Source organism: Dendrobates tinctorius, unplaced genomic scaffold (genome assembly GCF_039654945.1).
Source record: "Dendrobates tinctorius isolate UK_male_01 unplaced genomic scaffold, ASM3965494v1 ptg000071l, whole genome shotgun sequence".
NCBI classification, from domain to species: Eukaryota; Metazoa; Chordata; class Amphibia; order Anura; family Dendrobatidae; genus Dendrobates; species Dendrobates tinctorius.
In genome coordinates, this window is record NW_027361739.1 from 21,998,098 (window position 1) to 22,070,186 (window position 72,089).

Genomic DNA, 72,089 nt, shown 5'->3' on the forward strand with positions numbered 1-72,089 from the left:
GGACAAATACATGCTACATGTGTGTGACTCCGTAAAAAAATACACGGAGATTAACATTTTTCCATACATACACCATATAGAGGTGTCCGATTATCAAACAGTATCGGATATCTGGTGTTCTTATCTTGGTCACATCTACACAGAGTCAGCGTATGTGTGAGACACTCCATAAATACATATATGGACATTGACAGTTTCACCAACAACGTATACAGCTGTACACCTCTGATACAGTACCGTATATCTGCTTGTTGGATTACGGTGAAATACATACTGGGTGAGCGTCTGTGACTCACAAAATCTATACGAAGATTTCACTTCTTGCATACACCTTACACAGCTGTACGCTACTCATACAGTACCATTTCTCTGCTGGTACATTTTCCCAAACATGAGGAAGTCTGGTGGAAGAGGCCGCGGACGTGGGTGGGGGGACGCAGCTGGTACTGGTGGTGGTGGTGGTGGTGCATCGGCTGGTTCTGGCAAAAGCACAATAGCTGCTAAGGCAGGAGATGTTGAGCCTGCATTATCGTCTGGCACAAGAAGGCCTTTAAGGTTCCCTTTTCTGGGAGTAGGTAAACCGCTTTTAAAGCCGGAGCATCAGGAACAGGTTTTGGCTTACATTGCCAAAACAGCCTCCAGCTCTATTGCCTCCTCTTCTGAAGTTACAAAAACTGCAAGCACTGAGTCTTCAGTGCAGGCCTCTGGTCAGGAACAACACCTTTCATTGTGTCCTTCACCCACACCAAAAGTGAAGGATGCTGCAGCACACACTTCAGATTACTCCATGGAGCTCTTTTCACATACCATTCCTGGGTTATCAAGTCAAATCCTGAATTCCCCAGTCCTAGATGAATCTGACATGGAGTGCACTGATGCACAGCCACTGCTAGACGAATCTGCTGGTACATTGACCCAGAGCACTACATTGCCCTCACAGTCTCCAGAGCCATAATCTGACCCTGATGAAACTCAGGTGCCCCTTCCCGCATAATAATAATAATAATAATACATTTTATTTTTATAGCGCCGACATATTCCGCATACTATACCACCTTACATGGTGACACAGAGGAAGGTACAGAGGAAGGTGCAGATGACCTAGTTGTTGACCCAGATTGGCATCCATTGGGGGAAGAGGGTGCTGGTGACAATAGGTCAGAACAGGAGAAGGATCCGCAGCAGGCATCGTCATCGCAGCAGCGGTTATCCGGCAGGCCCGTAGCTGTCAAAAAACTTGGCAAGAAAACTAAAAGAGTTTCAGGACAGCTTGGCCAGATGGTCAAATTAGCGCAGCGAGCAAGCCCTGAAAATTTGTACCATAGTTGGAAGAGTGCAGTGTGGCACTTTTTTGAACAAAATCCTACTGATGACGCAAAGGTTATCTGTAAGAAGTGCCGAAGGACCTTTAGCAGAGGGAAAAATCTATGAAATTTGAATACCAGTTGCATGCTTAGACATTTAACCAACATGCACTTGCAAGCGTGGACGGACTGCAAAAGCTCAGGTGCCACATGTGCACCTGCTCCAACTCAAGTTAGCCGGCAACGCTCCATCGCTTCCCCCACTGTAAGGCCACTGCTAAGCACACCACCATCAAGAAATGTTGAGGGCAAACGCTAGGCCAAACCAGTCAGGCAATCACAATATTTTCGCGAGGAAACACTGAATCTAGGCCATCAACACCCTCACCATCACCAACCCCTTCTCAGTCCGTCATGTCCAATGCTAGTTCCCCATATGCAGCTCTCAAGTCCAGCTCACCCTACCAGACACTCTGAGTAGGACAAGAAAGTACTCTTCCTCTCATCCGCGTACATTGGCTTTGAACGCCTACATTGCCAAACTGATCTCATTAGAGATGATGCCCTTCCGTTTGGTAGAAAGCAAAGCTTTCCGAGAGCTCATGGCCTACGCTGTCCCACGCTATGACCTACCCAGTCAGCACTTCTTTTCTCGAAAAGTCATCCCTGCCCTCCACCGGCATGTGAAAGGCCGCATTGTCCATGCACTCAAGCAATCAGTGAGTGGAAAGGTGCACCTCACAACAGATGCATGGACCAGTAGGCATGGCCAGGGCCGTTACGTGTCCATCACTGTGCACTGGGTTAATGTGGTGGATACAGGCTCCACAGGGGACAGCAGCGGTGGAACAGTGCTGCCTAGCCCATGGTACAGGAAACAGTTGGGTGCAGGCGTTCGACCCTCCTTCTCCTCCTCCAGAAGCGAAAGCTCATCGACAGAGCGCAGTTGCATGAGCACTCCATCCACATCTATCAGTGTTGCACACGAGGTATCCCACTATTGAACAGCTAGTGGTACGCAACAGCAGGCTGTTTTAAAAATGATGTCTCTGGACGACAGTAGACACACCTCAGAGGTACTGGCTGTCTACTTCATCGACAAACTGAGTCATGGCTGGGCAGTCTACATCTTGAGCAAGGCAAGGTAGTCAGTGATAATGGGTGGAATTTTGTGGCAGCCATAGCCCTTTCAAAACTCACACACATACCTTGCCTGGCTCACACCTTGAACCTGGTGGTGCAGTGCTTCCTAAATAATTACCCGGAGTTAACAGTGCTCCATAAGGTGCGAAGACTGTGCTCGCACATCCGTCGCTCAAACGTCCACTCCAGTCGTATGCAGAAGCTGCAGCGATCACTCAACCTCCCCAAGCAACGCCTAATCATAGACGTTGGTACAAGATGGAACTCCACCATGCACATGATTGAGAGGCTGTGCGAACAGATGCAGGCTGTAATGCATTTGTGGGAGGATACAAGGGCAGGCAGTTTGTGGGCAGACATGGAATTGTCAGGTGTGCAGTGGTCAAAGCTGAAAGACCTCTGTAAAGTCCTTCAGTGTTTTGAGGAATGCACACGGCTGGTAAGCGCAGACGACACCATCATAAGCATGAGCATACCACTTATGCGTCTGCTCATGCAAACTTTGTCACACATCAAGGATCAGGCGTCTGCAGCTGAGGAGCAACAGGAGGAGGAGGGAAGCCTTGATGACAATCAGCCATTGTCTGGTCAGGGAACTGTCGTGGATGAGATGGAGGAAGAAGAGGAAGATGAGGAGGAGGATGAGGGGGATGATTATTTTGGGGAGGAGGATGCTTCTCAGGGGGTAAGAAAAATGTTGGCGTGGCAAGGTCAGGTACAGGGTTTGTGCATGACTGGAGGGATGTTGATTTGCCAGAAAGTGCCACTCCTCCCAGTACTCGCAGTGCATCATTGACACCTGGAACATTGGCCCACATGTCTGATTATACCTTGCAGATCCTAAAAAGGGACCCCTGCGTTGCCAAAATGATGAGGGATGACGACTACTGGTTGGCCAGCATTCTCGATCCATGCTATAAAGGCAAATTACACAACATCATGCCACAGGAAAACCTAGAGCTAATATTGGCTAACAAACAAGCAACTCTGGTAAATAGGTTGTTTGAGGCATTCCCAGCACACAGCAGTGGAGCTGGTTCTCCAACGAGCCGTAGTGGGCAAAATGGAAGAGGTGTTCGTGGTGCACACAGCCGAACTGGCGTTGGAGACAGGGGTTTCCTGACCATGTTGTGGTCTGATTTCTCAAGTCCCGTGCACACGACAGCTAATACAGAATCGATTGCATGTGACAGGAGACAGCAGTTGTCAACTATGGTTACAAACTACTTCTCCTCCCATATCAAGGTTCTCCCTCGCAGGTCATTCCCCTTTGATTATTGGGCCTCAAAACTGGACACATGGCCTGAATTGGCACAATATGCCTTAGGCTAGTTTCACATTGGCGCTTTTTTGCGCAGCGCATCGTGCGCAAGAAAAACGCATGAAAAACGCAAGCAACGCTGCGTTTTTTTTTACGGCAAGCGAACGCTGATGCGTTAAAAAACCGCAGCGTTGCTTGCGTTTTTCATGCGTTTTTGGCTTGCGCATGCGTTTTTCACGCGCATGCGTTTTTAGGTGTGATATTTCAAAAACTGTTTTTAACAAACAAGAGAGAGTTCACCAATGGGACAAATGGGACAACAGTGGGAGTGTCTTTATATAGACCTTGTACAGCAGAATTCCTCACATTTTGCTGCTTTGCCAGTGGATATGATGGATATGCGTATGGATAATTTCCGTTTCAAGCTTGATCTTGACATCGCGATGTCTCAGGCGTATGCCTTTGCTTGCCAGCGGGAGAGGGAGAGACACCAGAGACGGCAGCGGCGTCGCTTTTGGAGGCATCCGATAATAGAAGTCCAGGAAAGCCGTGGAGCGTATCACACGCTGTACACCGAGCTCCAGGTCAACCCGCAGAAATTTGGAGACTATATCCGGATGTCCCAGGAGAGCTTCATGGACTTGCTGGGTATGGTCGAAGGTATCATCCGGAGACGGGACACTCAGCTTCGGCGTGCCATTCCTCCAGAAGAAAGGCTCCTGGTCACCTTACGGTATGTAATTTTTTGCCTAAATTTATTTATTTTTTTTTTTTTTTAAATTTTTGGTGTTTTTTTTTATAAAAAATTTTTTTTTGGTAATATTTTTTTGCATCATTTTTAGAGAAACTGTTCGGCACCTTATGGTATGTAATGTTGTGCCTAAATTGTTTGGGTTTTTTATAAATTATTTTTTTTTAAATTTTTGGTTTTTGGTTAATAATTTTTTGCATCATTTTTACTGAAACTGCTCGTGCCCTTATGGAGTGTAATGTTGTGCCTAAATTAATTTGGATTTTTAAAAAATGTTTTGTTTTTTTGGGGGGTAATATTTTGTTGCTTCATTTTTAGTGAACCTTTTTTTTTCCCTAATTTTTTTTTCTCATTGGATTTTCTCATTTACTAATCAAAATTCTTTGCAAAATGTTTTTCTGCTATATTTTATTTAAAAATCATGCAAAACAGATATGCCATGTACTTTTGATTTCCAGGGTTTTTATTTATACCCTAGACAGAAATATAATTTTTTTTTTTTTTTTTTTATTGACAGGTTCCTAGCAACTGGAGAGAGTCTGTCATCCCTGCATTTCCAGTACCGGCTGGGAATCTCCACTTTATCCGGGATAGTTGCCGACACCTGCAGGGCTCTGTGTGAAGTTCTCTGTCCGGAGTATCTGCCCTTACCCACCACCGAAAAGTGGCTTCAAATAGCTGAAAAATTTTGGGAACTCTGCAATTTTCCAAACTGCCTAGGAGCCGTGGATGGGAAGCACATCCGAATCACGAAACCAGCAAGAAGTGGCTCCGAGTTCTTCAATTATAAGAAGTACTTTTCCACAGTCCTTATGGCGATAGCGGATGCTGACTGCCGGTTTGTGGCGGTGGACATTGGGGCTTTCGGAAGGAGCAACGACTCGCACACTTTCAAGAACTCCAATATGGGCCGGAGGTTGTACAGCAACCATTTTAATTTTCCACAGGCACAGCCTCTTCCCCAAACTGATGCTCCACCACTGCCATTTGTTTTAGTTGGGGATGAGGCATTTCAGATGTGCCAGAACCTGCTAAAGCCGTACTCCAGCCGTGCCTTGGACCACACCAAGAAAATTTTCAATTACAGGCTGACAAGGGCACGCCTGACTGTAGAGTGCGCCTTTGGCATTTTAGTGGGCAGATGGAGAATTCTTAGCACCGCCATCAACCTGAAAATGGAAACTGTGGACGAGGTTGTGAAGGCATGCGTGGTTCTGCACAACTTTGTAATGGCAAAGGAGCCACCGAACTTTGATATGGACGAACCTGCTGCCAACCCTTTGCCTGATTATAATCAGCACCCTCTTCGGTCTTCAGTGGAAGTTGCCCAAATGAGGGACAAATTTGCGGATTTCTTGGTAACCGGTGTGGGTCGTGTAGCATGGCAGGACCAAATGGTATAAATATGTTTGTTAATAAATGTTAGCATCCTTCACTCTGGTTGATAACTGACCATGTCATGTTAAATATTTTGGTTGTACTATCTCCACTCTTGCATGCAGACTGGAGAGATGAGAAAGGTTTACAACTTCTACCATTCCCTGGCCTGGTGTCATGAAGTGATGATGCCCCAAAAAAAAAAAGCATCCTGACTTCATAAATAAAATAAAATAATAAAATACCATCCTCAAATCAGTCTTTATGATACCTGCAAGTTGAGAATATATATGCCTTGTACCCTCCACCATCATTCTGACCAATACCAACAGACAGAAGAGACTGGTGGATGAAAATACAAGTCATATATTTGTGTTTGTCACATCACATAGCTCCAAGAATGACACAAGAAACGTGTCAGTACTGGAGCTATGTGGTGTCAGAAACACAAAGTGTAAGGCGCAGTGTGTGCAGGTGATGAAACACAAAATAACCAAACATTTTTATGAAAAAAAATTAACAATTTTTTTTATTTAGGATGGTGGAAATTGGGGGGTGTGGAGGGATGAGGAATGGCTGGTGGAGGTTGTGGTTAGAGGGGAGGGAGGAATTAAAGAAGTGGGAGAAGGGAGGAGAGGTAAGGAAATTTGGGAAGTGGGAGGTGAGGGAGGAGGGAGGGTGAGAGACCTCCTGCTGTTTTCCCTCCGATTTCGGCGGCTGCCTTCCCGTCTTGTGCCGGAGGACATACTGGACCCCCGTGACCTGTGTGACCGCCTGGAGCTGGGGGACCGCATGGTGGTTGGGGACCGCCTGCCAGGATCGTGCTGCATGCTGGTGGTGGTCGAGGTTATGGTCGGTGCCGCAAATATCGAGTGCGGGTCCCCCGTCTGCTGATGCTCCGTGGTGGTGGCGGTGGCAGTCCAGGCAGGGGTGGTCCTCGTGCTGGTGGCGCTGAAGACAGGGGTGGTGACGGGCCATCCTGTGGTGGTGGCGGCAGCAGTGGTGGGCCAGGCAGGAGCAGCGCTTGGCATGGAGATGGCGGGTGACAGTCCAGCTGCACTCGGACTTGGGGTGGTATGCAGTGATCCGGCGAAGCTTGGAACAGTGGTGGCCGTGCAGTGATATGCAGCAGATGTCGGTATTGCAGTATAACGAGTCAACGGTGGCACTGGTGGAAATGCCACCGCTGACTGCTGCATATACCGAGTCTGCTGCATAGCCTGCATATAAGCATTGTTGCAGGCCTGCATGACAGTTAACTGGAGTTCAGGGGTAAGGTGTTCCGCCGAGTCCCGAGCTATCTGTGTGTAAAAATGCTGGGCTGGTCTGGCGAGGTCGGCTTCCAGGCGCTCAAGGCGACCCTCGATAGACTTGAAGCGTTGGTCCAAAAGGAGGAACCCGCTATCAAGTCTATCAGAGTGCCTTGAGGCTACTCTGAAAGACCGAGCTCAACTGAACGAACTCGGGCATGGCAGGCCTGTCCGAGGCCCTCTGCCGCTGCTGGCGGGAAGTGCCCGCAAAACCAGTGGCAGAGACCTGGGACAGGGGAACACCTGAGCGACCAGCTTCCTGGTCTCCAGATGACTGTGGTCCAGACCTGCAAGGTGCTTCGTCGCTGATGGATGGCTGGGAGGGGTCCGTGGCAGCTGGATGAAGGACCGCTTCGGAGCCAGTTTGCAGGGTGCTGCTCCAGGTGCTGTGAAAATATAAGAAAGAAATTAGTACCATAGCATAAAAATCGCCAAGTCCTGTGGAATTGAAAAGCACAGAATAAAACACAATACAACTAGAATATACTTACGTTCGGGAGGCAAGGACCGGTCTTAAAAAGGCCATGGCACGATGATACCGGTATTTCGTGCCGGTCCTTGACGCAGCACCACTGCGAACCTCTCTCTCCTGGCGGATATCCCTGTTGAAGCGGTCCTTCATCGAGCGCCAACGGGTTCTGACTTTGTTCACTGTAGGGAAACAATAAAACACAAAAAAAAAAAAAAATTAAAGACAATGCGCTGGAGGCTGTGATCACCTAACTGTGTGTGATGCTAGAAACTCCATGGGGTTAATAGCATCACACCAAGTTGTGTGATCACGGCCAAGATCACTGTTGCATCACACTGCAGTGAAATACTTACGAAACTCCTTGCGGACCCTGGCAGTCGCGTTGTCCCAGCCATCCATCAGCGATTCGGCCACCTGGTTCCAGAGCCGCCGGATCACCACGCTGTCCGAGTGCAGCTGGTGACGGGTGTCCCACAACGGAACTCGCTCCTGGACTAGACGAATGAGCTCGTCATTGTCCAGGGCGAGCTCCTCCTCCCGCAGTGGAGCCTAGAAAATAAAGAAAAAAAATTTTGATACATTGAAATATAAAAATAAATGCATGAATGAAAATAAAATACAAATAAATTACATATACCCAAAAAATCCAGCAAAGTACGTTGCAGAAAATATATAAAAAAAAAACAAGCCATGCTATTAAAAAAAACACACCAAAAAAACCCCCACACAAAATACATTAAAATAACCGAAAAACATTTTCAATGTTTTTTTTGGTGTGTTTTTTTTAATAGCATGGCTTGTTTTTTTTTTGTTTTTTTTTTAATATTTTCTGCAATGTGTACTTTGCTGGATTTTTTTTTTTTGCTTTTTGAAAGGCATTGAAAATGTTTTTTTCGGTTATTTTAATGCCTTTCAAATACAAAAAAAAACAAAAAACAGCAAAGTACACATTGCACAAAATATTAAAAAAAAAAAAAAATACCAAGCCATGCTATTTAAAAAAAAAACCACCAAAAAACACATAAAATACATTAAAAAAAACGAAAAAACATTTTCAATCCCTTTTCAAAAACCAAAAAAAAAAAAAAAAAAAAACGTTGCTGTAAATATAATAAAAAAACCACACTAAAACCACAAGCATAACAAAAACCCAAAAATACTCATAAAAATGAAAAAAAAACCTTTCAATAATAAAAAAAAATATAAAAAAAAAACAATACGGTTTCCCAAAAAAAATTGCATATAGAAATTAAGCTATCCCAAAAATTTAAACATTCTGTACTTACATCCCGTCTTCCCGCCCGCACTTGGCCTTGCTGCTGCTCCTGCCGTTCCTCCTGGCATGGTGGCGTGGTGGAGGATGAGCTCTGAAAAATAATAAAAAAAATTAGCCACATGTGTACATTTTTTTTTAACTATCCATAGGGAAGCATGGTACTCACTTCTTCGGCCTCGTGCCCAGTCTCGGGTACGAACTCTTCAGATGAAGAAGACATGCTGGAAAAAATAAAAAGAGAAATTAGTACATAGAAAAGTTTTGAACTTTTTTAATTCAACATTCAGGCACACATATAGGTATTTAGGCCTGTTTCACACTTCCGTTTTTTTGGATGGTCCGCTAAAAAAACGGATCCGCCGTTTTCCCCGCAAACGGATCCATTTTTTTGACGGATCCGCGGTAGCCGCAAATGTAAGTCTATGGGAAAAAAAAAAACGGATCCGCGAAAAAAATCGCGGATCCGTTTTTTTAGCGGCGGATCCGTTTTTTAGCGGACCAAAAAAACAGAAGTGTGAAACAGGCCTTATACTTACATTATCAGCAGGTTCTTGTGGAGAAAATTTGATTGTGTCTGGCTCGCTCTCTACTCTCCAGAGTACTGGTGAATTCCACCGCCCACTCAAACTTTTTATCACCTGCTTAATTAGCGTCTAGACAACTTTCCAGACGTGTTGACCTTAAAAACGCATGCGCAAAAAAACGCAAGCGTGCGCAAACACATGCGCACGCATGCGCTCTCATAGGCGCCAATGGGGGGTTTTTGCGCATTCCGTGCGCAAGCGTGCGCATGCGTTTTTTTGCCGAGACAGGGCGGACCAAAAAATGCAACATGTTGCGTCTGGCGCGCCTGGCGCAACAGACAAAAAAACGCATGCGCACGAAAACGCTAACATGCGCAAAACACTGCGCACGCCATGTTAAACATAGGGGCGCAGTGCGCATGCGCACGGTGCGCTGCGCGCAAAAACGCCAATGTGAAACCAGCCTTACAGAAGCTTGCTTGCCCTGCTGGTAGTGTGCCATCTGAAAAAGTCTTCAGTGCTGCTGGATCAATCCTGACAGAAAAAAGGACCCGTCTGTCGACCCAAAATGTTGATGATCTAACCTTCATTAAAATAAACCATGCACGGGTTTCAAAAGATTTTGTCCCACTCTCCCCTGATAATACATAGGTTGCCAGAAAAAAGGCTCGCTTTTGTCCTCCTCTTCCTCTGACTTCTCCAATTCCTCCATTTGCAGCTGCTGAAAGTCCAGCCTACACATCAACATATGCCATTTTTTAAACCACCCAAAATGGGCTGCCCCCCACCCCAGGCCCAGGGTCAACTCCTGCCGCACCCGGGCAAGTGCTGTTGCCTGAACAGGTGTGTGGCCCCACCCTTGGACGACGGCACTGGCACAGAGCCTCTCATAGTACAATAAAGTGTCTCTGACAGTGGGGGGCCCACTCGCCGTCAGACACACAGGCGTACTATGAAGGGCCCTGTGCCAGTACCGGCGCCCACGAGTGGGTCCCCCCTGCTTGCTCAGGGACACAGCACTTGCAATACTTACCTCTCCCTGCTCCACCGCTGTGTAGTCTGGCCAGTTAAATCCATCACAGGGATAGCCACTACAAATTTGGTGTACTGATCGATGATGGTTAAGATGTACTGTAGCTATGTCCTGTCCTGCTGGCCTCTACCTTCAGATTACCAATGGCAACCATTTGTAATGGACATCAACTCCCAATCGGATGCAGTGGTGTTTTATGATCACCTTTCACATTTTTCATAGTCACAGACGTGTGACATCCCTGCCACCATTTTTCAATGTGTCCTCTCATGGCAATCCAATAGAATTCCCTATGGCCTGTGGCTTGTGTGTTTTGCACTCCAAAGTGACCAGACAGATTATGATAGGTAGTAAGGACCATGTCTACAGCTCTCCCTGTGATCACAATTTGATGGAGACGAGTTATGGTGATGGGATCGACACTACTGCGATACAGCAACCCTTTCTGCACTAATTTGCGTTTTATCTGTATCCACAGTTAAAGTTATTGAGGGTCAGCATCACCTCTGCGAATTCTCCAGGGAGGTTTTCCCGTGATTACTAATTCAAAAACATCTAAAATCACTCGACTTTACGTCTGTAATTTTATCCATCTACCTTCCTCTAGCAGAGAGTCTGGACTGGCAGACTGACACTGAAATGTAAACGAAGATTTCAAACTACTCCAACACTGTATACTAGTGTACGTTTCGAATACATTTCCCTTTTTCTCATTTTTATAGTCGGGTGTAATCCATACTGAGCCTGTGAGAGTTTGTGTCTTACTCTGGTAAAATATAAGGAGCTTTAAAATGACACCAACACTGTATGCAGTTGAACGATTGTAAAACATTACCCTTTTTCAAGTTTTTATATTCTTGTGTAATCCATACTGAGCCTGTGAACGTCTGTCTGTAACTCCAGAAATATATTTGTAGATTTAAGATTAACCCAACACTGTATACAGCTGTACGCTTGTGATACCTTACCCATTTACTGCTTTTTATATAGTGGTCTAATCCATACTGAGCCAGTGAGAGTCTGTTTCTGACTCTGGAAATATCTAATGAGATTTACAATTACCCCAACAATGTATGCAGCTGTATGCTTCTGATCCATTACCCTTTTACTGCTTTTTATATTGTGTAATCCATACTGACACTGAGAGCGTCTGTGTTTGCCTCCTGAAAAAAATAAGGAGATTTATAATGTTTAAACACTACTATATGTACCTTGTATCTGGTGATACAGTAACCTTTTTATACTTTTTATATTCTTGGCTAATGCATACTGGGACTGAGAGCGTCTGTGTCTGCCTCATGAAATGTCTACGGAGATTTAGAATGTTTAAACTATACTATATATACCTTGAATCTGGTCATACTGTACCCTTTTTCAACTTGTTACATTATTGTCAAATCCATACTGAGCGTGTGAGCATACGTGTCTGCCTCCTGAAATACATACGGAAATTTTTTTGTATTATAAGTAGACTATATATACCTTGTATCTGTTTATCCAGTACCCTTTGTGCCCGAAATTCATCCTCCACCCACCATTCAAAGTGCATCATTGACACCTGGAACATTGGCACACATGTGTGATTATTTCTTGCGGATCTTCTTTTTATATTATGGTGTGATCCACACTGAGCCTGTGAGAGGCTGTGTGTTACTCTTGAAATATATATGTAGATCGCCAAATGACCCCAACATTGTATACAGCAGTACGCTTGGGATCCATTCCCCTTTCACTGCTTTTTATATTGTTGTGTTATCCATACTGGGCCTCAGAGCGTCTGTGTCTGCTTCCTGAAATAAATACGGAGATTTTGAATGTTGAAACTATACTATATACCGTGGATCTGGTGATACTGTACCCTTTTTCTATTTTTTAGTTTGTTGTCGAATCCATACTGGCCATGACAGCGTCTGTGTCTGCCTCCTCAAATATATTCGTAGATTTATAATGTTGAAACTATACAATATGTCCCTGTTATCTGGTGTTAAAATGAAACACCACGCAGGGCCGGGGGTTACTCAGTACCAGGCCTTTCAGGCTCTTTTAAGGGGGAAGTATGTCACGGTGGTGATTGGGACCCGACCCGTGGCCCTGAGTGTCCAATAAAGAAGATGACAGTTCAGATGAGGGTGAAGATGGTATGATAATTAATTTGGAAAAGGGGGATTGTGACGGCACCCGTGGTACTCGGCTAGGGTAGCCAACTCTGCAATGCAGATCCTCTGGGCCGGTGTTAAAGCAGACAAGATGATGAAGCTCTCCACGGGCAGAGCTGTATCCCAGGGCAGTTGAGATGGTGTTTGTGAGCCGTTGACGGTGATGGTGAGTGTAACGTGTGTAGCAGGCGAGTTGTAAAACACTGACTAGTGTGTGTGTTGAGTGCAGGGTTAGGAGTGCTGAGTGGTGATCCCTCCTTACCTGAGGGTGGGATATCACACCTTTGGATGAGGTGCAGTACCTCTGTGGCAACCGTACCCTCAGGGGCACCATAGTACCCTTTCTCAACTTTCTATATTGTTGTCGGATCCATACCTGGCCTGAGAGCGTCTGTGTTTGCCTCCTGAAATGTATACGGAGATTCAGCATGTTTAAACTATACTATATATACCTTGTATCTAGTGATACTGTACCCTTTTGCAAATTTTTATATTATTGTCTAATCCATACTGAGCCTGTGACTATCTGTGTCTGACTCATGAAATATATACAGAGATTTACAATTATCCCTAGACTGTACAGAGCTGTCCTCTTCTGAAACAGTACCATACATCTGCTGGTAATTTTAGTCCATTTCTACAAAAATTATTACGTATGGGGGAAGAGGCCGCGGACGTGGGTGTGGGGGCGCCAGCTGGTACTGATGGTGGTGGTGGTGCATCTGTTGGTATTGCCAAAAGCACAATAGCAGCTAAGGCAGGAAGTGTTGAGCCTGCATCATCAGCTGGCAAAAGAAGGCCTTTAAGGCTCCCTTTTCTGGGAGTAGGTAAACTGCTTTTAAAGCCGGAGCATCTGGAGCTGGTTTTGCCTTACATTGCCGAAAAAGCCTCCAGCAATCTTGCCTCCTTTTCTGAAGTTTAAAAAAATGCAAGCACTGAGTCACGGAGCTCTTTTCACAGGCCATGCCTGTGTTATCAAGTGAAATTCTGAATTCCCAAGTCCAACATGAATTGGAGATGGAGTGCACTGATGCACAGCCACTGCTAGATGATTCTGCTGGTACATTGACCCACAGCACTACATTCCCCTCGCACTCTACAGAGCCAGAATGTCACACTGATGAAACTCAGGTGCCCCTTCCCGCATACTATACCACCTTACACGGTGACACAGAGTAAGGTGCAGATGAAAGTGCCAGTTCCCTGAGCAGGTGGGGGGGTCCTACTCGTGGGCGACAGCAGTGGCACAGGGCCCCTCATAGTACTCAAAAGTGTCTCTGCCGGTGGGAGGGCCCACTCGCCATCAGACATACCGTCGTACTATGAGGGGCCCTGTGCCAGAGCCGTCACCCACGAGTGGGCCCCACATGCTTGCTCAGGGCCACAGCACTTGCAATACTTACCTCTCCCTGCTCCACCGCCGTGATGTCTTCCGCCTTTCCTGACAGTGACATTCAGGTTACAGAGCGCGATGACAGCACGTCTGTATGACCTCTACTGAAACAGTACAAGTGCAGAGAGCTTTAAACTGGCAATGCTGAGGAGTCCAGAGTAGAGAAGTGCCCAGCAAGGAGAGGTAATTTTTTTAAATGTTGGGAGCATTTTTTGGGGAGCAATATACAGTATACTGGAGAATGATATATGGGGCCCATCATACTCTGGAGCATCATCTATTTGGCCAATCATATATTGGAGCATTCCAAACGGGGGACATCAGACACTGGAGCAGCATTTACGGGGCCCATTATACACTTGAGCATTAGAAATGGGGCCCATTATATATGAAGCATTATTTGGGCCCATCATGCACTAGAGCATCATCCATGGGGACCAACATATACTGCAGCATTCCAAATGGGGGACATAAAACACTGGAGCAGCATTTACTGGGTACATTATACACTGGAGCATTAGAAATGGGGCCCGTTATATATGGAACATTATTTGGAACCATAAGACAGTGGAGCATCATCCATGGGGACCAACAAATACTGTAGCATTATGTGGAGCTCATCATATACTGTATGGAACATTATATGGGACCAATTATTCTGTATGGAGAAATATATGGGGCTCATTATTCTGTATGGCGCACTAGGTGGTGGCCATAATACTGTATGGAGTAATATACTGTCCGTTTTTTGAGCTATTGTAGAATTTAAAATAGATATCAGTCATGTCATGTAAGCAGTGAAGTATTTTTCATTGTACTATACCTATATTTCTGTGCCGTATCGGAGCATTATGAATTGTGGTATGTGCTAAAAGGGCGCACTGCACTCTTTGGTCCAGGGCACATGAAAACCTGGCGCCAGCCCTACCCCCCCACAACTTTAGCCAAATAACCCCCAGTTTTCAATGCGTAACTATTATTGTAAAGTAAATTAAGGTTGCCAAGCTTAAGTAATAAGAATTGATGTCGCTAGCATTGAAATGGCACTGTAGGTGTGTTTACTGTCCTCCACTCCCTGCCGACTTTGCTTCCCCACTGACTTGCATTGGGTTTCGTGTTTCAGTCGGACCCCGACTTTTCCCTATAGTCGGCCGATTTAGTTCCACCCGACTTTTTATTAAGTTGGGTTTCATGAAACCTAACTCGACCCGAAAAAAGGCAAAGTCGCTCATCTCTACTCACTAGTAGTGGTGGGCAAACCCGTATAGAAAAGTTCAGGGTTCGTACTGAACACCTAGTGTCCATGCACAGACCCCAAACAAAGACTTCTCCAGGAAGTCCATATTACTGTTCGGGTTCGGCACACCGAACACCATCTGTTTCCCACGCTGTCATCTGCATCAATGGCCCCTTCCCAGTCTGAGAATACTGCCCCAGCTGTCTGCTTTAGCCTGGCTGGTTGTCAAAAATGGGGGGACCTCACTCCGTTTTTTTTTTTTTTAAACTATTTATTTAAATCATTTAATAAAACTGTGTAGGACCCTTTTATTCTTGATAAACAATATTACTCTCATCAGTCAACGACTATGACCAGAGGTAACTTTTTCATCGTCGGTCAACTGCAGCGCTCTGACCAGCGATAATGATCTTACTGCCAATCAGAGTGGTCATACACACGACAGCGTTTTAAACAAAAACTGATGTTCGGGTCCCCGATTCATCTAAATGGGGTTCTGATTCGGGTTCAAGTTTGGGTACCCGAACCAAATTTTGTTAAACGATCGGCCAAACCCACGGATCCGAATCTCCACAGGTTCACCCATCACTACTTACTAGTCCTGTAATAGTATTGCAACAAGTCAGTTCATGAGTTTTCTTCTGTTCTAAATATTTCGTGATCACCTGTGAGTGGTATTACTGAAAAGTTGAAGCACTTAGGAACCACAGCAACTCAGCCACAAAGTGGAGACCACATCCAGTTACAGAGAGGGATCACCACCTGCTGAGGCTGCCAAAACTCTGATGATTCAATAACTGCAGGGTCCAAAATTCCTCTGGTATTAACATCTGTGCAAAAGCTTTGTGACATGGGTTTACATGTATAAGCAGATGCATGGAAGCCTTACATCACCAAGCACAATGACAAGCATCAGATGTAATGGTGTAAAACACAGAGCCATGACCTCAACATCATCAAATGAACTAGAATGGCTAGTTCCGTTAGTTAAAACATCACTGTTTGACCTCACAAAAGGGGCTAAAATGTCCACAGACGCCTCAAAAGTCTTGCAGAAAGCCTTCGAAAAATGTGGAAGCTGTTACAGCTGCAAAAAGAGAACAAACTTCATATTAAAGGGAATCTTTCAGCAGGTTTTTGCTACCTCATCATCATAATGTAGGAAAAAGAGATCCTGATTACAGCAACTCTTCCAACAAAAGAATTCTTAGATGTAGCGTGTAGCAGAGCTCAGAAAGCTGCCCCTGTCCACACCAGGCTCTCTATGTACATTGTTTATTGACAAGTAGCTGTTTATCAGAGGAGGAGGTGTGGTCGGACCAGGGTCACACAATGCATCAGTTCTGACAATGATTATCTCCTGGTGATAAAACCTTCATTGCATGGAAACAACAGCTGCTACCTCATGCTGTTCCCAGGTTACATAGCAAAAATCTGCTGACAGATTCCCTTTAAAGTATATGGATTTACAATGTTCTGTCATAAATGCTCATGTGGGTATAATGTGTAGAGGACACAATACATTTGTTCATAGATTTTACTCCCTTAAAGCCACATTGTGATCTATAACTGGCTTCTCAATATAATTTAGGTATAACTTTGCCTTATTTTTAAATAACAATTTTTGACTCCTGAAACTGAATGCGGTAATTTCCAAATGAAAATATCTTAACAGCTGGAGGAAAATTTTGTCAAATCACTTAGTTTATGAAACAGTAGGGTTTTTACAAGATGGTCTAACTTTTACAATCTCTAAATTAGCAGCTGTAGATCTAAGGAATCTGTTTGGAATAGTGGTTTACTAACTCACTGGGGCATATTCCTTATGAATAGTGTTGAGCATTCCGATACCGCAAGTATCGGGTATCGGCCGATATTAGCTGTATCGGAATTCCGATACTTAGTTCCGATACTTTTTTCATATCGAATACCGGAATCGGAAGTTCCCATAATGCTAGGAGCCCGCTCGATTTGATTCAGCCAATGGGGATCCTCAGAAGTGTGGGCACATCCTGTTAGGCATGTAGGCATGTTAACTACTGGCATGGCTGTGATTGGCTGCTGAAATGATGTCATGATGCACTATAAAAAGCGCTGCAGCCGCCATTTCTGGTCACTCTGCTGTGAATTCAGTTAGGGACAGGCTGCTGTTGAAGACTGTGAGGGACAGTTAGAAATAGCGATTCCACAAAACATATAGTGCTTAACCCAGGCTACATAAACCACCACTGTAGCTTGCTTTTCCCTAGCAGCGCTGTTTTCACAGCTATCTGCAAGGGCTGTATGAGTGCAGACCCACGCTGTGTAGTGTGTCCTGCAGGCACATCTGCTTGTAGGCCGGCCAGCGTGTGTCTCTGCCTCATACACATTTTTCTTTTATTGCTGCTTTTTTTTTCTCCTGTATAGTGTGCTTCCATACGTATCCATATACGTTGGTTGCAAACACTAAAGGAGTGGACAGCGGAGCCTTTCAGCAGCATTTCAGTGCTATAGCCCATTTCTCTGCACTGTTTTTGGCTGTCTGATAGGTCTCTCTGTGTGTGAGTGCAGCTCACGTTGCAGTGTGTTCTACAGCCACCGCTAGCTGTAGTCCGCTCAGCGTGCGTCACTGCCTCATACATAGTCCTTTTTTTGCAGCTAATTTAGCCAGATTTTTGCTCCTATATTAGTGTGATTCCAACCGCATCCATTGTCATTGGTTGGTTGCAAACACTATATAGGATTAGATAGAGGAGCCTTTTTGCTGGCTTGTGCCCTTCAGGGCCAGCCAGGCTAGTATCACCCTATTTTTTGGAGCCTCATCAATTGCATTGTAGGTTAGCTTCCTGCATTGTAATCGCTCCAAAAAGTTTGTGATACTATAGCTTTCAAACTTTGGTCACATCCTTTCCTTTCCCCCCACCCAAAAAAAAGGAAATAAAGTTCACCAAACACTCCACTTTACAGTTGTCTAGGCCACATTAGATCATATTAAAGTGTAGTACACACACTCTTAGCCAAATTAGTGTTTCTTATACTGGTTAGCAGGTGTTCAGGAATAAGAACACTAAGCCACCCCTTTTTTACTTTTCTGCCTATCTTTATCAGTCTACCAAGATGAAGAAGGCAGGGAGTAAGGCACGTGGTCGGGGCCGTGGAGTTTTAGCAGGGAGAGGACGGGGGGGATTCAGCAGGGAGAGGACGTGGGGATTCGGTGTCTGCTGCGGCCACCAGTGACCCGGCATCCCCCACTTTTACCAGGCAACAGTCCTTCATGCGCAGCTTTGTAGGACCTCGCCGTACCCCACTGCTGCGTGACGAACAAATTGAAGCCGTTGTCGGATGGATGGCAGCTAACGCATACACTTCAATGACTTTCGCATCCTCCCAAGGCCAGAGCACTGAAGAGCAACCATCTGTCTCTTCACCACCTGCCAAATTGCCCAGGCAGTCTGAGAGCCCTGGACAGGAGCCATCTCAATCTTTACTTCTGTTCTCAGAATCTGTTGGCTTGGAAAGAGGTGGCCAGCCAAGCAGCATTCTAGAGCGTGAAGAAGAGGGAGTATGCAGTGATGCACAACTGCTTTGTCCCTCTGAATCTGAAGAGGCGGGTGGGCCAGTGCCTATGGTCAGAACACCTCAGTATGCATCAGATGATGATGAGACTCAGTTGCCAATTTCTGGTGCGTACGGTGCTGGCGAGACAACCCAGGACCAGCCGGTGCTTGAAGAGGGGAGTGGAGATGATGAGGTCCTTGACCCATCATGGCGTCAGCCACAGGAAGGTGGTGGGAGCAGCTCTGAGGAAGAGATTCCCCGAATGGCCAAAAGAGGAGGGAGAGGGCGGGGGCAGACTTGGTTGCCTGTAGCCTCCACTTTGGCACCCGTGAGGAGCAATCCTCTTCCAAAACACAAAACGGGCGCTCCCAGGACTTGCAGTGCGTGGTCTTTTTTTGACACAGTTGCAGATGACATTTGCTTTGTCAAATGCAAGCTGTGTCATCAGAAAGTGAAACGAGGGAAAAATGTGACCAACCTCAATACCACAAATATGTGGAAACATGTGCGTACCAAGCACGAGGTGGAGTTACACAGACACACTGAAGATGTAGGCCAACCTTCAGCAGCACCTACCACCTCTTCAGCTCGTGTTGGGGCCTCTTCCTCCAGCTCACACACAGCTGGTTCGGCTTCCTCACTGGAACGCCATGGAAGAACCACTGCCACTGTTGTCCAGAAACCCAGTGAAATTCCACCCACTGAACCACGTTCGCAGTCATCAGCACACTCCCAGGCCACTCACCAGCAATCGGTAGCACAGGCATGGGAGAAAAAGCGGCCATACTCGGCAAACCATCCCCGAGCACTGGCTCTGAATGCCGGCATTGCCAAACTACTGGCCCTTGAGATGCTGTCATTCAGGCTGGTAGAGACTGACACCTTCCGGAACTTTATGTCATTGGCAGTTCCAAAATACAATGTGCCCAGCCGCTTTTATTTCAGCAGGCAAGCTGTCCCTGCCCTGCAAAAGCATGTGGAGGGAAAAATTAAAAATGCGCTACTAAATGCCGTCAGTAGCAAGGTCCACCTGACCACCGATGCGTGGACCAGTAGCCATGGACAGGGACGATACCTTTCCCTCACTGCCCATTGGGTCAATGTTGTGGAGCCGGGTACAGATCTGGAGAGTGGCTCTGTACGTATTCTGCCAACTCCAAGGATTGCAGGAATGCAGTCTGTACATATTGAGTCCTCCTCCTACTCTAGTTCCTCGGAATCAGCACTGCGTGAGCCTGTTAGGCCAGATATGAGCACAGGTGTGGCCAAACGTCAACAGGCCGTCCTTAAATTAATTTCTTTGGGGAATCGGAGCCACACAGCACAGGAGCTCTGGAATGCCATCAAGCAGGAGAGCGATGTGTGGTTTGTGCCAGCGAATCTCCAGCCAGGTTTGGTAGTGAGTGACAATGGCCGAAATCTAGTGGCAGCTCTGGGACTAGGCAACCTCACTCACATACCATGTCTGGCACACGTGCTCAATTTGGTCGTGCAGAGCTTTCTGAGGGACTATCCGGATCTTGATGCACTGCTGCACAAGGTTCGCCTAGAGTGTGCTCACTTGCGGCGTTCCAGCATGGCAAGATCGCGCATTGCATCTCTGCAACGCCGATTCTGCCTGCCAGAACATCGCATCATATGTGACCTCCCCACCAGGTGGAATTCAACGTTACATATGTTGGAGCGGTTGTGTGAGCAGCAGGCAGCAGTAATGGAGTACCAGCTGCATCAGGCGCAAACAAGTCGCACTGTGCGCCGGACACACTTCACCACCACTGAGTGGGCCACTATGAGGGACATCTGCCAAGTTTTGCGTGCCTTCGATGACTCCACGCGGATGGCCAGTGCAGATGATGCACTAATCAGCATGACTGTCCCCCTCATCTGTCTGCTTCAAAAAACCTTACAAGCACAAGGCTCTAGTAGTCAGTGTGTACAGCGAGGGTGGGGTGATGCTGAGCAGGCAGAGATGCTGCCTCAAGCTGGGGACAGCGTTTCCGGTCCAGTTGGCAGTCTGCAGCACATGGTTGATTTCATGCTGCAGTGCTTGTTAAATGACCGCCGCATCGCCAACATTCTCCACACGGCTGATTATTGGGTGTACACCCTCCTAGATCCTCGCTACCGGGACAACTTACAAAGCCTCATACCACAGTTGAACCGGGAGCGAAAAATGCGGGAGTACCAAGAAACACTTGTGCAGACACAAGTGTTGCTGGTAGTGCTTTTCAAAGCAGCCATGTGGGTAGAGGCAGTGGAGGAAGCTCTGCACAAAGAGGTAGCAGAGGCAGTGCCGCAGGACAAGGCAAGGCCAGTATGGCCCAAATGTGGAGAAGTTTTCTGGGACCGCCACAAACGGCTACACCATCACAGACGGCTCCAGTCAGCAGGAGGCAACGTTTCCATCAGATGGTGACAGACTACTTGTCGTGCCCTATTAGTGTTCTCCCAGACGGCTCTTCCCCGTTCAAGTATTGGGTCTCTAAGCTGGATAAATGGCCAGAGCTTAGCCAGTATGCATTGGAGGTGCTGGCTTGCCCTGCTGCCAGTGTATTATCGGAACGTGTCTTTAGTGCTGCAGGTGGTGTGGTAACAGACCGTCCCACACGACTATCCGCCGATAATGTTGACCGGCTTACTTTTGTGAAAATGAACAAGGCCTGGATCTCACCTGAATTTGCCAGTCCTCTTCCAGAATAAATAATTGGCTGGCAACAGGATCCAGGTCTCCTGTTGTGTTCATGTTTCTATGACCTGAACTTTATTTCCTGGGCTACAGCAACGCCCGTTGTTGCTCAGAAGTGCTGTCCACACAGACAAAACACTCGCTCATGTGTAAGTGGGGTTCGGTAACGTCAGCTGATCCCCTGCTGTGTGTACGGCAAACTCTCCTGCTGCCTACAACTTCTGACTACCTCTGATTTAATATGTTCTCTGATTTGCCCTCTGTCTCCACTCTGTTTTGAGTATTTCCTCCGGCCTACAACACCACCTGTTTCTGCTCTCAAGTGCCGTCTGCACAATCCACACTTGTTCCTGTGGTACCTGGGTCCTGTAATATCTGCTCATCTCCAGAGTTGAGCACGGCAATGTCTCCTGCTTTGTCTACATTCCCACTACTTGTAGTGGAAATGTGGACAGAGCAGGAGACATTGCCTGACTCACCTCTAGGGAGAAGCTGCTGTTACAGAACCCCAGTAACACAGGAACAAGTGTGGGTTGTGCAGACGGCATTTCAGAGCAGCAACTGGCATGGTTGGAAGCCAGAGGAAATACTCGAAAGAGAGTGAAGACAGAGGCCTAATTGGAGTACGTTGACAGTTAGTAGTAGTCTAGAAACAATCGCAAACTGCCACCAAGTAGGCCTCGGCCTACTACCTGATTTTCCCTGGGCTCCGACACCGCCAGTTGGTGCTCAGAAGTGCTGTCCGCACAGACAAAACACTCGCTCATGTGTAAGTGGGGTTCGGTAATGTCAGCTGATCCCCTGCTGTGTGTATGGCAAAGTGTCCTGCTCCCTCCACAGTCAAACAAACTCAGATTTACACCTGGCTCCAAGTAGGCCTCGGCCTACTACCTGATTTTCCCTGGGCTCCGACAACGCCAGTTGGTGCTCGGAAGTGCTGTTCTCACAGAAAAACACACTCGTTCATGTGAAAGTGGGGTTCGGTAACGTCAGCTGATCCCCTGCTGTGTGGAGGGCAAACTGCTGCTGCCTCCAAATTTTAGCTACTTCAGATTTAAACATTCTCTGATTTGGCCTCTGTCTCCACTCTGTCTCTAGTATTTCCCCTGACCTCCAACACCGCCAGTTCCTGCTCACAGTTGCCGTCCACGCATTCCACACGTGTTCCTGTGTTACTGGGGTTCTGTTACGTCAGCAGATCCCCCAATGTGTGTCCGCCACTGTCTCCTGCGCTGTCCACCTTCCCACTGCAAGCGGTGGGAATGTGGACAGAGCAGGAGACAGTGGCAGACACACATCAGGGGATCTGCTGACATTACAGAATCCCAGTAACACAGGAACACGTGTGGATTGGGCAGACGGCTGCTGTACGCATAAACTGGCGGTGTTGGTGGTCAAGTGAAATCCTGGAAACAGAGTGGAGACAGATGCCTAATTGGAGCACGTTGACAGTCTGTTGTAGCCTACAAACAATCTAAAACTGCCACCAAGTAGGCCTCGGCCTGCACCCTGGTTCTCCCTGGGCTCCAACAACGCTAGTTGGTGCTCGGAAGTGCTGTCCACACAGAAAAACACACTCGTTCATGTGAAAGTGGGGGTCAGTAATGTCAGCTGATCCCCTGCTGTGTGGAGGGCAAACTGCTGCTGCCTCCAAATTCAAACAACGTCTTATCTTAAACTGCCTCCAAGTAGGCCTCAGCCTACAAAATGACTATCCCTGGGCTCCAACATCGTCAGTTGTTGCTCGGAAGTGCCATCCACACAGTAAAACACACTCGTTCATGTGAAAGTGGGGTTCGGTAACGTCGGCTGATCCCCTGCTGTGTGGAGGGCAAAGTGTCCTGCTCCCTCCAAAGTCAAAATACCTCAGCTTTACACCTGGCTCCTAGTATGCCTCGGCCTGCACCATGATTGTTCCTGGGCTCCAACAACGCCAGTTGGTGCTCGGAAGTGCTGTCCACACAGAAAAACACTCGGTCATGTGAAAGTGGGGTTCGGTAACGTCAGCTGATCCCCTGCTGTGTGGAGGGCAAACTGCTGCTGCCTCCAAATTGTAACTACTTCAGATTTAAACATTCTCTGATTTGGCCTCTGTCTCCACTCTGTCTCCACTCTGTCTCTAGTATTTCCCCTGACCTCCAACACCGCCAGTTCCTGCTCACAGTTGCCGTCCACGCATTCCACACTTGTTCCTGTGTTCCTGGTGTTCTGTAACGTGAGCAGATCCCCCAATGTGTGTCCGGCACTGTCTCCTGCGCTGTCCACCTTTCCACTGCAAGGGGTGGGAATGTGGACAGAGCAGGAGACATTGGCAGACAAACATCAGGGGATCTGCTGACATTACAGAACACCAGTAACACAGGAACACGTGTGGATTGGGCAGACGGCTACTGTACGCATAAACTAGCGGTGTTGGTGGTCACGTGAAATCCTGGAAACAGAGTGGAGACAGATGCCTAATTGGAGCACATTGACAGTCTGTTGTAGCCTACAAACAATCTAAAACTGCCACCAAGTAGGCCTGGGCCTGCACCCTGGTTCTCCCTGGGCTCCAACAACGCTAGTTGGTGCTCGGAAGTGCTGTCCACACAGAAAAACACACTCGTTCATGTGAAAGTGGGGGTCAGTAATGTCAGCTGATCCCCTGCTGTGTGGAGGGCAAACTGCTGCTGCCTCCAAATTCAAACAACGTCTTATCTTAAACTGCCTCCAAGTAGGCCTCAGCCTACAAAATGACTATCCCTGGGCTCCAACATCGTCAGTTGTTGCTCGGAAGTGCTGTTCACACAGAAAAACACACTCGTTCATGAGAAAGTGGGGTTCGGTAACGTCAGCTGATCCCCTGCTGTGTGGAGGGCAAAGTGTCCTGCTCCCTCCAAAGTCAAAATACCTCAGCTTTACACCTGGCTCCTAGTAGGCCTCGGCCTGCACCATGATTGTCCCTGGGTTCCAACAACGCTAGTTGGTGCTTGGAAGTGCTGTCCACACAGAAAAACACACTCGTTCATGTGAAAGTGGGGTTCGGTAACGTCAGCTGATCCCCTGCTGTGTGGAGGGCAAACTGCTGCTGCCTCCAAATTGTAACTACTTCAGATTTAAACATTCTCTGATTTGGCCTCTGTCTCCACTCTGTCTCTAGTATTTCCCCTGACCTCCAACACCGCCAGTTCCTGCTCACAGTTGCCGTCCACGCATTCCACACGTGTTCCTGTGTTACTGGGGTTCTGTAACGTCAGCAGATCCCCCAATATGTGTCCGCCACTGTCTCCTGCGCTGTCCACCTTCCCACTGCAAGCGGTGGGAATGTGGACAGAGCAGGAGACAGTGGCAGACACACATCAGGGGATCTGCTGACATTACAGAATCCCAGTAACACAGGAACACGTGTGGATTGGGCAGACGGCTGCTGTATGCATAAACTGGCGGTGTTGGTGGTCACGTGAAATCCTGGAAACAGAGTGGAGACAGATGCCTAATTGGAGCACGTTGACAGTCTGTTGTAGCCTACAAACAATCTAAAACTGCCACCAAGTAGGCCTCGGCCTGCACCCTGGTTCTCCCTGGGCTCCAACAACGCCAGTTGGTGCTCGGCAGTGTCTTTGGCACGGGGACTCCCTGTTGCTCAGCCTGGTTCAAGCACGCCTGCTGTTTCCGGGTAGTGTCAAGGTCACTATGCCACCAATCCGTTGTCCTGTCGTCTTGCGGCCGGGTTAGCCGACTCTATGGTTCCTGCAGTTTAGGTGACTCCTATGTGGGCTGCGGGAACTGGCACTGAAGGCTGGATCCGTAGTGCCAATGGGACATGGACCCCCTGTAGGACTGTGGGTTTCGGTATCTGCGGCCGGCTTGCGGCCTGGCTACTTTGCTTTGAATGGGTACCTTCTGCTACCCACCCGGATTCCAGCACTGTCTGTTGGTTCTCGCCACAGCCTTTGGCCTAGGTGCCTCCATCTCGGTATCCGAGGTCCAGCACCGTCAGCTGGTCCTTGGTAGTGCTTTTTAGCACAGGTACCTTCTGCTTAGTAACCGTGGTCCAGGACCGTCAGTTGGTCCTCGGTAGTGCCATTGGCTCTTGTTCCTTCTGCTACCCATCCGGGTAACAGCACTGTCCGCTGGTTCTCGCCACAGCCTTTGGCTTAGGTGCCTCCATCTCGGTATCCGAGGTCCAGCACCGTCAGCTGGTCCTTGGTAGTGCTTTTTAGCACAGGTACCTTCTGCTTAGTAACCGTGGTCCAGCACCGTCAGTTGGTCCTCAGAAGTGCCATTGGCTCTTGTTCCTTCTGCTACCCATCCGGGTGCCAGCACTGTCTGTTGGTTCTCGCCACAGCCTTTGGCCTAGGTGCCTCCATCTCGGTATCCGAGGTCCAGCACCGTCAGCTGGTCCTTGGTAGTGCTTTTTAGCACAGGTACCTTCTGCTTAGTAACCGTGGTCCAGCACCGTCAGTTGGTCCTCGGTAGTGCCATTGGCTCTTGTTCCTTCTGCTACCCATCCGGGTAACAGCACTGTCTGCTGGTTCTCGCCACAGCCTTTGGCCTAGGTGCCTCCATCTCGGTATCCGAGGTCCAGCACCGTCAGCTGGTCCTTGGTAGTGCTTTTTAGCACAGGTACCTTCTGCTTAGTAACCGTGGTCCAGCACTGTCAGTTGGTCCTCGGTAGTGCCATTGGCTCTTGTTCCTTCTGCTACCCATCCGGGTGCCAGCACTGTCTGCTGGTTCTCGCCACAGCCTTTGGCCTAGGTGCCTCCATCTCGGTATCCGAGGTCCAGCACCGTCAGCTGGTCCTTGGTAGTGCTTTTTAGCACAGGTACCTTCTGCTTAGTAACTGTGGTCCAGCACCGTCAGTTGGTCCTCGGTAGTGCCATTGGCTCTTGTTCCTTCTGCTACCCATCCGGGTGCCAGCACTGTCTGCTGGTTCTCGCCACAGCCTTTGGCCTAGGTGCCTCCATCTCGGTATCCGAGGTCCAGCACCGTCAGCTGGTCCTTGGTAGTGCTTTTTAGCACAGGTACCTTCTGCTTAGTAACCGTGGTCCAGCACCGTCAGTTGGTCCTCGGTAGTGCCATTGGCTCTTGTTCCTTCTGCTACCCATCCGGGTGCCAGCACTGTCTGCTGGTTCTCGCCAGTTTCTCAGCCTTCTTGTACCTTCTGCTACATTTCCAAGATGAAGCTTTTTGAAATTGTCTTTGGTAATCCTTATTGATCTCCATGACGACGACCCTGATGACGACGACCCTGAAGACCACACCAAAGAAGACCAGAAATATGACCCTAAATAATAAGACCAAGAGGACAAAGAACATGAAGACAACCACCAAGATACAGAACAAAAGACAGAAGAACAAGAAGCAGAAGAAGCAAAAGCAGAAGAACAGAAAGCAGAAGAACATTAAGCATCAGACTAAAAATCAGCATAGAAGAAATCAAAATTATAAGCAGAAGAAGACTAAGCAGTAAATGGGGGTGAGTCCGTTCCTCCTCATGGTGCCCCTGGAAAATGCCTGCTGCTGCAGGCCAAACTGAACGCGGACAAATCCTGTTGTAAATCTTTAGTGACAGGCAGAACGTAAGGTGTAATCTTATAACTTTTATAGATAAGTACTACAGGAATGCCTGTCACCATAAGAAAATGATGACAAAGAAGAATAGGAAGAAGATGAAGAAATAGCATATTAAAATTGATAATAGCTGAATAAGAAGAATATGAAGAATGGAAAAAAAAATTAATGGGAAGAAGATGAAGAAGAAGAAGATGAATAAGGTGAAGAAAAAGTTGATGAAAAAAATGCTACTGCTGCGGATCATGAAGGAGAAAGTGTGGGAGAAGTACAAAAGAACGTGAAGAGCATGGAAGTTGTGAAACATACATATCTGACAAAATCTAAAAAAGGTTAACATAGTCAATATCTTTTTAACTCCGAACGTACTGAAAAAAAAAATTGGAATTAATGCTATGCCATGTGATTTGAATAAACCACTATGCTTTTAATGTCTCCTCCACCTCCCACAATACATTCTACATGATTCTTATTTGTTTTCAATTATGTAGAATTAGCCAACAAGGAAATAAAGGGCTTTTTTTAATTCCGATACGGGAAGTCCCATTGACTTGAATGGGACTTCCGGTATCGGAATCGGCGATACCCGATATTTTTTTCGTATCGGGCGATACCATCCGATACGATATTTTTGGGTATCGAACGGTATCGCTCAACACTACTTATGAACCAAAATTCTGCTGTTATCTGCACTAAAAATTATCTTTCTTCAACTGACCTGCATCGTATTTATCATATGTTTTAGACACTTTTGACAAGTTATATATGTTGTCCATCACCTTTCCCACTGTCGCAGTGCCCCGGCCTGTCCTCCTCTGGCTCCCACCCAATGACTATGGCCTTCTCTCCTGTCTTCACTCTTCAGCACCTCCAGCACTAAGAATCACACACCTTCATAATGTCGGGTGGCCTCGAAAATATGAGTATAAGAGTGGAAAAACACTTGACAGAAAAAAAATGTAAAAAATATATATCCTTTATTAATGACGTGATAAAAATGGGAATAATTAGTTAAAAACTGGAAAGACACAAAGACATAACCAACAAGGGAAGGTATGTGAAATATTTAGATAAGGAAATTGGCTATTACATTACAAGAGTGGTATATGGACTATTTAGTAAAAATCAAAACATAAATCGGATGAAATATAAATAGCTTAGGCAAAAGTTAGAGCACACAGCCAGAAAAGATAAGCATCAAGAATTAAGCCAATCAACAGGAAATAGATGTACGAATCTGTAAGGAAAATACACATGACATGTGTTCCACTGAGGCTTCATCTGGGGCATAAAAATATGGGCTACAAAATGAGCCCTGAATTGTCCTGGCATTAAAGATAAAGAGGGTGAGAAGGTGGTAACCAGGATGCCAACAGTAGGGCTTTCTTGAAGCTACAACCCACAGCCTTCTTCCCCAAAATTTATATTTTTTCCAAAGGTCACCTGAGGACTTACTGCCTGATAAAGTGTTATCACTGAGCAGAATTCTAGCTCAGCCTCCCTAGCAACTGCATTGGCGTAGGTCAAGATAATGACCCAATCAATGTCAGTTGCTACCCAGCTATCATTATGCCCTCACTTTAGGTGGGAAAGCAGAAAGAAAACTGCCCAGAGATTACCAGAAGAATAATGACTTTACAGCTGTTAACTCATTTGATGCTTATAACCCAGCGTGGATTCCTACTAAATGTCCGGGAGCCATACATTACGGTGCCCAGATAACAGTGCCATATGTTTACCGACTAAGAATGATATATAGTGCTGTCATCACAATACAATGAAAACAATGTATACATATAATATACCTATGTCATAATGTAAATTCCCTCATACAATGCTCACACAGTATTGTGCCACACAAACTGAAATAAGAATGCTACACAATTCACAGTGGCTTCCTGTCCCTGGGGGGCAGAACTTACATGGCGCCTCAATCAGATAAGGCAAACAGTGTGGTCATGATTTGAGATGAGCAAACCGGACCTTAAAAGTTCAGGGTTCCTCCTGGACAGTTAGTGTCCGGTGCTAAACGTTGAACTTCTCCCGGGAGTCCATTGCAAAGTCCGGAAGGAGAGAGAGAGAATTTTCCAGCTCAAAACTTTGGGTCCCCATTGTTTTCAAACTTTGGAAAAAAAAGTAAGAGTCGGGTACCAGAACCCAAACTTCCATTGGTCCGCTCATCCCTAGTCATTAGACCTGATTAAAGAACAGTTGAATGGAATATGAGGAGCAATTTGATTGGCTCCTAGCACAGCTCTTGCCTTTTTCAGCTGACTTTCATTCCTCTACTGTGCCGTAGGAAAATCAATTTCCATATTTGCCAAAGGACAGAATTGTTGTGACATTCAATATTTACTGTATTATCCGCTCAGCTTCCCTTGTGGGACTTTTGCCCCCGACCATAACCCTTAAACAGTGAATCCAATTAAACCTTTGACTAACTATAACCCTAATTAAGCATTTGGCAAGCTTCATGTCTTGCATTGTATTTTATTTTGTACTGTGGGTCTTCAGGCAACATAAAGGTTAATGGAGGCTATTTAATATATAAACCCTTGTGTGTACATTAAGTAGGTCAGAGAAAGTTGACCAGATGTGTCTCATCCATTATTCTCCGTAATATCCCAGTGTATTATCGTCTTCTGTATTTTAATGCCTCAATTCTGATTTTAACAAATGTTATATCAATTATAAAAATCCGAGGTTAATGCTTCACTCACAAATGATGAACATTTGCACACATTAAAATGATTAAATAGCGATTGTAAAGTAGCAATTACTTAAAGCCTCAGAAAAGCTTCATATTTGGGTACGGGCACAAGTCGTCTTTTATAGGCGGATGCCGACCAGAATCCACTTGAAAAAGAGGTGCAAAAGAGCCTAATAAAATAAATTTAGTGCACAGGGATGGCAAAACGGCATTGTTGTGCACATATTCAGTCTTATGTCGCTTCTTTTAAGCGCGCCAGGGTTCGGAAACTGTGAAGCAGTTAAAAGAAGTGACTGCTCACTCTTTGGGTGATTTCTGCTAGGAACAAGTCTTTATGACAGCGAGACTGCCTCAAAAAATTGACCACCATCATTTTCCAAAAGCGGCTTTGTATGGAAAAAATTAGCGGTTTCGGTAACATCTAAAAGACGCAGTGTGCACATAGCTTTATGACACGCAAAGATTTTTGATGCAGGTCTGCTCCAAAAAGCTCCTGTAAAAAAATGCTTGAAAAGCTCTTCCTACTCATTTTGATTGTAAAACCATTTTGCTCGTGATATGTTCAATTCTTTTAACATTTTCTTTACTGATTTTTGATTTTATGTTTTGAAAAATGCCTGGTAGGTAAAAAAAAAAGTGCTTATCAGTTCTGTGAAACTGCTCCTAATGGAAAATGCTCCAAAACAGGCACTATACAATTGCAAGGCGTAATGAAAAACCTCTTCCAAAAAGCTTCAAAAACACTTTAAATCCACTTCAGGGAGTGATTCAAGAAACAAAATAACTCTTCTTCTTTGACCACCACAAAAAAATATCTGTGTGCACATCACCTTAGAAATTCATTTTCCCCAAAACTGTGACATAGCATAAAAGTATGAAAAGCAAAATCACTCATTCAGTCCCTATATCAAGCATTTAAAAGGATTGTCCTAAGATGGTAAGTTATTCCCTATCCATCGAATAGCCTCTGCAGAATGGAGTGGAAAACAAATCAAAAGTGCAAAAATAAAAATTGTCCCATTTATGAAAGGGCTATTCTAAGCAGGTCCTAGCACCTGTAAAAATTATACTATAAAACAGGGGCACGCTATAAAAATAATAATGATCAACTAATGGATCACAGTGCACAGGTCAAACTCTGACATCCAACAGAGTAAAATGATTTTAGCAAATACAAATAAAATGTAACTGGCACATCAAAATCCACCTAAAATAATTTTAACAGACAATGAAGAAATACAAATATCACAAAATTGCAAATAATACTGCACAAATTACTAATAAAACTACCACTGGGCCCTTATGGGAGAAAATACTATAGGTAAAAAATAAAAATGACATAATATACTGATAATATATGCTATTTAAAAATGGCAGTGTAAGAAGAACAAGCTCCTTATTTCTGAAATCACAATTCAACAGAGCAGCTTATTCTCCTCCACTCTGCTCTGTCGACAGGGTGGCTCTGACGATGTCATCCAGCCAAAACAGCTCACATTAGGGGCAGACAGCAGGAAAAGGGGCTTAAATTGACCCAGAGTGCAAAAAGTATAATTGCACAGCAAGGATGCATGGGACAGGGCTTGGACCAGCATTTTTAGCTTAAACATTGATCAGTAACAGGTGGATGAGTGACAGGTATAGGCTTGGTGCTCTGCTCTCCCTGCCAAATTCAGGCAACACACATGAAGGAGACCCAACTTGGAATCAAAACATTTTCAAAAATTAGGGGCAGACACCAGGAACAGTGTCATCAATTGACCTACAGTAAAAATTTTATAATGGTGCAGCAGTCAGACATTGGCCATGCATGAGACAGGGTCTGTCCCAGTATTTACAGCTTTGAATTTAAGTTAAAATTAAGAGGTAGATGAGAAACCGGTTTACGCCTGCTGTGCTAGGAGTCCTGATACCTCATGTAACAGCTCAAACTGCTTTTCTGCTCAGCCACACTCAGGTGGCACACATATCAGCTTCGTAGACTACTATTTTTAGAAACATTTAAGGATAGTAACACAGATAGTTGACTGAAAGTAAGTGCAGGCCTATCGGTCTTGGAGTCCTACTGCTACAGGCAACATACATGAAGGAGATCCAAAGTGAAGTCCAAATATTTCCAAATATTAAGGGCAAATACCAAGAACAGTGGCATCAATTGACTTACAGTAGAAATGTTATAATGATGCAGCGGTCAGGCATGGGCCATGCATGAGACAGAGTCTGGGCCAGTATTTACAGCTTTGAATTTAAGTTACAATTAAGAGGTGGGATCGGTTGCTCAAACTCAGCCTGGATAGCTGTCCACAACTCTTGAGCTGTGTGACTGTGATCTCCAAGGCATATTAATTTAAACATTGCCTGATTGTGGTGAGCCCTGGCAGTGCAGTATGGAGGTGGGGGGATTCTCTCTGCATTGCTGGAATGCTTGTCTCATTAATGGAGTGGTTGAGGGCATAGGTGGATGTCCTAGTGGAGATGGAGGAAGCAGAACCAGAGAAGGAAATTATCAGGATCCTGACAGTGCCAGCGTACAGCCTCCGCTGAGCAGGGACTCACCCGCAATGTAGGGACCCCTGGGGACCAGAATAGCCAGAAAGTATAGGTGCACAGGACCTTAGTGATGAAGTTTAGCAAGCCGGCACGGGACCTACGGTCATGTGACTGCAAGGGGGCGGGGCTTAGAGTCCTGCTTTCACAGAAGACAGCAAACTAAGAGTCAGGCAAAACGGAGGTCGTTCACAATACGGACAGCGAGGTACAGAAGGGGTAAACAGACAGGAGGTCAGACAAAGCCAAAGGTCATACACAAGAGGGCGACGCGGTACCAAGGGGACGAGAAGAGAGAGAAGTCGGGTCACAAGCAGAGAGTCATACATGAGAGGTAGCGCAGTACAAGAGGGACAGGCAGAACTCGTAACAGGGACAGAACCGAATCAAAACCAAACAAGCAAGCAAGATATCAGGCACAAGGCACACGTACGCACAAGGTTAACTAACTCAGCTGAGGGCAGGAGTATAACTGACACCGGACCTAGGTCCAGTGAGCATTAAATAGCCTCCATCTGCCAGGGAGAGGCGGAATAATTAACCCCCTATCAGACCAGGACGGACCAAAGCGAAACCCCGTCCTGGATCATGACAGAAATGTTAGATACAGGGGTTTGTCCCGCAAGCCTTGGGGATTTCAAGACTTGTGGAGCAGTCTTTCCCAGCCTGCCCTCGCAGCCACCAGAGTCATTCAGTGCCTAGTCAGCGAGATGTAATGCCTCTGGCCATGCTTGCTCATCCAGGTATCAGTGGTGAAATGCACTCTTTCAGACAAAGATGTTTTCAAAGAACGGGTGATGTTGTCTGTGACATGCTGGTGTAGGGCAAGCACAGCTTTCTTAGAGAAGTAATGGTGACTGGGCAACTGGTACTAGGGGACTTTAATGGCCATCTGCTTTCGGAAACCGTTTGTATCCAACAGGCAGACAGGCAGCATTTCTGTGGCCAACAGATTGGAGATGGGGCGAAGTTCAACTCTTAGCTTTGGCATATGAAGGAGTAAAAAAATCATTTACGTGAATAAAACTGCGAGACCAAGGGCTGGCTGCTGAGAGAGTTTGGAGTAGGGTGTTCACGACAAACTCCTGGACTATGAGTGAGGCAGAGGCGGAGATGTTATGATGGATTGAGAGAGATATGGTGTCCTTAGTGTCTGAGATCAGTCAAATCCAAATCTGTGCATGAAGTCGCAATGTTAATTCCTCATCTTCCTCCTCTTCCTTTGCCTGCTGAGCTGCACAGCTGCATGCCTCTGGGTTCACACCAAGTAGAATCTACATCCTCATTCTCATCCTCTGTGTTCTCCCACTCCTTGCCTTGAGAGTCACCCTCCTACTCTTTCTACCCTGACAGCACAGTACAGTATGCATATGCCTCAGGTCTCTGAGTCTCATCAGGATCACCTCCATCCCCAGGGGGGATAACGTCTGGTGACTAGGGTCTGGATTCTGCTCATTCTCCAATTCATCCAACTCTGGATCCAACAGGAAAAAATTTTGGGCATCGGCACAGATGCTTTCATCCTCTTGAGTCTGTGAATCTTTGAAACAGACCTCTTATGCCTATGGAATATAATGTATGAAAAGCTCTGCAGACTCACCCATCTGTGGTTCCCCACAGTCAGTTGGGCGGTTGGATAGTTGTGACGTGGGGGGAAACAACATAAGCAGTAACAGATGCTGAACACTGTGTGTAGGCTGCATCCTCAAAAAAGTCTCATAATTATAAACTCACTTCATATACCCTTATTGGGGTAAATTGATGACATAAAGAGAGTGTTGTACATTTGGATGTAGCTGTGCCTGGTATTACAACTTAGTAATGTTAGCCTTTAATTAATCTTGCGGGGTCCATGGGACACCCAGCTAGTTTGTTTTTGTCATATTTCCGCAAGTATGGAGAGTAGGTAGCAGTCCATTTTAGTAGCTTTCTAGCTTGGGGTGCCCCTCCCTCCTCTGTATATTGTGAGAGTACACATGCCGCAGTGTGGTGCTATGGGTTCAACGGATCCCACAAGACTAAGGCTGTGTGCCCACGTTGCGGTTTTTAAGCGTTTCCGCAGCGCTTTTAGACAAGTGTTTCTGCTGTGGCAACACTTAAGAAAAACATCTAATGTAATAGAATGGAAAACGCACATGTTGTGCTAATGGTGCGTTTTTTTCCGCTGCGGAAACGCTTAGCGGAAAAAATGCAGCATGTTCATTAATTGTGTGGAATCGCATGTGATTCCGCATACATACACTGTAATTGCAAAAACGCATAGGAAAACACATGTCAAAACGCTTGACAATCGCGTCAAAAACGTGTGTCAAAAACGTGTGTCAAAAAGCGCATGCGTTTTCCCTGGCAAGGGCATGCGTTTGTGCTCAGGAAAAAAACACTTGAAAAACGCTACGTGGGCACATAGCCTAATAGTATAGTACTTTATTGATTCTTTCTCTTGTTCTGGAAGAAGCCAAAGGTCGATGTCATTTGCGTGTGAGATCTAGTGACCAAAAAACAAAATCAAATGTGATAATTGCAAGAACTGTATGGGCAATGAGCTCCCTAAGAATATATGTGATTCTTGTGTCAAATAATTACTTATTTTTTCATAGTACATAAATAGATGTTTAAATTTTGCTCATTACTAAAATATTAATATTATTGTTCAGCTGAGATCTTGTAACTTAAGTTCCTAAATAAAGTAAAAATTCTTCTTTAATATATGTTGTTTATTACTCTATATGAAAACTGGGTTCCAATGAACTCCACGTGACTAATAGTGTAAGTATTTTGCCACAACTAATTGAAGGTTAACAGGGCCGAGCTGCAGTACCAGCCACTGCCTCTACCAAATGTACAGCACTGTGCCTTTTAAACAACGAAGTCGATTCTGCACACTACTGGTGGGCACTTAGTAAATATATTAGCATGGGATGGTGCGAGTCAAATCCCCACCAATCTCAAAATGATGATGTACCCTATGGGTAGACTGTCATTAATAAAGTCCTGGAAAACCCTTTTATGATTTATATTCACCCTACATCTCCTGATCAGATATTTCTTCCTGTAATCCAGGACTATTTCACTCTCCTGTAACAGCTGCTCCGATATTGTGTGTGAATGCATGCGCATCTATAAACAATACCATCTATCCATGCGTGAAATTCATTTACATCAGCAGACTCATTACCAGGACATTAAAGAGAAATAAATGTGTTCATCATTATGCAAAATACATTATATTTGTATTACAGCAAGTGCTGCTTATATTAAAAAAATCTATTCATGGCAGATAGCATCTCCTAACGCACGGATATTACATGGCAAATGCATTTTCAATGTTTGCAGAGATTACTTGATCTATTACAGTTCCAAACTGAAATAGTCATCTCTATATAAATCCCAAATAATGGTGCGAAATTCAACATGACGGTCTATAATCTTTTATAAGTTAAAATTGAATAACCAGTTAAAATAGTCTGATGATAGGTGATAGAGACATGTCACCCAGGGCAGGAAAAACTCTATTAGTGCCTAAGGAACAATTTTTTAATGTAACTCTCATTGCACCAAGAGCTTTCACATCCTAGATTTTAGATGGAAAATCATTCATTTAAAGGGACTGTCCATGATTAGAAAATCATGGCTGCTAGCACCTAAAAAAAACCCTATCTATCTACAGGTTGTAAGTCATACTGTAGCTCGTCGCCATTCATTTAAATAGAGATGTGGTGTAAGACCAGTCACAACCCATAGACATGGGTGGCATTGTTTTTGGAACAACTAGGACAACCCCTTCTTGATCAAAATGTTTGGCCACGATAACATAATAAAACCTATACTCACCTCCAGTGGCGGATTATAATGAGGTCAATCTGGGCGGTAGCCCAGGGTCCAGTGGTGTGAGGGGCCCACCAGCCCAGGATAAATTGCCCCATTATAATCCACCACCATAGCGCCACAGACCCCCATGTACCGACACCATCCTTGCCCTCCCAGACAAGCCCACCGGCGCCACTGCAGCCGCTTCCTTTCACTCATAAATCCCCGCTATGTGAGCCCAGGACCTGTGATGAGGTCACAGGAGGGGAGGAGTCAGGGGGTCACATGATCAGAGGCTTCAGTCCGAGTTCCCTGATCATGTGACCCCTGACTCCTCCCCTCCTGTGACCTCATCACAGGTCCTGTGTGCACAGCCCTCAATGTATTGTATGCAGGACTCTGCTGTGCAGGTTGTCATCGTGCTGGATGAGGGAAGTATGTGTGGGGTCAGGAGGCGTTTACAGGGTGGATGTAGCAGAGCTGTGCGCGAGGTGTATGGAGCGGAGCCGTGTGTGTGCGCGAGGTGTACGGAGCGGAGCCGTGCATGTGCGAAGTGTACAGAGTGGAGCCGCATGTGTGCGAAGTGTATGGAGCGGAGCGTGCGACAGGTGTACGGAGCGGAGCCGCGCGTGCGCAAGTTGTGCAGTGTGGAGCATGTACGATGTGTGCAGAGCGTGTGCGAGGTGTGTGGAGCCAAGCGTGTGCGAGGTGAGTGTGTTATGAACTCATTTTTTGCTCCACCAGTTGAGCGTTCGCCTTCTGTTCTCCCTCTGGTGGTGACAGGAGGTAGTGAGGTTGGTTTAAGTGGATGTGATCTGCCACCTGATGAGGAGGATAACGATTGGATCTCTGGAGTATCAGACTGGATATAAGACAGCCGATGCCTTATCATGGTGCTGGTGAGTCAGCCTGCTTCTCAGGTTTGGGACTTCAGCTCTCTTCCAGTCTTCTCAAGTTAAGTTTGTTTTTTTGCTAATTTTCTCACTTGCGCTTGTTGGTCAATTCAGTTTCATGTGTGGTCAGTCTGCCCCTGCTGGGGCTATGCTGAACTTCCACTCCTATTTATCTGTATTTGCCAATTTGCCTTTTTGGTCCCTTATTAGATTGGCCTCTTTTTTGCTCTGTCTCAGAATATTTCAGAGTGCTGATATAGTGGGAGAAGTCTAGTGACTTCAGGGTTAATTTTGCTATCAGACGTGTTAGACATTATTTTGGTAGGGTTTTTTGGCAGATTGCAGACAGTGGCTTTCCTTTCCTGTCCTTTCTAGTTAGTCGGGCCCCATCGTTTGCTCAGCCTATTTTCCTGCCTTTGTTTGTGCTTTCATCTTGTTTCACCATCGATACATGTGGGGGGCTGTCTTTCCTTTGGGGTCTGCTCTGGGGCAGTTAGTTTTCCTCTTTTCCTGCTTTAGGCTTATGTAGCTCTCCGGTTGTGACGAGGCATCTAGGACCATTGTAGGAACGCTCCACGACTGCTGCTAGTTGTGTGGTTAAGATCAGGGATCTGCAATCTGCATAGTTACCAACCTCTCTAGTTTTCTGAGACTTAGCTTGTTTTTTTTCCTCCTCGGTGACCCATTCATAACAGAATCACCAGACATACCGCAGATTCTAGGGTACTCAAAAGCAGGAAGGAATTGTTAAAAAAAAAAAAAAAAGTGTCAGAATTTTTTTTTTTTTATATTTTTTCCTCTTTTTCTCTGGGGCCGTAGGAGGATTTTTTTCTCTCCTAATGGAGATTAAGCAACTGACTGATCGTGTGGAGCAACTTGCTGCTGAAGTACAGGGAATTTCCACCTACCTTATTCAGTCACATGCTGCTGAACCCAAGATTCCTACTCCTTATGTGTTTTCTGGGGATCGGTCTAAATTTCTGAATTTTAACAATAATTGTAAATTATTTCTTGCTTTGAAGCCTAACTCATCGGGGAGCTCTGTGCAGCAGGTTAAAATTGTCATCTCCTTGCTGCGTGGCGATCCCCAGGATTGGGCTTTTTCTCTGACACCTGAAAATCCTATTCTGACTAATGTGGATGCATTTTTTCTGGCCTTGGGGTTGTTGTCTGATGATCCTAATGCCGTTGGTCAAGCTGAGAGAACCCTGTTGGCATTAGACCAGGGTCAGGATCCTGCAGAGCTGTACTGTCAAAAATTCCGAAAGTGAGCGGTCTTTACTACATGGAATGATAGTGCATTGGCAGCTCTCCTTCGGAAAGGCTTGTCAGAGACCATAAAAGATGTTATGGTGGGATTTCCTGTTCCTTCTGGTCTGGATGGCTCTATGTCATTAGCCATTCAAGTTGATCGGCGTTTAGGTGAATGTAAAACTACACGGGAGGCGCTGCCACCTTTTGAACAAATGTCTGAACCTATGCAATGTGATGGGGTTTTGTCTAGGGCGCAACGTCGGGAGTTTAGAAGGCGTAATAAGCTGTGTTTTTTCTGTGGAGACGCCTCTCATACTATTTCTGTCTGCCCTAAACGAGAGAAACGTTTTGCACACACATTTGCTGTGGGCAGTATACAACCTAAGTTCCTTTTGGCAATTACTCTGATCTGCTCCTTGTCCACATTTTCCACTAAGGCTTTTGTGGATTCAGGAGCAGCTCTGAATGTGATGGATTTGGACTTTGCTAAACGTTGTGGTTTGTCCATGACGCCTCTGCAGACGCCTATTCCTTTGAGGGGTATTGATGCCACTCCTTTGGCGGAGAATAAACCTCAGTTTTGGACCCAGGTGATAATGCGAGTTGCCCCAGACCACCAAGAAAATTGTAAATTTTTGGTGCTGCATAATTTGCATGATACTATTGTTCTTGGGTTCCCCTGGTTGCAAACTCATAAGCCAGTTTTGGATTGGAAATCTGTGTCTGTGGTGAGTTGGGGTTGTCAGTGTGTTCTTTGGGACACTCCTGTTTTCTCCACCTCTCCTCAGTCTCATGATATTCCTGATTATCTGGCTGTTTTCTCTGATGTATTTAGTGAGAGTAAGTCTGCGTCTTTGCCTTCTCATAGGAGTTATGACTGTGCAATTGAGCTGATGCCTGGGTGGAAATTTCCCAAGGGTCGGCTTTTTAACTTATCTGTACCCTACCATGATGCTATGCGATCCTATATTAAGGAGTCGCTGGAGAAGGGTCATATTAGACCATCCTTGTCACCTTTAGGTGCTGTTTTTTTTGTGGCCAAGAAAGATGGTTCATTAAGACCGTGTATTGATTATCGTTCCCTTAACAAGATGACGGTTAAATATCAGTACCCGTTACCTCTGATGTCTGATTTATTCTCCAGAGTTAAGAGTGCCTGTTGGTTTACTAAGCTTGACCTCAGGGGGGCGTATAATCTTATTCGCATCAAGCACGGGGATGAATGGAAGACGGCGTTTAATACTCCGGAGGGACATTTTGAGTACCTGGTGATGCCTTTTGGGCTCTCTAATGCCACTTCTGTCTTCCAGTCCTTTATGAATGATATTTTCCTAGACTTTGTGGATAAATTTTTGATCATCTATCTGGATGATATTTTGATCTTTTCTAGTGATTGGGATTCCCATGTGGAAAATGTCCGGACTGTGTTCCGGATTTTGAGGGAGAATTCCCTGTTTGTTAAGGGATCGACGTGCCTCTTTGGTGTACAGAGGATTTCATTTTTGGGATTTATCTTGTCTCCATCGACTATTGAAATGGACCCGGCCAAGGTACAGGCCATTTATGATTGGGTTCAGCCTACTTCTTTGAAGGCTCTCCAGAAGTTTTTGGGTTTTTCTAATTTCTATCGTAAATTTATAGGTAATTTTTCTAGTATTGTCAAACCACTGACTGATCTGACCAAGAAGGGAGCTGATGTACTGAATTGGTCTCCTGAGGCTGTCTCAGCATTTCAGGAGCTTAAGCGGAGATTTACTTCAGCTCCAGTTTTACGGCAACCTCATGTCTCACTTCCATTTCAAGTGGAGGTAGACGCTTCTGAGATTGGTGCAGGAGCTGTTTTGTCCCAAAAAGACCCTGTGACTTCTAAGATGAATCCCTGTGCCTTCTTTTCTTGAAAGTTTTCCCCATCTGAACGCAACTATGACATGGGGAATCGGGAATTGTAGGCCATGAAATGGACATTTGATGAGTGGAGACATTAGTTGGAGGGAGCTAGACATCAATTTGTGGTCCTCACCGATCACAAGAATCTGATTTATCTGGAGTCGGCCAAACGCTTGAATCCTAGACAGGCTAGATGGGCCTTGTTTTTCACGTATTTTTATTTTGTGGTCTCTTTTCTTCCGGGCACTAAGAATGTTAAGGTAGACGCCCTTTCTAGGAGTTTCTTTGCTGATTCTCTTAATGTGACCGAGCCTACTACTATCCTAGGTGAGGAGGTAGTTCTTTCTGCCATTTCACCCGATTTGAGACGCGCCCTGGAGGAATTTCAGGAGGATAAACCTGAGCATTGCCCTATGGGAAGATTGTATGTTCCTGACCAGTGGAGAAAGAGAGTGATGTCTGAAGTCCATTGCTCCGCATTGGCTGGTCATTCGGGTATTTTTGGTACCAGAGATTTGGTGAGTCGGTCATTTTGGTGGCCTGCCTTATCTCGTGATGTCAGGAATTTTGTACAGTCCTGTGGGACTTATTCTCGGTCTATACCCTGTTCTCGTTCTAGTGGGTTGCTGATGCCCCTGCCGGAGCCCAAGAGGCCATGGACCCATATCTCAATGGATTTTATTTCTGATCTTCCTGTTTCTCATAGAATGACTGTTATCTGGGTGATTTGTGATAGATTTTCGAAGATGGTCCATCTTGTACCACTCCCAAAGTTGCCATCTTCCGCTGAGTTGGTACCCTTGTTTTTACAACAGGTGGTTCGGTTACACGGGATTCCTGAGAACATTGTGTCCGATAGAGGGGTCCAGTTTGTTTCCAGATTCTGGAAAGCCTTTTGTTCCAATCTGGGAATTCAGTTGTCCTTCTCCTCCGCGTTTCATCCCCAGACCAATGGGCAGACTGAGAGAACAAACCAGTAGAGTTGAGCGACTTTTGGTTTTTTAGGGTCGCGTTTCGTTTCGTGAAACACGACTTTTCCAAAAGACGGGTCGAGCAAGATCGTCCGATTATAGGGAAAAGTCGGGGTCGTCCCGAAACACGAAACCCAATGTAAGTCAATGGGGAATAAAAGTCGGCAGTGAGAGGAGGACAGGAAACACACCTACAGTGCCCATTTGAATGCCAAAAGCATCAATCCTTCTTACTTAAGCTTGTCAACCTTAATTAACTTCATAATACAAGTTACGCACTGAAAAATGGGGGTTATTTGGCTAAAGTTGTGGGGGGGGAGGGCTGGCTGCAGGTTTTCATGTGCCCTGGGCGAAAGAGCGCCCCTTTAACACATACCACAACTCATCATGCTCCGATACGGCAGATAAATAGCGGTATAGTACAATGAAAAATACCTCACTTTTTACATCTCATGACGAGGCCCATCTATTTCTCCATACAGAATCATTGGTCCCATATAATGTTTGAAACAGTATATGATGAGCTCCACATAATGCTACAGTATATGTTGGTCCCCATGGATGAAGCTCCACTGTCTTATGGGCCCAAATAATGCTCCAAACATAATGGGCCCCATTTCTAATGCTCTAGTGTATAATGGGCCCTGTAAATGCTGCTCCAGTGTCTGATGTCCACCTTTGGAATGTTCCAGTGTATGGTGGGCCCCATCTATCATTCTCCAGAGTATAGTGCTCCCCAAAAATTGCTGTCCCAACATTGAAAACAATCAAATAAGTCTCCTCGCTAGGGAATCCCTGTACTTGACTGGACAGGTGCTGTAGCTTGCTTAACAGCTCGCCAGCCATTCTCACGCCCAGTATGGATTGCACGTGATTGCACAAAGGTTAGAAAGGGTACCGTATCCCTGGATAACATGTATGGATAGCGTACACATTCAAAATATATGTCTCAGGAGGCAGGCTCAGACGGTGTTAGGCCCAGTATGGATTGCACGTGATTGCACAAAGGTTAGAAAGGGTACCGTATCCCTGGATAACATGTATGGATAGCGTACACATTCAAAATATATGTCTCAGGAGGCAGGCTCAGACGGTGTCAGGCCCAGTATGGATTGCACGTGATTGCACAAAGGTTAGAAAGGGTACCGTATCCCCGGATAACATGTATGGATAGCGTACACATTCAAAATATATGTCTCAGGAGGCAGGCTCAGACGGTGTCAGGCCCAGTATGGATTGCACGTGATTGCACAAAGGTTAGAAAGGGTACCGTATCCCCGGATAACATGTATGGATAGCGTACACATTCAAAATATATGTCTCAGGAGGCAGGCTCAGACGGTGTCAGGCACAGTATGGATTTGACGGCCCAGATTACACAGCAGAGGAGCAGGGAGAGGTAAAGATTGCAAATGCTGGGGCCCTGCCCAAGCAAGGGGGGCCCACTCGTGGGCGTCGGTACTGTCACTGGGCCCCTCATAGTACAGCGGTGTGTCTCACGGCGGGTGTGCACCACCGCCGTCAGAGACACTTGATTGCACTATGAGGGACCCTGTGCCAGTGCCCGCGCCCAAGAGTCGGCCTACCCACCTGTCCAGGGCAACGGCACTCGCACGGTGTCGTGCGGTAGGTGGTGACCCCGGCCATGGGGGGGGAGGCAGCACAGTTAGGGAGTTTTAGAAAGTGGCATATGTTGATGTTGGACATTCAGCTGATGCAAAAGGCGAAATAGGTGAAGTTCCAGGAAGAGGTGGACCAAAGCAAGCCATTTTTCTGTCACCCTATGTGTCATCAGGGGAAGGTGGGACAAAATCCTTGGAAACCCATGCGTGGTTCATTTTAATGAAGGTTAGATCATCCACATTTTGGGTTGACAGACGGGTCCTTTTTTCTGTCAGGATTGATCCAGCTGCACTGAAGACTCTTTCCGATAGCACACTTGCAGCTGGGCAAGCGAGCTCCTGTAAGGTATATTGGGCCAATTCAGGCCAGGTGTCCAGTTTAGCGGCCCAATAGTCAAAGGGGAATGACCTGTGTGGGAGAACATCGATATGGGAGGAAAAGTAGTTTGTAACCATAGTTGACAACTGCTGTCTCCTGTCACTTTCCATCAATGCAGTATTACCAGTTGTGTGAGCGGTATTTGAAAAATCAGTCCACAACATTGTCATGAAACCCCTGTCTCCAACGCCACTTCTGCTGTGTGCACCACGAACACCTCTGCCAAGCTGCCCCCGGCCCGTACGGCTCGTGTGAGAACCATCACCGCTGCTGTGTGCTGGGAATGCCTCAAGCAACCGATTTACCAGAGTTGCTTGTTTATTAGCCAATATTAGGTCAAGGTTCTCCTGTGGCATGATGTTTTGTAATTTGCCTTTATAGCGTGGATCCAGGATGCTGGCCAACCAGTAGTCGTCATCGTTCATCATTTTGGCAATGCGGGGGTCCCTTTTTAGGATCCGCAAGGCATAATCTGACATGTGGGCCAATGTTCCCGGTGTCAATGATGCACTGCGAGTGCTGGGTGGAGGAGCACTTTCTGGCAAATCCACATCCCTCCAGTCACGCACAAACCCTGTACCAGACCTTGCCACGCCAACATTTTCACTTGCCCCACGAGATGCATCCTCCTCCCCTAAGTAATCATCCCCATCATCCTCCTCCTCCTCCTCTTCTTCCTCCACCTCGTCCAGGAGAGGTCCCTGAGCAGACAATGGCTGAATGTCATCAAGGATTCCCTCCTCCTCTTCCTCCTCATCAACATTGGCTGCAGACACCTGCTCCTTAAGGTGCGTCAAAGTTTGCATGAGCAGACGCATAAGTGGGATGCTCATGCTTAGGATGGCGTCGTCTGCGCTTACCAGCCGTGTGCATTCCTCAAAACACTGAAGGACTTTACAAAGGTCTTTCAGCTTCGACCACTGCACGCCTGTCAACTCCATGTCTGCTCTCAAAGTGCCTGGCCGTGTATCCTCCCACAAATGCATTATGGCCTGCCTCTGCTCGCACAGCCGCTCCACCATGTGCAGGGTGGAGTTCCACCTTGTTGCAATGTCGATAATGAGGCGGTGGTTGGGAAGGTGGAGCAATCGCTGCAGCTTCTGCATACGAACGGAGTGTACAGGCGACCGGCGGATGTGCGCGCACAGTCTTCGCACCTTCTGGAGCAGGGCTGTTAACTCCGGATAATTTTTGAGGAAGCACTGCACCACCAGGTTCAAGGTGTGAGCCAAGCAAGGTATGTGGCTGAGTTTTGAAAGGGCTATGGCTGCCACAAAATTACGGCCGTTATCACTAACTACCTTGCCTGCCTCAAGATGTACACTGCCCAGCCATGACTCAGTTTGTCGCTTCAAGTACTCGGCCAGCACCTCGGCGGTGTGTCTGTCGCCCAAACACATCATCTGCAACACAGCCTGCTGACGCTTTCCACTAGCTGCTCGATAGGGGGACACATCGTGTGCAACAGTGGCAGCTGCAGATGGAGTGCTCGTACGACTGCGCTCTGTGGACGAGCTTTCGCTTCTGGAGGAGGAGGAGGAGGAGGAGGAGGGTCGAACGCCTACAGCCAACTGTTTCCTATACCGTGGGCTAGGCAGCACTGTCCCACCACCGCTGTCCCCTGTGGACCGTGCATCCACCACATTAACCCAGTGCGCAGTGATGGACACGTAACGGCCCTGGCCATGCCGACTGGATCATGCATCAGTTGTGAGGTGCACCTTTCCGCTCACTGACTGCTTGAGTGCATGGACAATGCGGTCTTTTACATGAAGGTGGAGGGCTGGGATGGCTTTGCGAGAGAAGAAGTGGCGACTGGGTAGGTCATAGCGTGGTACTGCATAGGCCATGAGTTCGCGGAAAGCTGTGCTTTCCACCAACCGAAAGGGCATCATCTCAAACGAGATTAGTTTGGCAATGTGGGCGTTCAAACCCAGTGTACGCGGATGAGAGACTGAGTACTTTCTTGACCTACTCATAGTGTCTGGGAGGGTGAGCTGGACTTGAGAGCTGCATATGATGGAAGTAGCGGTGGACAGGGCGGACTGAGAGAGGGTTGATGATGGTGATGGAGTTGGTGTTCTTTCTGATGGCCTAGAATCAGTCTTTCGTTGATATAACAGTGGGATTCCCTGACTGCTGTGGTCTTGCAACAACACCTCAACATTTGCTGCTGTGCTAACCGGTGGGCTTACAGTGGGGGAAACAATGTAGCGTTGCTGACTACCTTCGTTGTGATCAGTTGCACATGTGGCACTTGAGGTTTGGTGTTGTGTCCACGCTTGCAAGTGCATGCTGGTTAAATGTCTAAGCATGCAACTGGTATTCAAATTTTTTAGATTTTTCCCTCGGCTAAAGGTCTTTGCGCACTTCTTACAGATAACCTTGGCCTGATCATGAGGATTTTGTTCAAAAAAGTGCCACACTGCACTCTTCCTACTTTGGCAGACATTTTGCGGCCTAGCACGCTGTGATCTTTTGACCCTCTGGACAAGCTGTCCAGCAACTCTTTTGATGTTTGGAACCTGTCTTTGGAGTGCTCCGGGCCTGCCAGATAACAGCTGTTGCGATGTCGATGTCTGCTGTGGATGCTCCTCATCTGAGCTATTGGAAGCAGCACCCTCTTCCCCCAATGGATGCCAATCTGGGTCAACAACTGGGTCATCCATCACCTCCTCTTCTATGTCATGTGCACCTTTCTCTGTGTCACCGTGTATGGTGGTATAGTGTGCGGGAAGGGGCACCTGAGTCTCATCAGGGTCAAAATCTGGCTCTGTACACTGCGAGGACAATGTAGTGCTCTGAGTGAATGTACCAGCAGAATCATCCATCAGCGGCTGTGCATCAGTGCACTCCATGTCAGATTCATCTTGGCCTGGGAAATTCACCATTTCACTTGATAATCCAGGCATGGTATGTGAAAACAGCTCCATGGAGTAATCAGTAGTATGGCCTGCGTCATCCTTCAATCTTGGTTGGGGTGAAGGACACAAGGAAAGGTGTGGTTCATGAACATGAGCCTCCAATGACGACTCAGTGCTTTTACTTTTTACAACTGAAGAAGAGGAGGCGATAGAGCTGGAGGCTGAGTCAGCAATGTAAGACAAAACTTTTTCCTGATGCTCTGGCTTTAAAAGCGGTTTGCCAACTCCTAGAAAACTAAGCGTTCGAGGCCTTATGTAGCCAGACGATGACGCAGGGTCAGCACCTCCTGCATTCGGTCCTATTTTGCTCTTGCCACTACCATCAGATCCACCACCAACACCATCATTACCAGCTGCCAACCCCCGCCCAATTCCACGGCCTCTTCCACCAGCCTTCCTCATTTTTGGGAGAAATGTAGACAAAATCCAACAAACTATATAGTAATGTAAAACAAGGTACAAGGTGTCTACAGGACAGGGGAGATTTAGAATTTCTGCACACACTTGTGGACAGTGGACACTTGTGGATTGTGTGAGGCCCACTGATATCTGAGCGCTATGTGACAGGCTCGATGGCACAGCTGCCTGTGACCAAAGTGACGAGAGGATAATGGAGATTTTGAATCTCTGCGCACACTTTTGGACACTGGACACTTGTGGATTGTGTGAGGCCCACTGATATCTGAGCGCTATGTGACACGCTCGATGGCACAGCTGCCTGTGACCAAAGTGACGAGAGGATAATGGAGATTTTGAATCTCTGCGCACACTTTTGGACACTGGACACTTGTGGATTGTGTGAGGCCCACTGATATCTGAGCGCTATGTGACACGCTCGATGGCACAGCTGCCTGTGACCAAAGTGACGAGAGGATAATGGAGATTTTGAATCTCTGCGCACACTTTTGGACACTGGACACTTGTGGATTGTGTGAGGCCCACTGATATCTGAGCGCTATGTGACACGCTCGATGGCACAGCTGCCTGTGACCAAAGTGACGAGAGGATAATGGAGATTTTGAATCTCTGCACACACTTTTGAACACTGGATACTTGTGGATTGTGTGAGGCCCACTGATATCTGAGCGCTATGTGACACGCTCGATGGCACAGCTGCCTGTGACAAAAGTGACGAGAGGATAATGGAGATTTTGAATCTCTGCGCACACTTTTGGACACTGGACACTTGTGGATTGTGTGAGGCCCACTGATATCTGAGCGCTATGTGACAGGCTCGATGGCACAGCTGCTTGTGACAAAAGTGACGAGAGGATAATGGAGATTTTGAATCTCTGCGCACACTTTTGGACACTGGACACTTGTGGATTGTGTGAGGCCCACTGATATCTGAGCGCTATGTGACAGGCTCGATGGCACAGCTGTGACCAAAGTGACGAGAGGATAATGGAGATTTTGAATCTCTGCGCACACTTTTGGACACTGGACACTTGTGGATTGTGTGAGGCCCACTGATATCTGAGCGCTATGTGACAGGCTCGATGGCACAGCTGCCTGTGACCAAAGTGACGAGAGGATAATGGAGATTTTGAATTTCTGTGCACACTTTTGGACACTGGACACTTGTGGATTGTGTGAGGCCCACTGATATCTGAGCGCTATGTGACACGCTCGATGGCACAGCTGCCTGTGACCAAAGTGACGAGAGGATAATGGAGATTTTGAATCTCTGCGCACACTTTTGGACACTGGACACTTGTGGATTGTGTGAGGCCCACTGATATCTGAGCGCTATGTGACAGGCTCGATGGCACAGCTGCCTGTGACAAAAGTGACGAGAGGATAATGGAGATTTTGAATCTCTGCGCACACTTTTGGACACTGGACACTTGTGGATTGTGTGAGGCCCACTGATATCTGAGCGCTATGTGACAGGCTCGATGGCACAGCTGTGACCAAAGTGACGAGAGGATAATGGAGATTTTGAATCTCTGCGCACACTTTTGGACACTGGACACTTGTGGATTGTGTGAGGCCCACTGATATCTGAGCGCTATGTGACACGCTCGATGGCACAGCTGCCTGTGACAAAAGTGACGAGAGGATAATGGAGATTTTGAATCTCTGCGCACACTTTTGGACACTGGACACTTGTGGATTGTGTGAGGCCCACTGATATCTGAGCGCTATGTGACAGGCTCGATGGCACAGCTGTGACCAAAGTGACGAGAGGATAATGGAGATTTTGAATCTCTGCGCACACTTTTGGACACTGGACACTTGTGGATTGTTTGAGGCCCACTGATATCTGAGCGCTATGTGACAGGCTCGATGGCACAGCTGCCTGTGACCAAATTGACGAGAGGATAATGGAGATTTTGAATTTCTGCGCACACTTTTGGACACTGGACACTTGTGGATTGTGTGAGGCCCACTGATATCTGAGCGCTATGTGACACACTCGATGGCACAGCTGCCTGTGACCAAAGTGACGAGAGGATAATGGAGATTTTGAATCTCTGCGCACACTTTTGGACACTGGACACTTGTGGATTGTGTGAGGCCCACTGATATCTGAGCGCTATGTGACAGGCTCGATGGCACAGCTGCCTGTGACAAAAGTGACGAGAGGATAATGGAGATTTTGAATCTCTGCTCACACTTTTGGACACTGGACACTTGTGGATTGTGTGAGGCCCACTGATATCTGAGCGCTATGTGACAGGCTCGATGGCACAGCTGTGACCAAAGTGACGAGAGGATAATGGAGATTTTGAATCTCTGCGCACACTTTTGGACACTGGACACTTGTGGATTGTGTGAGGCCCACTGATATCTGAGCGCTATGTGACACGCTCGATGGCACAGCTGCCTGTGACAAAAGTGACGAGAGGATAATGGAGATTTTGAATCCCTGCGCACACTTTTGGACACTGGACACTTGTGGATTGTGTGAGGCCCACTGATATCTGAGCGCTATGTGACAGGCTCGATGGCACAGCTGTGACCAAAGTGACGAGAGGATAATGGAGATTTTGAATCTCTGCGCACACTTTTGGACACTGGACACTTGTGGATTGTGTGAGGCCCACTGATATCTGAGCGCTATGTGACAGGCTCGATGGCACAGCTGTGACCAAAGTGACGAGAGGATAATGGAGATTTTGAATTTCTGTGCACACTTTTGGACACTGGACACTTGTGGATTGTGTGAGGCCCACTGATATCTGAGCGCTATGTGACACGCTCGATGGCACAGCTGCCTGTGACCAAAGTGACGAGAGGATAATGGAGATTTTGAATCTCTGCGCACACTTTTGGACACTGGACACTTGTGGATTGTGTGAGGCCCACTGATATCTGAGCGCTATGTGACAGGCTCGATGGCACAGCTGCCTGTGACAAAAGTGACGAGAGGATAATGGAGATTTTGAATCTCTGCGCACACTTTTGGACACTGGACACTTGTGGATTGTGTGAGGCCCACTGATATCTGAGCGCTATGTGACAGGCTCGATGGCACAGCTGTGACCAAAGTGACGAGAGGATAATGGAGATTTTGAATCTCTGCGCACACTTTTGGACACTGGACACTTGTGGATTGTGTGAGGCCCACTGATATCTGAGCGCTATGTGACACGCTCGATGGCACAGCTGCCTGTGACAAAAGTGACGAGAGGATAATGGAGATTTTGAATCTCTGCGCACACTTTTGGACACTGGACACTTGTGGATTGTGTGAGGCCCACTGATATCTGAGCGCTATGTGACAGGCTCGATGGCACAGCTGTGACCAAAGTGACGAGAGGATAATGGAGATTTTGAATCTCTGCGCACACTTTTGGACACTGGACACTTGTGGATTGTGTGAGGCCCACTGATATCTGAGCGCTATGTGACAGGCTCGATGGCACAGCTGCCTGTGACCAAAGTGACGAGAGGATAATGGAGATTTTGAATTTCTGCGCACACTTTTGGACACTGGACACTTGTGGATTGTGTGAGGCCCACTGATATCTGAGCGCTATGTGACACACTCGATGGCACAGCTGCCTGTGACCAAAGTGACGAGAGGATAATGGAGATTTTGAATCTCTGCGCACACTTTTGGACACTGGACACTTGTGGATTGTGTGAGGCCCACTGATATCTGAGCGCTATGTGACAGGCTCGATGGCACAGCTGCCTGTGACAAAAGTGACGAGAGGATAATGGAGATTTTGAATCTCTGCTCACACTTTTGGACACTGGACACTTGTGGATTGTGTGAGGCCCACTGATATCTGAGCGCTATGTGACAGGCTCGATGGCACAGCTGTGACCAAAGTGACGAGAGGATAATGGAGATTTTGAATCTCTGCGCACACTTTTGGACACTGGACACTTGTGGATTGTGTGAGGCCCACTGATATCTGAGCGCTATGTGACACGCTCGATGGCACAGCTGCCTGTGACAAAAGTGACGAGAGGATAATGGAGATTTTGAATCCCTGCGCACACTTTTGGACACTGGACACTTGTGGATTGTGTGAGGCCCACTGATATCTGAGCGCTATGTGACAGGCTCGATGGCACAGCTGTGACCAAAGTGACGAGAGGATAATGGAGATTTTGAATCTCTGCGCACACTTTTGGACACTGGACACTTTTGGATTGTGTGAGGCCCACTGATATCTGAGCGCTATGTGACAGGCTCGATGGCACATCTGCCTGTGACCAAAGTGACGAGAGGATAATGGAGATTTTGAATCTCTGCGCACACTTTTGGACACTGGACACTTGTGGATTGTGTGAGGCCCACTGATATCTGAGCGCTATGTGACACGCTCGATGGCACAGCTGCCTGTGACCAAAGTAACGAGAGGATAATGGAGATTTTGAATCTCTGCGCACACTTTTGGACACTGGACACTTGTGGATTGTGTGAGGCCCACTGATATCTGAGCGCTATGTGACAGGCTCGATGGCACAGCTGTATCAAAAGTGACTAGAGGATAAGGGAGATTGGATTGCTTTTAAAAAAGCAGTTTGCGGAGCAGTGGGTAAACAGCAATGCCAGCGTGTCAGGAAGCCTTAAAAGGCAGCCCAACAACCAACACCACTGATACACCACAATATAGCCTCCCCTTGCACTGCACACACAGTGACTTGTGTGTTGTGCAGGCCAAATCGCTAGCAGCAGAAGCAGTTTTTTTGTCTTCTTCCCTGCCTAATGCTCTCCCTACAGAATCAGCAGCAACCTCTCCCTATACTAAGATCGGCAGAAGTAAGTTGGCGGTCGGCGTGCACGCCCTTTTATACCCCCTGTGACGCCCACCAAAGCAAACCAATCACTTGCATGCCCTTCTGAAAGATGGTGGTGACCCGTGCCTAGGTCATCACGTTGCCCACAGTGTCCGTGGATCCTGATTGGCTGAAAAAGAGCGCAAAACAAACTTTTGAAACCCGACTTTGGCGCGTAAGTCGCCAACCTCGTGGCCGACCTCATCCTAGGGTCGGGTTTCGTTTCATGAAACCCGACTTTGCCAAAAGTCGGCGACTTTTGAATTTTTTCGACCCGTTTCGCTCAACTCTACAAACCAGACCCTGGAGTCTTATTTAAGATGTTTTATATCTGCTGATCAAGATGATTGGGTCTCATTTTTGCCCTTGGCTGAATTTGCGCTGAACAATAGAGCTAGTTCTGCCACTTTGATGTCACCCTTTTTCTGTAATTTTGGGTTTCATCCTCGATTCTCTTCAGGGCAAGTGGAATCTTCGTCCTGCCCAGGTGTGGACACTGTGGTTGTGAGAATGCAGCAGATATGGGACCAAGTGGTGGATAAGTTGTCACTCTCTCAGGAAAAGGCCCAGCATTTTTTCAACCAGCATAGGACCATTGGTCCCCGGTTTAAAGTGGGTGATATGGTTTGGTTGTCGTCTAAGAATATTCCTATGAAGGTTGCATCTCCAAAATTTAAGTCAAGATATATTGGACCTTATAAGATTTTGGAGATTCTTAATCCTGTTTCTTTTCGATTGGCTCTTCCAGTTACGTTTAAAATCCATAACGTATTTCACAAGTCACTTTTGAAGAGGTTTGTTGAACCAGTAGTTCCTGTGGTGGCACCTCCTGACCCTGTATTGGTTAAAGGCAATGTGGAATATGAGGTAGAGAAAATATTAGATTCTCTTTTGGTTAGTCGGAGACTTCAGTATTTGGTCAAATGGAAGGGTTATGGCCAGGAGAATAATTCTTGGGTCTCTGCCTCTGATATTCATGCCAATAAATTCATTAGTGCTTTTCACCGGGCCCATCCTGATCGGCCTGGTGGCATGGATGAGGGTTCGGTGACCCCTCCTCAAGGGGCGTACTGTTATGAACTCATTTTCTGCTCCACCAGTTGAGAGTTCTCCTTCCGTTCTCCCTCTGGTGGTGACAGGAGGTAGTGAGGTTGGTTTAAGTGATAGTGATCTGCCACCTGATGAGGAGGATAACGATTGGGTCTCTGGAGCATTAGACTGGATATAAGACAGCCGATGCCCTATCCTGGTGCTTGTGATTCAGTCTGCTTCTCAGGTCTTGGACTTCAGCTCTCTTCCAGTCTTCTCAAGTTAAGTTTGTGCTTTTGCTAATTTTCTCACTTACGCTTGTTGGTCAATTCAGTTTCTTGTGTGGTCAGCCTGCCCCTGCTGAGGCTATGCTGAACTTCCACTCCTATTTATCTGTATTTGCCAATTTGCCTTTTTTGTCCCTTGTTAGATTGGCCTCTTTTTTGCTCTATATCAGAACATTTCAGAGTGCTGATATAGTGGGAGAAGTCTAGTGACTTCAGGGTTAATTTTGCGATCAGACGTGTTGCACATTATTTTGGTAGGGTTTTTTGGCAGATTGCAGACAGTGGTTTTCCTTTCCTGTCCTTTCTAGTTAGTCGGGCCCCTTTAGGCTTATGTAGCTCTCCGGTTGTGACGAGGCATCTAGGACCATCGTAGGAACGCTCCACGACTGCTGCTAGTTGTGTGGTTAAGATCAGGGATCTGCAATCTGCATAGTTACCAACCTCTCTGGTTTTCTGAGACTTAGCTTGTTGTTTTTTTCCTCCTCGGTGACCCATTCATAACAGAGTGTGTATGAGGTGTGCGGAGTGGAGCCGCGCATGTATGAGGTGTGCGGAGCGGAGCTGCGCATGTATGAGGTGTGTGGAGCAGAGCTGCGTGTGTACGAGGTGTGCGGAGCGAAGCCGCGTGTGTGTACGAGGTGTACGGAGCGGAGCTGCGTGTGTACGGAAAGGAGCCCTATGTGTACAAAGTGTACGGAGCTGAGCCGTGTGTTCACGGAGCGGTGTCGCATGTGTACGAGGTGTATGACGCAAAGTCGCATGTGTACAAGGTTTCCAGAGCGGAGCCATATGTGTACAAGGTGTACAGAGCGTGGCCGCGTGTGTACAAGGTGTATGGAGCAGAGCCGCATGTGTACAAGGTTTACGGAGTGGAGCCATGTGTGTACTGAGTGGAGCCATGTGAGCACGAGGTGTACGGAACGGAGCCGTGTGTGTACGAGGCATACCAAGCGGAACCGTGTGTGCATGAGGTGTGCGGAGCTATGCATTTACAAGGTGTATGATGGGGAGCATTCATACCTCCCAACTGTCCCAGATTTTAAGAGTCTGCCCCACTGCACCAACTGGGAGCTTACTTTTCCTGCGGACACAGGAGTACACGGCGGAGCCTCGGGGAGCACTTGAAAACTCGCACGTGACGCTCCATCGGATGTGACGTGTCTTCGCCTTCGGACAAATCGAACATGAAAAGGAAGTCTGGGCTGCAGACAATCTCTGACTTCCTCTTCACGTTCGATTTGTCCAAAGGCAAAGACAGTGACGCCAGTGCTGAATGGGTGGCGACGTTGATGCACCCGAGGGGTCATGAGGTACTCGGTACTGAGCCCGATAACTTCAATGGGAGATGTCACAGCGGCGGTGACCCAGTCCATGGCCCCAGGGGGTCATGTAAAAGGGGTAGAATTGAATGGGGATAAAGTTTATGTAGTGATTCGTGATGCCACCTGTGGTTTCCGGTCAGATTGACCAGCGCTGCAGTGTTGCTTCTCTGGGACAGATGTTAGGTGCAGCTTAGATGTTGAAGCCCTCCACAAGTAGAGCTGTAGTCCCAGGGCAGTATAGGTGAGGGGTAGATGGTGAGGTGGTGTAGAGAGGTAGATGTTGCAGTGCTGGATGAGTGGTGCAGGAATAAGTGGAGGACACAAGGGCTTGTAGTTTCAAAGGTTTTACTCACAGTCTGTCTGCAGTACAGGTACCCGCTTTGGTGCCGAGTCCTCCAGGTGAGGGCTCCAGATAACTTCCAAATAAGATGGAATGCACCTTTCCAGCCTTCCCTGTCAGTGTGTTCCTTTCCTGGCCGTCTCCAAATTCTACGCTGCTTAAACTCCTTCTTCCACTCCAGCGCTTCACAATTAGTGTTCCGGGCCAGCAGCTGCGAATCCTTTTCGGACAACGCCTCACCATTCCTGCGACTCTATATAGCCGCCTTTCCAGTCGGACTAATTGTGGAAGGGGCGATGGTCCGTAAAGAAACCAAGCTATCGGCTTGCTAGTGGCACCCTGAAGAATGCGATCCAGGCTAGGGGCCATTCCCTTTGCAACCAGTCCTGTGAAGGGTTCAAACTAAAATCAGAGCTGAAGTTTCATTTTCTCCAATCTCTGAAGGTTTCGTTTCTCCATTTTTGTTGCTGTAAGATACATTTTTGTAATTAGGATGAAAAAGTTCAGGCTGTCATGAAACCAGACTGTTCCCATCAGGTGCAAGATAAGGGAACCGGGGGTGTAAAATTCTGAAGAATATGCCATTATACTACTTTCTATGCTATTTGGATACGGACATATATGCAGTTTCCGGTTTTCTTGCAATATTATTGGTTTATAAAGTGAAATGATGCTATTGTTAGTTGAGAACTTTGCATAATTAAGCAAAATATTATAAAAGAAGTGGCTAAAATAAAGGGGACTAGTGATCTGTCTTGATCCTCCCGTACAGAGTCCCCTGTCTCCGTGTGGTCATTCCCAGTTGCTAGCAACACCCTGTGGATTAATTTTGAAATCACTGGATCAACCATGAAGGGTTAATTTAGCCTTCCCTCAATAGCTACCTCGACAGCTGGCTGCCAATGTGGGGGCCCCCGAATAGGGACGCCTCTGCCTCCAGAGGACAACAAGACAAAGGACCCTCGGAGCGGACACAGGTGCTGGAAAATTGGGACTGATCATCCCCCACAACAACCACGGTAAGTTGGCAGTTATACTGTTCAGACTGACCGTTGGTGTGGTTTTCCTGTGCTTGTTGCTGCAAAGAGGATCTGAGGTTTATCCTTGATGGTGGGGTGATTCATTGGTGGAATCATATAGAGGTGCAGTCCCATTGGGGGCCCAGTACTCAAACCATACCTCATAAGGGACGGACACCCCGGAATGACCAGTGATTGTGGCTCTCTTTGTAGTCAAAATATCCTGAAATCCTGATCACTGTTAGAGTTAGGCGTGGTGACGTGATCGAAGACTGGGTAGGATACGTAACAGGTATATATAGATAGATATATATAACCAGAGGTGTCCGGAGGGATAGTCTGAGACGCCCTCCTCCTTTCACTGAGTACCGCATTGAATTTTGGGTATCCCAGAGGGGGATTATTGACCCAGTGGAACAGAGACTGAAATGGCCGCCAGTACTGTGCACAACTGAAGTAAGGATATTTAGCTCTAAATGAGAGAATCCGTGGAAGGAAAAGAAGAATTTTGTGGCTTGGCATATGAATTGTGTGACGAAGGTGTTAGGAAGAACAGAGAAAGTGAATTCTGATTGTTTCTGTTACTGCTATGTTGAAAAAGGAAAAATTGTCTATTATTATGGCAAGGGCTGGATGTTTTGTGGTGACTGTGGTGTGAGAATTGAGGAAGTGGTTAAAGAAGAAACTGATATCGAGACTGATGTGTCAGGCAGACAATTAGTTAAGAATGATTTGAAAGAGAGGTCTCCCTGCTAGATGACAATTGTACAAGGAGACCAGTAGAAGCAGCACCGCCCCCACCTTTCCTTTGTTAAACTCTGACGGTACCTATTATCATCCGCCGCCAGCCTCAGTCCCCGCTATGTCTAATATTGCTAGTGATTATGAGTATACTCCGTTCACCCCATCCCAAATAGACACCCTCTGCAATCAATTACCCAATCCAGAGACTTCCCCCATGACTTTCTACAGGCAAATGGCAGCAAATCGAGAGATTTATTCCACTCCCCGAAGAGATCTATTACACATACTTCGAGTAAAAGTTGGGGAGGGGTATTTTCCAATTATTGAGGGTGGCATAATATATAATATGAATATGGATGGGGAAACCTATGAGAGTGGTGTTGATTTCTGCAATGCTTTAAAGGTTTGGGCACAAGATAGATTAGAGGACCAAGCTACCTCTCTCACAATGGTCACACAGGCCAAGGGGTCTAATGGTAGTATTTAGAGATCTGGGATTCTCACTGTATAATAAAGCCCATACACATCTTTTTGTGGCAGCTTTGATGTCCGGCCTTAAACCCGAATTGCAAGAGGCATGTCAGTTAGACCTGACGTTGAGAATTACACTTCGGATGATGCATTGAAAGTAATAAAAAGTTTTCAGAAGAATTTAACCCGCTCTGCAGCAGCAAGGAAACAGAAAAATAAATCAACAGTGGCAGCTGTGACAGCCCCTGCTCTAGCAGCAGCCCCCACCATCACGCACATCGCGGATGCGAGCACACAGCAAACTCTGGCCCCCCCTCAGACTTCAGCTCCCTACTCTCCTAATCCTATGACTAGGAACTTTACTCCCCAGCCCCTCCCTGCCAATTTTCATCTGCAATGTTGGCGCAGTGGTCGACTCGGTCACTTTCAGAGAGATTGTCATACAGGCCGCTGTTTTAATCGGAGTAGATGGTAGACCCAATAAATATATTTTTACAAATTTAACCCTGTAGGAGCTTTCCCCGAGGTTACTACTCAGTTTGTAATCTCTCCCACATGTCCAGTAAATTTACTAGGGGCAGCTTTATTATCACAGTTCCGCTGCAGAATACAATTCCAAGATGATGGTCAGATGGTTCTTATGTTATATAATCCCTATGTAGATGAAGACTGTGAGGAAATCTGTATTTTGCATGCCTTTCCCACAGATGCCACAAGGGGCCCAAAACAGTCCCAACCAGTTTGCAAAAAAAAAAAAAATATGAGCAGGTGTCTTTTGCCATTGCTGCCACTGTTAGCCTCCTCAAGTATCTGGCAGCACTGAACTGTCGGTTTCGGCCTTGGGACTTCAGTTCTGCCTTGGTCAAGTGATATTCTTGGGTCACTGTCTCCTTCAGGGTGCCAGACACCTCACAGATCAAAGAAAAATAGCTGTCAGCTCCCTTCCTTTCCCAAAAGATGAAACTGAACTCCAGCGTTTTCTTGGACGATGCACTTATTTCTGTGAGTGGATACCGGATGCATCCCGCATAATGCAACCCCTTTACAATGCCTTGAAAGACGGTATAATGAATTATAAGGAAAGATGGCAGTGATGAGGATTACCTCCAACATGATTGTTCCCAACTTCTGACTGAAGAAACAGCTACTCCATCAAATGTCAGAGAGAATCCACATCCAAATCCCGATCTGGTGTTATACACGGATGGTTCAAGATATGCTGACGAGTTTGGTAGATTCCACTTGGGATACGCTGTTACCACAGAGGACACTGTAGTGCACGCAGCTGCGCTCCCGCCCTCACAGTCCGCACAAGAAGCAGAACTCCAGGCTCTGTCTACTGCATGTACTTTAGCCAAGAACAGGCGGGCTAATATATACACGGACTCACGGTATGCATTTGGTATTGCTCACGATTTTGGGGCTCTATGGACCAATCGATGGTTTATTACTACTGCTGGAACTCCAGTGAAAAATGCTGAAGCTGTTAAAACCCTCATGGACTCGATCAAATTACCTAGTCAGGTGGCTATTATCAAAGTTAAGGTGCACGGTCCTAGGACCAGTCCACAGACTGTTGGTAACCCATTTGCTGATATGCAAGCAAAAGCCGCCGCTCTCTTACCCGTTGAACCAACCATACCAACTATGGTGACCACAGCGTAAAGTTACAAGAAGCATTGACCCTACAAGAACCTGAAGATCTACAACAGACTGAAGTTTTCTGTCAGACCCCGCGAGACCGCTTAATGACAATGCAGAGAATGTCTCCAAAGGAAGAGGTGAAGCAATGGAAGACTGATGGGGCACGAATGGATAATGGTCTCTGGAAAAAGGACCAACTCGTGTGTCTCCCTAAGCAGATGTACCCTGCTATTGCCACATGGGCACATGGACCTACACATCGAGGAAAGAATCAGGCCCTCGCACTGGTGCAAAAATTCTACTGGGCCCCGGGGAATTTCCACAGTTTTGATAGCGCTCAACCGTGCCTGTAATATCTGTCAGATCTGCAATCCCGGTCAACTTCAACGTGTACCTCCGAAGCATCTTGCTAAGCCCGACTATCCTTTCCAAAGGCTCCAGGTGGACCATATCACATTGCCTAAGTCTGGAAGGTATGAATACTGTTTGGTTGTTGTTGACATGTTCTCCAGTTGGCCGGAAGCATTCCCTGTTACCAACATGACTGCAAAGACCACAGCAAAGAAACTAGTGATGGACGTCATATGCAGATATGGGGTTCCAGAAGTTGTTGAAAGTGATCAAGGTCTGGCCTTTTCTTCTCATGTGTACCAAGAAGTTCTGACAATGCTTGGGTCCACTGTAGCCCTCCATACTCCGTACCACCCACAATCCAGTGGGAAAGTTGAGAGGTTGAATGGCACACTGAAGGGACAATTGACCAAAATGATGCAGGAGACTACGGCTCCATGGCCAGGGCTCCTACCCATTGTACTATACCACATCCATACTACCCCTTTTGCAAAATATGGCCTGTCCCCATATGAGATATTGTTTGGTACTAGGCCCCCAGTTGCAAATTTCCAGCCTCAGCAGTTATCAGAAGAAACTGACCGTGCTGCCAATGTGTTATTCAGCTTAGTAAAAATCTTGCTAACACCCATGCTCTAGTTTCTTCTTTTCTTCCAGATTCAGCAGAAACCAACACCTGTCATAACCTGAAGCCTGGTGATTTGGTAGTCGTGAAAAGGCATGTCAGGAAGCACGGACTACAACCCTTGTATGACGGTCCCTATCAAGTTCTCCTCATCACACAACAAGCCAATAGCAAATAAAGGAAACATAATGTGTTGGTTTTTCGCAATTTCCATATTATTATTGGTAGAGGTTAAAAGTTAAAGTTAGAAGATATTTAAAGACTAAGAGATCAATACGATAAAGACAATGATCGTAATAAGGACAGTTGGTGGTCAGACACTTTCTCCTTTCTTAATCCAGCCAATTGATTTAAGGGAATTGGGGGCTGGATAGCTGGGATCTTACAGAGCTTGTTGCATATTGCTGCCTGTATCCTTGTTGCATATGTGATACTAAAACTTGTTCTTTGGTGTATTTCTGTATGTATTAGGAAATTCTGCACTAAGACAGCTAATGATGATACCAAAGGTGTCATTGCCCCTGCTCTTCTCTGCACCAATCTCAAAAGGCTACTTGATGAAGATATTGAAGCCAAGCACATGGCTACCTACAAAAGATCTCCACCACCATCATCAAAAATTGTTATTTGTGAATTGCAGTATACAGGGGGGATGGGTGCGCCGCGACAGCCATGATTGGTAACACGGCATCAGTCATGTGAAGACCAGTACCCCTCAAGCTGTTAGCTTGGGATAGCACCTCTGATACTGCATATGTGTTAAAAAAATTATCTAGGGGAGATTGTGAAGGGTTAAAACTAAAATCAGAGCTGAAGTTTCATTTTCTCCATTCTCTGAAGGTTTCGTTTCTCCATTTTTGTTGCTGTAAGATAAATTTTTGTAATTAGGATGAAAAAGTTCAGGCTGTCGTGAAACCAGACTGTTCCCATCAGGTGCAAGATAAGGGAACCGGGGGTGTAGAATTCTGAAGAACATGCCATTATACTACTTTCTATGCTATTTGGATACGGACATATATGCAGTTTCCGGTTTTCTTGCAATATTACTGGTTTATAAAGTGAAATGATGCTATTGGTAGTTGAGAATTTTGCATAATTTAGCAAAATATTATAAAAGAAGTGACTAAAATAAAGGGGACTAGTGATCTGTCTCGATCCTCCCGTACAGAGACCCCCATCTCCGTGTGGTCATTCCCAGTTGCTAGCAACACCCTGTGGATTAATTTGGAAATCACTGGATCAACCGTGAAGGGTTAATTTAGCCCTCCCTCAATAGCTACAGTGTTGGCCATAAGTATTGACACCCCTGCAATTCTGTCAGATAATACTCTGTTTCTTCCTGAAAATGATTGCAAACACAAATTCTTTGGTATTATTATCTTCATTTTATTTGTCTTAAATGAAAAAACACAAAAAGAATTTTCCTAAAGTCAAATTGGATATAATTCCACACCAAACATAAAAAAGAGGGTGGACAAAAGTATTGGCACTGTTCGAAAAATCATGTGATGCTTCTCTAATTTGTGTAATTAACAGCACCTGTAACTTACCTGTGGCACCTAACAGGTGTTGGCAATAACTAAATCACACTTGCAGCCAGTTGACATGGATTAAAGTTGACTCAACCTCTGTCCTGTGTCCTTGTGTGTACCACATTGAGCATGAAGAAAAGAAAGAAGACCAAAGAACTGTCTGAGGACTTGAGAAACCAAATTGTGAGGAAGCATGAGCAATCTCAAGGCTACAAGTTCATCTCCAAAGACCAGAATGTTCCTGTGTCTACCGTGCGCAGTGTCATCAAGAAGTTTAAAGCCCATGGCACTGTGGCTAACCTCCCTAGATGTGGACGGAAAAGAAAAATTGACAAGAGATTTCAACCCAAGATTGTGTGGATGTTTGATAAAGAACCTCGACTAACATCCAAACAAGTTCAAGCTGCCCTGCAGTCCGAGGGTACAACAGTGTCAACCCGTACTATCTCTCGGCGTCTGAATGAAAAGGGACTGTATGTAGGAGACCCAGGAAGACCCCATTTCTTACCCCGAGACATAAAAAAGCCAGGGTGGAGTTTGCCAAAACTTACCTGAAAAAGCCTAAAACGTTTTGGAAGAATGCTCTCTGATCAGATGAGACAAAAGTAGAGCTTTTTGGGCAAAGGCATCAACATAGAGTTTACAGGAGAAAAAAAGAGGCATTCAAAGAAAAGAACACGGTCCCTACAGTCAAACATGGCGGAGGTTCCCTGATGTTTTGGGGTTGCTTTGCTGCCTCTGCCACTGGACTGCTTGACCGTGTGCATGGCATTGTGAAGTCAGAACACTACCAACAAATTTTGCAGCATAATGTAGGGCCCAGTGTGAGAAAGCTGGGTCTCCCTCAGAGGTCATGGGTCTTTCAGCAGGTCAATGACCCAAAACACACTTCAAAAAGCACTAGAAAATGGTTTGAGAGAAAGAACTGGAGACTTCTAAGGTGGTCAGCAATGAGTCCAAACCTGACTCCCATAGGACACCTGTGGAGAGATCTAAAAATGGCAGTTTGGAGAAGGCACCCTTCAAATATCAGGGACCTGGAGCAGTTTGCCAAAGAAGAATGGTCTAAAATTCCAGCAGAGCATTGTAAGAAACTCATTGATGGTTACCGGAAGCGGTTGGTTGCAGTTATTTTGGCTAAAGGTTGTGCAACCAAGTATTAGGCTGAGGGTGCCAATACTTTTGTCTGGCCCATTTTTGGAGTTTTGTGTAAAATGATCAATGTTTTGCTTTTTGCTTCATTCTCTTTTGTGTTTTTTCATTTAAAACAAATTAAATGAAGATAATAATACCAAAGAATTTGTGTTTGCAATCATTTTCAGGAAGAAACTGAGTATTATCTGACAGAATTGCAGGGGTGTCAATACTTTTGGCCAACACTGTACCTCAACAGCCCGGTTCCTTTCTCCACCTGACAGCCATCAGTGTGGAACGTGACCCACGGGATGCCTTTCCAACCATGTCCCTGGAAGAACCCATCTTCCTTATGGAGAGTCTGCTGTTTCTTTAGTCCAATCCGTCTGGCACTCCCCATGCAGATGGGAGCTGCGCAGACTATGTCCTTCTCCTTCCCTCTCTCTCAGGGGATCTCAATCTAACTTCAGCCTAGACTCTCCCGCCTTGCTATGCTCCGCCCACCTCCCAGCACACTTCGTGCTCCAAGCAGGGAGCCATGAAGGGTGCTCTGCTACACTACTGTGTGTATGGGGTGTGAGTGTTGGAATCTGGTTGGGTGCATCCATCCTACCTGGTTGTGGGATACCACACCTCTGGTTGAGGTGCAGTACCTCTGTGGCATCTGGACCCGCAGGGGCGCCACAACATCACATGTCACAACACTGCACAAGATCCCCGTGGAGAATGAGTGCCGACACCGCGTGAATGTCACCGGCACGGTAGGAGAGTATAGGCTTTATTTTGTTACAGGGGCAAAGTGAGGGATATGAGAAGTTGTCCAAGTAGTGGAGAATTTCTTTAAGTTATATGCTGACAAACTGAGCTTTTGGCCCACCATATGGAAGATGAGGTTGAATATGGTGAAATGTAAAGTTATGCACATGAGCACTAACAATATGAGGACATTGTATGTTATAGGAGGAGTAAAACTAGGAGAGTCACTTGTAAAGAAGCATCTGGGTGTATTTGTAGATCACAGACTAAATAACATGCAATCTCAATGAGCCGCTTATGAGACCCTGACAGATGAGGTTACATATTATTAAATGTAAAGTTGTGCACCTGGGTAAAAGCCATCTCATGTAAAACTACCACAAAAGACAAGGGGGAAATCCGGAGAAAAAAAGGTTCAATCTGTAGAAAGAGACGGGTCTTCTTCTTCATAAGAACTATCAATCAGTGGAATAGTCTACTTCAAGACCTAATCACTCCATTGGTGGTTTCAAAAAGGCTTGATTGCTTTTTTAGAAAAAATTACGTAAATATTGTATGTAAATTTTTTTTATGAATGTTTGGTCCAGTGGATAAACATTTGGGATCAAGAGGGAAATATTAGCAATTTTTGGATTTACTTGATCATGCATTGTGTTTGTATATATGCCTCTTTCCTGTTTTTTCAAATCCCTCAGATAAACTTAATTTGTCTTTTTCAACTATTAACTATGTTCATTCATTTAAATGGGCTGTCCAGGATTAGAAAAAAAAATAGCTATGTTTTAAAAACAGTGCCCCCCCTGTCTTCAGGTTGCATGGGGTACTGCAGCGATCCACTATTCACATCAATAGTGCAGAGCAGCAGCAATACAGACACAACCCATGGATGGGGCTACTATTGTTTTTGAAGCAAGGTAGACATGTTTTTCTAATCCTGCACAGCCCTTGTAAATTGTCACACAGAACAGAAATCATTAATGACTGCTAATACCTACAGAAATGTCAGTATTTGAGAATATATTTCTGCTATCTAGGACTCAAACAGATTTCTAGAATGAAAGGCTGTTACACAGAAAACATATTAGTTTGGCAATGCTCAGAGAGCTGACAAATTTGATGCAGTTTTCATCTAAATGAGCAAATCCTTTCTTCTAGGTTGCTTTAACAAAATTTGCAGTAGGAACAAAAAAGTGTGTAAAATGTATTAAAAATTTGCTCTCTAAGTATTCCATGCTTCCTAATTCTGGTGAATTTTCCTTAGTTTGAATTATCAAAATTCATTATACAGCAAAGGATGAACTACTGCATACTATGTCATCATTGGGTGCAATGTATAGACAGTATGCTTACAAGCTCGTATAGTCCCCCTAGTGGTGGCTGCAAGCAAACAGAATTCATGCCATGTCCAAGCAGAGGATTTGGAGCCTGATCAGCACAGAATTTTTGATCCATTATATGCTCAAGCATGCTTGTTTGTATTAAAGGAATTGTCTTGTGAAGTCTAAACCTTTTCAGATGAAGACCCCATGAAAGGCCACCTATCTAAAACACGACCAGTGCAGACTGCCAGAAGAAATCACTGTTTCTTAGCATCTTTCTGACTCCCAGATGAGTCCCAACTCCAAAGCAATAACCCTTCCATAACATTTCTATGTACCGCTAAGACATGGAAAAGGGAAAATGAATGCAATAAGTTATTGACCTTTGGGGGTCTGATCACTGAGACCCCCAATGAACCTGAGAATGGGGCTCTGAAGAGGCACAGCTGAATAGAGTGCAGGGAAAGCATGCGCACTACAATGCCATTCATTCTCTATAAGACTACAGGAGATTGTTGCGCTCTCTACTCAACCACTGAAAGCAGGATTCAAGTAATTTTATCCTGGAGGTGGCATTTCCCTTGGGGAACTCATGACAGTCAGGACCTGCTTAAAACCCCCATAATCACCATCTTGATAGTCCTAAGAAGTTTAACCTATGCTTCATAATCAGTAAACTGACAAAATACTGATATCATCTATATATATAAAAAAGTATTTATGTGTGTATGTATGTGTGTATCAGCCACACCCACTCCACAATAGCCCCACCCAATCACTAAGCATCTTTCATTTCACCAGAGCTGTTTAAAAGAAGCTGAGCTGTGATTGGTTGCTATGAACAACAGTTCTCCTTGCAACCAATCACTAAGCATCTTTCATTTCACCAGAGCTGTTTAAAAGAAGCTGAGCTGTGATTGGTTGCTATGAGCAACAGTTTTCCCACTCCACAACACCTCAGCAGACACTGACCGGGTGGGAGAAATCTAGCATCCCCGGGACATAAGCTCCCAGCCATTGTCTGGCCTCCAGAATGGAGCAGAGAGCACATGACAGAAATGAACCATCCCCTCCCTGCCCATATACCCATCACACATCCTCCATCCCATAGTCCCATAGGCACATCTTCCCTCTTAAAGGGATCCCTGGTATGAAAGTGAGGGAAAACCGCTCAGCACTCTGATTCTGACCCCAGACTTCTATTAATAATAATAATAATCTTTATTTATATAGCGCCAACATATTCCACAGCGCTTTACAGTTTAACAGTTTCAAAACACAAGTCATAAGTAACAACGTTAACAATACAATAATTAAAGCAAAATAAGACAAAATAAGACGACCCTGCTCGTAAGAGTTTACAATTTACAATGAGGTGAGGGAGATGCAGAGTACAGGTGTGTATTTACAATTGTTTATTTACAATGAAGGTCCAGTCATCTTGAGGGAGTGAAGGATGGATGGAGATAGTGAATGGGCTACACACGCACACTTACACATAGAATGACTGATTAGTGAACGTGATAAGCCGCTCTGAGCAAATGTGTTTTGAGGGAGCGCCTAAAACTATGCAAATTGTGGTTAGTCCTAATCTCTTGGGGTAGAGCATTCCAGAGGATAGGAGAAGCATGGGAGAAGTCTTGGAGTCGGGAGTGGGAGGTATGGATTAGTGCAGAGGTTAATCGAAAGTCGTTTGCAGAGCGCAGCGATCGGCTATGCCAATAGACAGAAATGAGGGAGGAGATGTAGGGGGGTGCCGCACCGTGGAGAGCTTTGTGGGTGAGAACAAGTACTTTGAATTGGATCATATAATGAATGGGCAGCCAGTGTAATGACTGATGAAGAGCAGACATGTCCGAGTACCGTTTAGCCAGATGGACAACCCTGACTGCTGCATTAAGTATGGACTGGAGAGGGGATAGTCGAGTGACGGGGAGGCCAATTAATAGAGCGTTGCAGTAATCCAGGCGGGAGTGGATCAATGCTACAGTGAGGGTTTTTGTTGTTTCCATGGTGAGAAAAGGGCGGATTCTAGAGATGTTCTTTAGGTGTAAGCGGCAAGAGCGGGCAAGAGATTGTATATGGAATGTGAAGGAGAGATTGGTGTCAAACATAACGCCTAGACAGCGCGCCTGCTGCCAGGGTGTTATTGTGGTACCACCCACGGAGAGGGAAATGTCAGATTTAGGGAGGTTAGTAGATGGCGGGAGCAGAAGAAGTTCAGTTTTGGAGAGGTTGAGTTTCAGATAGAGAGTGGACATGATATTGGAGACTGTGGACAGACAGTCACTGGCGTTCTGTAGTACAGAAGGGGTAAGGTCGGGGGAAGACGTATATAGTTGTGTGTCATCAGCATAAAGATGGTACTGAAAGCCAAATCTGCTGATGGTCTGTCCAATTGGGGCTGTGTAGAGAGAGAAGAAAAGGGGGCCAAGGGCTGAGCCCTGAGGTACCCCGACAGCAAGAGGAAGAGGAGATGAAGTGGAGCCAGAGAACAAAACACTGAAGGAGCGGTCAGAGAGATAGGAAGAGAACCAGGAGAGAGCAGTGTCCTTAATTCCTAGTGACTGGAGCCTAGAGAGTAGGAGATGGTGGTCAACAGTATCGAAAGCTGCAGATAGGTCAAGAAGAATGAGCAGAGAGTGGTCACCGTTATGTTTTGCTGTCAGAAGGTCATTGGTCAGTTTGATGAGTGCAGTTTCAGTCGAATGTAGGGGGCGGAAGCCGGACTTTGAAGGGTCAAGAAGGGAGTGAGTGGAGAGGTATCGGGTAAGGCGGGAGTAAACTAGGCACTCCAAAAGTTTAGAGATGAAGGGCAGATTGGAGACTGGTCTGTAGTTGTTTGTGGAGGATGGGTCGAGAGTGGGTTTCTTTAGTAATGGAGTAACAATGGCATGTTTGAAGGAGGATGGGAAAATGCCGAGGAGAGGGAGAGATTAAAGATTGTAGTTAGGTGGGTTGTGACGACAGGAGAGAGAGACTGGAGGAGATGTGAGGGAATGGGGTCGGTAGTGCATGTAGCCGGACAAGAAGAAGAGAGGAGTCTGGAGACTTCTTCTGTGATGGGATCAAATGTGGAAAGTGAGCCATGGGAGATGCAGGAAGGGATTGGAGTCACAGCAGTTGGTGGCTGGGAGCAGATTTCCTGACGGATATTATCTATTTTTTCTGTAAAGTGGGAGGCCAAGTCATCAGCACAAATGTCTGTGATAGGGGTTTGTGCTTTTGGCCTGAGGAGGGAGTGAAAAGTGTCAAAAAATTTATTGGGGTTGTTGGCTAGTGAGGAGATCAGGGAGGTGAAGTAGGTCTGTTTGGCGAGGTGAAGGGCAGCGTTATAGGTTCTTAACATAAATTTGAAGTGGATAAAGTCTTCTGGTGTGCGGGTTTTTCTCAATAGGCATTCAGCACTCCTAGAGCATCGCTGGAGAAGTTGAGTTTGCGATGTGAGCCAGGGCTGTTTTACTCTGTGCTTGGAGGTTCTGAGGGTGAGGGGAGCTACAGTACTTGGTCAAGGGTGCTTCTAAGAGTGTCATTGTAGTGATGAACAGCCAGATTAGGACAGGAGAAAGAGGAGATTGGGGACAATGATGAGTGTAGGGAGTCTGAAAGTGTCTGAGGGCTATTGGCTTGTAGATTTCTGACGGTGTGGTAGGTAGGAGTGAGCTGGGGTGGGCGAGGATTTGTGAGCGTGAAGGAGAGAATATTGTGGTCAGAGAGTGGAAGCGGTGAGTTATTATTAAAGGATCATTGGTATGGTATTATTAAAGGATCATTGGTATGGAAGTCAGGGCAAATCCACTCTGCGCTCTGGTTCTGACCCCAGGCTTCTCTTAAAGGGATCCCCGGTATGGAAGCTAGGACCGTTTCACTCAGCGCTCTGATTCTGACCCCAGGCTTCTATTAAAGGGATCATTGGAATGGAAGTCAGGGCAAATCCACTCTGTGCTCGGGTTCTGACCCCAGGCCCCTCTTAAAGGGATCTCCGGTAGGGAAGTTAGGGCAAATCCCTCAGTGCTCTGATTCTGACGGGATGGTGTGGGATATTAGGGGTAGCAGTCCGGTGGCTCTGGCTGACGGGATGATGTGGGATATTAGGGGTAGTAGACCGGGGTCTCTGGTGGGATGATGTGGGATATTAGGGGCAGTAGTCCGGTGGCTCTGACGGGATGATGTGGCATATTAGGGGTAGTAGTCTGGTGGCTCTGACGGGATGATGTGGGATATTAGGGGTAGTAGTCCGGTGGCTCTGGCGGGATGATGTGGGATATTATGGGTAGTAGTCCAGTGGCTCTGGCTGATGGGATGATATGGGATATTAGGTGTAGTTGTCTGGTGGCTCTGGCTGACTGGATGATGTGGGATATTAGGAGTAGTTGTCCGGTGGCACTGGCTGATGGAATGATGTGGGTTATTAGGGGTAGCAGTCCTATAGCTCTGACGGGATGATGTGGGATATTAGGGGTAGTAGTCCGGTGGCTCTGGCTGATGGGATGATGTGGGATATTAGGGGTAGTAGTCCGGTGGCTCTGGCTGACAGGATAATGTGGGATATTAGGGGTAGTAGTCCGGTGGCTCTGGCTGATGGGATGATGTGGGATATTAGGGGTAGTAGTCCGGTGGCTCTGGCTGACAGGATAATGTGGGATATTAGGGGTAGTAGTCTGGTGGCTCTGGCTGACGGGATGATGTGGGATATTAGGGGTAGTAGTCCGGTGGCTCTGGCTGACAGGATAATGTGGGATATTAGGGGTAATAGTCCGGTGGCGCTGATGGGATGATGTGGGATATTAGGGGTAGTAGTCCGGTGGCTCTGACGGGATGATGTGGGATATTAGGGGTAGTAGTCGGGTGGCTCTGATGGGATGATGTGGGATATTAGGGGTAGTAGTGCGGTGGCTCTGGCTGACAGGATGATGTGGAATATTAGGGGTAGTTGTCTGGTGGCTCTGGCTGATGGGATGATGTGGGATATTAGGGGTAGTAGTCCCGTGGCGTTGCCTGACCGGATGATGTGGGATATTATAGTGAATGTGGCTATATACGGAGTGGGCAGGGCTATACACTCAGCTTTATATATATATATACACTGTATATATATATATATATACAGTGTATATATATATGGATATAATCATTATAATTTGTTTTAACTAACCGTAATTAGTTACTATGCCCGGTAACGCAGGGCTCTTCAGTTAGCATATAATAACTGCTGGTTCATGACTCTTGGAGGGGGTACAAAAATTTGCAAAAAATGCTAAAAAACAGAAAACAATAAAAAAGTGATAAGTTCAAATCACCCCCTTTTCCCAAACCAAAATGGAATGGAATAAAAAATTTAAAAAAAAGCCCAAAACATATTTGCTATCGCCACATCTGTAAAAGTCAGATATTTCTACAAATTGAAATATTTAACCACTATAGCATTTTTACGTCCCAAAACAGATGGCTAGTGTTGAGCATTCCGATACTGTAATATCGGGTATCGTCCGATATTCGCGGTAACGGAGTTCCGATACTGAGTTCCGATACTTTTAGAATATCGAATACCGGAATCGGAAGTTCCCATAATGCAATGAGCCAGTTTGATTTTATTCAGCCAATGAGGAATCCTAAGAAGTGTGGGCACATCCTGTAATGCATGTTAGGCATGTTATCTAATGGCATGGCTGTGATTGGCTGCTGAAATGATGTCATGATGCTCTATAAAAGCCACTGCCGCCATTTTGGGTTCACTCTGCTGTGAATTTACTTAGAGACAGGACGCTGCTGTTCTGACTCTGAGGGACAGGTTAAGCTAGCGATTTGCTTTATTGTGCTTTACCCAGGCTACTTTAGCAACCGCTGTGTGAGAAGCTTTCTTTTGCCTTGCAGCTCTGTTCACGGCTGTCTGCGAGGTCTCTGTGTGTGAGTGCAGCTCACGCTGTAGTGTGCTCTGCGGCCACCTCCGGTTGTAGTCCGCTCAGCGTGCATCACTGCCTCATACATTGTCCTTTTTTGCATTAGTGCAGCTCATTTTTCCTGAATTCTCCTATTAGTGTGGTTCCATCCGTATCCAGCTAGATTGCTTGAAAACACTATATAGTAGTAGATAGAGGAGCTTTTCTGCAGCCTTGCAGCGCTGTTCACGGCTGTCTGCGAGGTCTCTGTGTGTGAGTGCAGCTCACGCTGTATTGTGTTCTGCAGCCACCTCTGGTTGTAGTCCGCTCAGTGTGCGTCACTGCCTCATACATTGTCCTTTTTTACATTAGTGCTGCTCATTTTTCCAGATTTCTCCTATTAGTGTGGTTCCATCCGTATCCAGCTAGAATATTTGCAAACACTATATAGGAGTAGATAGAGGAGCCTTTCTGCTGGCTTGTGCCCTGCAGCCTCAGCCAGATTAGTATTAGCCTATTTTTTGGAGCCTCATCTATTGCATTGTAGGTTACCTTCCTACATTGTAATAGCTACAAAAGTTTGTGATACTATCGGTTTTACATCTTTGGGCACATCCAGTGTCTTTTTGTGAAAAAAAAAAAAGTTAATAAAGTTCACCAAACACTCCACTTTACAGATGTGTAGGCCACATTAGCTCATATTAAAGTCTAGTCCACACTTTATAAAATTGGTGTTTCTTATACCTGTTAGCAGCTGTTCAGGAATAAGCACACTAAGCCCTTAGTACTTTTCTGCCTATCTTTATCAGTCTACCAAGATGAAGAAGGCAGGGAGTAAGGCACGTGGTTGTGGGCGTGGAGTTTCTGCAGGGAGAGGACGTGGGGATTCTGTGGCGGCTGCGGGCACCAGTGACTCAGCATCCCCAGGGAACCAGGGAACAGTCCTTTATGCGCAGCTTTGTAGGAGCTCGCCGTACCCCACTACTGCGGGACGAACAAATTGAAGCCGTTGTCGGATGGATGGCAGCTAACGCATTGACTTCAATTAGTTCCAGATCCCTTCAGGTCCAGAGCACTGAAGAGCACCTATCTGTCTCTTCACCACCTGCAAAATTGCCCAAGCAGTCAGAGAGCCCTGGACAGGAGCCATCTCTACTTCTGTTCTCTGAATCTCTTGGCTTGGAAACAGGGGGCCAGCCAAGCAGCATTCGAGAATTTGAAGAAGAGGTAGTATGCAGAGATGCGCAACAGCTTTGTCTCTCTGAATCTGAAGAGGCGGGTGGGCCAGTGCCTATGGTCAGCACACTTCAGTACGCATCTGATGATGAGACTCAGGTGCCACTTTCTGGTGCGTACTGTGCTGTCGAGACTACCCAGGAGAAGCAGTCGCTTGAAGAGGGTAGTGTAGATGATGAGGTCCTTGACCCATCATGCCGTGAGGTACAGGAAGGTGGTGGGAGCAGCTCTGAGGAAGAGATTCCCCGAACGGCCAAAAAAGGAGGGAGAGGGAGGGGGCAGACTCGGTTGCCTGTAGCCTCCACTTCGGCACCCATTAGGAGCATGCCTCTTCCAAAACCCAAAACGGGTGCTCCCAAGACTTGCAGTGCCTGGTCCTTTTTTGACACAGTTGCAGATGACATTTGCTTTGTCAAATGCAAGCTGTGTAATCAGAAAGTGAAAAGAGGGAAAAGTGTCAGCAAACTCAATACCACAAATATGTGGAAACATGTGCGGACCAAGCACGTGGTGGAGTTACAAAGACAAACTGAAGACCTAGGCCAACCTACAGCTCCACCTACCACCTCTTCAGCTTATGTTGTAGCCTCTTCCTCCAGCTCACACACAGCTGGTTCGGCTTCCTCACAGGATCGCCATGGAAGAACCTCTGGCACTGTTGTACAGAGACAGTGTCATTCCACCCACAGCACCACGTTCCCTGTCATCCTCACACTCCCACGCCAGTCTACAGCCATCGGTAGCACAGGCATGGGAGAAAAGGCGCCCATACTCAGCAAACCACCCCCGAGCACAGGCTCTGAATGCTGGTATTGCAAAACTACTGTCCCTTGAAATGCTCTCATTCAGGCTGGTGGAGACTGACACCTTCCGTAACTTCATGGCATTGGCAGTCCCACAATACAACGTGCCCAGCCACTTTTATTTCAGCAGGCAAGCCATCCCTGCCCTGCAAAAGCATGTGGAGGGAAAAATTAAACTTGCGCTACTAAACACCGTTAGTAGCAAGGTCCACCTGACCACCGATGTGTGGACCAGTAACCATGGACAGGGATGATATCTTTCCCTCACTACCCAGTGGGTAAATGTTGTGGAGCCGGGTACAGATCTTGAGAGTGGCGCTGTACATGCTCTGCCAACTCCAAGGATTGCA